At 51.1% G+C, this 69,990-nt stretch overlaps 3 protein-coding genes across 3 annotated transcripts; all 3 read right to left on the bottom strand.

The window, feature by feature from the left end:
• Window positions 1–17,291: 17,291 nt before the first annotated feature.
• Window positions 17,292–21,458, bottom strand: LOC132317737 (cytoskeleton-associated protein 5-like). Its single transcript, XM_059822863.1, is given in 4 exon segments — window positions 17,292–17,344; window positions 17,747–17,802; window positions 17,804–17,927; window positions 17,930–21,458. Coding segments are annotated over 4 exon segments (3,762 nt in total).
• A 6,290-nt stretch (window positions 21,459–27,748) lies between these two features.
• On the bottom strand, window positions 27,749–29,131 carry SST (somatostatin). The gene is made up of 2 exons (XM_059822929.1): window positions 28,994–29,131; window positions 27,749–27,961 (listed from the first exon to the last, which is right to left on the bottom strand). The coding sequence occupies exons 1-2, from the start codon at window positions 29,129–29,131 to the stop codon at window positions 27,749–27,751; spliced, it is 351 nt and encodes a 116-aa protein (XP_059678912.1).
• A 9,274-nt stretch (window positions 29,132–38,405) lies between these two features.
• Window positions 38,406–57,249, bottom strand: BCL6 (BCL6 transcription repressor). The gene is made up of 10 exons (XM_059822429.1): window positions 57,226–57,249; window positions 48,360–48,398; window positions 47,138–47,305; window positions 45,857–46,078; window positions 44,735–45,718; window positions 43,973–44,154; window positions 42,721–42,888; window positions 41,137–41,267; window positions 40,600–40,737; window positions 38,406–39,698 (listed from the first exon to the last, which is right to left on the bottom strand). The coding sequence occupies exons 3-10, from the start codon at window positions 47,296–47,298 to the stop codon at window positions 39,555–39,557; spliced, it is 2,130 nt and encodes a 709-aa protein (XP_059678412.1). The 5' UTR covers window positions 47,299–47,305; window positions 48,360–48,398; window positions 57,226–57,249; the 3' UTR covers window positions 38,406–39,554.
• Window positions 57,250–69,990: the final 12,741 nt, after the last annotated feature.

Genomic DNA, 69,990 nt, shown 5'->3' with positions numbered 1-69,990 from the left:
TAGAGGCACTCAGGACCAGATACATCTGCAATGGATGTGACACAGGAGCCACCTACAATTGCCCCATCCCCATGCTGGGGCTCTGGAGCAGGCATTGGTTGCGAGGTCAAAGCAGATGCTGATAACAATAAATGCTGAGACTAAACCCAGAAGAATCAGTCATTTTCCTTATGCCCTCCGAATAAAGCCCCTTTCTGTTGAACAGCGGCTCATTATTGCAGCATCATGAGAGGAGGGGTGTTGCCATATAGCTAATGTGATGATTTCAGGTACAGTTGCTGATGCCTGATTAAACATCTCTGAGATCAGGCAGACTGCTTGGATTGAACGGGCCATTATTCTATCCCCCTAATAGCAGACTCACAGAAGCACGTTATAATTAAAACGAAGATAAATGTCATCGCTAAACTTTGATGAGAAGAGCTTCTGGTTTTGTGCACATCCAGGCATGTCGGGTGAAACGCAGAGGACAGATTCTGCAGCATTCTCCACTTTGGCACAGGGGAGCACATTGTACTTGTGCTGCGTTGGGGGCATTGGGGGTATAAAGAATAAGGTAATTCCAGAGACTTGAAGGAATAGATTAGATCTATTGCTATTGCCTGAACTGATGATAAAGCCTGCCATGCCCTGGGTTCAGACAAACTGGCATTGGAGCTGGGCGGTGGGAGCCTGAGTCCCAAGCCCTGCTGTGGGTTTGGGGATGCACTTGAGCACTGCGGGCAGCCCTGGTCTCTGCACTGACACAGGATGTAGGGGGGCTATAGGGGTTACAGGGAAGACTGGATTGATGCAGGGGATGGGAGAGCTGCCTTATGAGGAGAGAATAAAAAATCTGGGACTCCTCAGCAGGGAGAGGAGAAGGCTGAGAGGGATGAAATCATGAAGGTTTTAGGTAAGGTGACTGAAGACTTGTTCACCACATCCCACAGCACACTCACTGAAACTAGCAGGAAACCGATTTAAACCAGATTCAAGCCGGCAGGTTTTTGCACAGAGGTAGCACATTTCCAGAACACACTGCCTGGAGACTGTGGAGGCTGACAGTGTCAGCAGGGTCGGTGTCACTGTTCATGCAAGAGCTGATGTTATTGTGGCTGTCCTTCAACCTATGGCACAGGGCAGACACAGCAAGGAGCAGAGCACTACCCTGCTGCTCAGTGCTCAGCAAACTCTCCTTGTTTCTCAGTGCAAGCTATTCATGTAAAGGCTGTAAAATTCCTGGGGCTGCTTTGCAAGTGGGATGTTTGTCATGATCAGCGTGGGGTGTCACTTAAAACCTGATTCATCCGGATCACCCTGGAATGACATGTTTAATATGAATTATTTCTTATCCTCCAGCAGTTTTCTGACTGTCCCTCTCTATAGATCTGTGAGATATTGAAAATGGCATATATCTCCTTTCATGCAGCCAACGTGGAAATTAAACAACTTGCTTCCTCAAGGGACAGGTTTTCCCTTGAGCAGGAGCCCAGGTAGCAGAGCTGGCAGGCTGCTTCATCACTTCTGGTTGCAGAGACACGGCCCTGGTCAAAGCCCCTTGGGGACACACGCTGTGTGTGTCCAGCAGTCCAGGTAGCTCCCCTCCCATTCAGTGCAGCTGGCTTCCACCTCTCTTTCCCTGAGATAAAAGCCAGCCTGGGATGCTCCAGTCCAGTTTCTACAACGTAAGATCCCTGAACCTCTTTGCAAAACTGAAGCCCCCAAAATTGTACAGATGAGGCACAAGAAAAGGGTTTCATTTGCTCATCCCATCCACACCTCCCTGCCCCAAACAGCATAGGTCATTTCCCAGAGCTTTTTCTCTTGGAAGTGTTTTCCATAATTTCTCTGGGTTTTCTCCTCCAGCCCTTGCCCTGGCTCAGCACCACCTTGCTGGTCCCATTCGGGTTTCCCTCTCTGAGCTAGAGACACTGCCCCAACCCCTGGGCATAAAGGGGGCTGCTGTGCCCCCAAGTCCCAGCAGAGAAGGCAGTCCTATGGCAGGGGCGTCCCTGTCCCATTTGCAGACTGCAGTATCGATGAAAGGAAAAAGCCCTCAGCAGGACCAAGGTTTACAGGCTGAGCAATGCCTGGGTCTGAGTCTGGAGGAGGACCACTGCCTGCTCCGCAGGGCTCAGTGCACACCAAGACACGTGTGACAACAGTGTGTAATGAGTGCATGTGAGTCTCTGCATGTGTCCACCCCATTTGCTTGCCTCTGTGAGTACATATGTTTGCAAGCACACGTGTGAGCCTGCGTGTCCAGACTCCTAACCCCATTTCTTTGGGAAGAAGCCACTCAAGAGCTCTTTCCAAGTAACATTTCCAATAAAGAAACCTGCGTAAATGGTGCGTAAAGCTTTTATGAATCAAGCCCTTAATCAGAACTTTGGGTTTCCAAGCACATCCTTCAGGCCTAACAGCCCTGTAATGCATTCATCACATTAAGAGTTAATTTACAGCACGCGGTTTGAGACGAGCTCTTGGCCCTTCGGTGAGGATCTGCCTGAAGTGCGAGCCATGCATTAACAACACAAATGTATTCCACTCTCAGGGAAAAAAAATTACCCCTGATATTTTCGCCCTTCAAGGGAGACGCTGGGCCATGGAATAACATAGCAATGGTGTGACGGGACCACCGCCGCGTTCATGAATTTTAGATGCTTGTGAGAAATTATCTATTTTGCCGGACCCTTGCTGGGCTCAATCAGTTCCTCCGTGGTTGGTGACAATTAAGAGCCAGTATGATGCAAAGAGGATATTTTAGACACTGCTTGACACCAAGGCTCCCATCCCACTAGCTTTGGATTCTTCTCTACCTCCCAGGCCATGTCTCTTTTCTCTCCCTCCCCAAAAAGGATCAGCATGTTTGATGTGCTCCCAGTTTCCAGGAAATGGTCTTTCATGTCCAAAGATTGTGTGTTTCTATGCAGAAATGATAATTATGTTGGAAGGATAGGAGTTCATTGCCTAACACCGTTTGCCCATACAGGATGTTCGGAAGTCTTGGGGCTGGACTGTGGAGCACTGTGGTCTGTGCAGAGAGGGTATCAGAAAGACAGATCTTCCCCTACTTCTCACTTTTCTTCCTCTCTCTGTTTTCTAAGCAGATGACAATTTTCAGACCATTTTTCTCTTTTGAGACAGTACTATTCTGGAGCCAAACCACCAATCTGCTAGTGAAATAAAAAGGGCATGCAAAGCGCTTTGTTAAGCAGCATCTTTCCTGCTTCCATCTTGCAGAGCTTTGCAAAACTTTGCAGATCCAGAAAGTCACAAGAGTAACACTATATTGTTCTCCCCATGTCCTCTTTTGTCTTCTCTCTCATAGTAACAGGTCAAAAACTGAGACACAGGGGACATGAAGGGAGATTACAAAGCCACACAGCCAGCACCGCAAGACTTTCCCCCCTCCTCAAGCCCACCGTCCCCCTTTGCTGCACCAGTATTGCTGCATGGCCCAGCTCCCTGTCTCAGCCTGTCACATACATCCCTGCTGCAGATGTGGGCTCCACTGTATTCAATAGAGTCATACCAGGAGAAAGGAGATGATAATCAGCTGTACCCCTAATAGAGATGGCCAGAAACGCTTTACGGTTTTGGATGAAAAAGGGCTATTTTCATTTAAATGAAAATCTTTTTCAAAACATATCAATTTCAACACATATCAATTGTCTAGGAAAAAGAGGCTCAAGTTTTCCTGTATTCATATGCTGGCATTGGATGGTTTCCATTTTTCATCTGTTTTGATTCAAAATCAAACCCACAGTTTATAAGATATATATATATATATGTCTCATATAGCTTTAACGGTCAAAGCAAAACGAAGCTTGAATTCACTAAACATTTCAATTAAAACAGTTTTTGCAAGTTAATAACATTGGAAAAGTTTAAAACTTTGGGGTTTTCTACTTCAGAACTGGAAAAAGAAGGATTTGTGGAATTTTGATGAAAAAAACATGGGGTTCCCACCCCGCTCTTCTACTGATGGACTGACATGAGGAACACAGGAAACCTGGGTTCACATCCCTCACCTGATTGATTTGGACTGGAGATTTGGACATACCTCTTCTACAAAAAAAGTCTTACTTATCTGTCATGGGCTTCTCTCATTGCCTCTGACTCAAATTGTTCTACTTTTCCACAAAGTAAATAGAATAGACCTGGTAGGTTTTGCCTGGACCGTGCTTAAAACAGCATCCCTCCGTCAGTATGTTTTCCTCTGCCTTGGCCTGACTCATTTGAAACAGCCAACAATGAAGATGTCATTGCTTTTTCTAGGTGAAGTTTGCTTGATCTTCCCCCAAAAAAACCCATTCCTTTATACAGAGAGTCCTTCCCAGCCTCTACTCATTCCTCCTCTTGTCTCTGCCTTGGTCCCCTTGCTCAGCAGAAAGTCTCTGCCCACGAGCATCTTCCCAATGTCGCAAAGCCTGGCTCACAACTGGGGACATGTGCTCTCTTCCCATTTGTAGGAGGATCTCAGTTAGCTTAATGCCAGCTACTGAGGTTTTCCTGTGTTTATAGAAGATGGTGAAAGCTGTACGGTGTTATTGAGAAAGCTTCAATTTTCCAGCCTGGGCAAATACTATGTTGACTTTTGCAACAGAGCAGAGACAAGTTCTCTGCTGCACAACAGGCAGACAAATAATCCTCACACAATTTATCGCAAATCTCTTGATCCAGTCTTTGAATTTGGGAGCCTTATATCATGTAAATACATATGAAAGCCTATTAGCTCCTTTGATCATATTAACCTGCTGCTGTGCACAATTAGTTTGAAAACTTTGTCTGAAAAGCTCCGTATTAGTGTAAAAAGAGACGCAGGGGAGGGATTCAGCCTGTCAGAAGAAAATTACTTTTGAGAAGATGAAAATTTTGTACAATTGTGTGACTCAAACATAATTCTTGCTAGTCTAACATGGAAACCAAGTCCAACTGTATCATAAAGACCTCCAGGACACTGCTGAGCCCTCTGCTAGGCTTGTCTCGGAGCATACACAGTCCCTGGCTGTGGGTGGAGACAGCATATTAAATAGTGGGGTGACAAATGGTGACAGCACGGAAGAGAAGACGATGTCAAGGCCTTGATATTAAAGAATTTAGGATCTAAACAGAAGCGGTGTTTTGGGAAAACAAGCATAATGTTGTTCCCATTTTAAAGATCTTAACAGTGGTTGGTATAAAAAAAATTGCAGATTAAATGCTGAGTTTCCAGTCCAGTACCTTCTCTTATCCATGGCATGATCACTCCCTCTCTGGAGGGACCCAGTTTTGTGTTCTTTGAAAATGTGTTGATCGACTCATGGCATGGAAGATTTTGTATATAGTGGTTTCACCTTGTCTGTTGACTGTATCAGTTTCATTGCCTTGAACAACCTTGTCCGGAAGAGATGTCTGTCCTGTTTTCTCCAAACGCTGCGTGACATCATCCTTTGAGTAAGGTATTCAGGAAGCTCACTATCCTTGTGAGATCAGTCTGGCCTCTGCTGAAACCACTCCTGTCTCCTCTCTCCCACAAGGACCATTTACCTGACAATTTATCATTTATAGCCTTTCCAATTAGTTGAAAGGATCAAGACAATGACAGCGTTGTTTCTCCTATATAAGGTGTGGGAGTTATTGCTTCCACTAAAAGATTTCTGCCTCTGCCTTGGTCTTACTGCTTGAGGTGGCTGGAGCTGCAGCCTTACAAAGGAGATATAAAGCCCCCCAAAGCCACATCTCCCCTTGTGCAATAGCAGCAGTGTCTCTCATCTGCAGCAAAGACTACGTAAGCACTAAAACACTCCATCCGAGCCAGGCACAGCCAGGTTTCCAGTGTAATTAAAGGTGAGGATCAGTTATGGTGGGGGGAAGGGAAAAAATCTAACCCTGTTCAACGAGGGTATTCCGGAGGGAGCTGGTTAAACTAATCCATGAGGCTAATTAGCCATGTTATTTTCTTGTTATTTCTGGGTCCCCTCCGTGGTGTCAGATGTTTGATAGCGGCTATTCTGCAATCCCCAGCAAAAGGAAACAAAAGGCATCGTCTAAACGCTACACTGGGAGAAAGATCATTATACCACGTCTTCATCTGTGCAAGACCCAGTGAGATCAGCATCTCTACACAGCTCCTTGGTCTGTCGGTGCTACCAAAACACAGTGGTTCTCCTTGTTTTGTCTGTCTGGTCGTACTGATACGCTCTGGTCTTCCTGGAAAAGGCCCACCCCACACTGCTTGAAAAATCTGCTGAGTTCCTTCCTCTGCAACTCACAGTGCTGTCAGATCCTTAGCTGACAGTCAGTCTACACAATTAGACTGAAGTGCTTTGTTTTTCAAGAGGGAGACGGAGGCAGAGACGAACGAGCTACACATGCCACATGTTCTGTATTTGCACACATGGTGATTTAGCCTCTTGCAAAGGTTTAAGCAGAGCAGCAAAGAGGCTTTTCTGGCCACTCTAAAGGACCTTGCTGAAAAAGGGACCTGGGTCCTGACATTGCCTCACTGAGCCCTCTATGCATTTTGTGCAGCAGGAGTGCACTGAGATGGTTAGAGGAGAATGTGAGTCCTCTTGCAAACCTTTCTAGAGTTTGGGAAATGTTCTCCTGAATATGGCATCCTGGTTTGTGTCAGACAACAAGCTGTTGGCTTAAAATACACCAGCCAAATGTTTTGCTGCACAGACCTAAACCTTCAGAAATGGGAGGAACTGGGCATACGAGAGACTCAATGGTCATCAGTTACCTGGCACCTGGCACTTTCAGAGTATGTGAGACATCATCTTAGGCAGAAAACATGCACATTACAGATTAAGCCAAATTTCAGACCTGTTCTTGCCCTTCTAGACACAAACATAGTGTCACGCCAGGCAGTGAGCAGCAGCGGGGAGACAGGGGGATTGCTCCTGTTCTAACAGGCAGAGGAGATGATGGTTCCCCACAGTTCCACACACTTTCAACAAAAGCAGTGCAACTTTGGGATGAGTTGTGGAAAAGCTGTATTCCTTGGACAATTTGATGTGGGATGATACTGGGAATAACAATAGCACCTGAGCATTGTCATGCTTCTCTCCTAACTGAGCTGAGTGACCCATATGCTATTTGGCACCATGGGGTACTGTTTGCTAAATGAGACAACAGCTAGATATTTCCAGGCTTGTGATAATCTGGAGAATTGTAAAGAAATAAATGGTTTACCAGTTGAATAGAGAAAAGAGAGGAAAATAGCAGGGAATGCAAACACTTGAGATATCTTTTCTCTGCTCCCCTGTTAGTAATGGTTCTCTGAAGAGTGGTAACTCAGGAGCAGCCCTTTACCTCCACAGCCAACTGAGATGATATTCCAGTTAGCCAAACTTTCAGGTTGCTTCCCATGAGCTTTGTGGAGAACTCACCAATGCGTTGTGCAGCCCAGCTTGTCATTTCTACCCTTTCAACTCACCTTGCTGCCTGGTCCTCCTTGCAAAAGCCATGAAAGCCAGGCACAGGTCCATACATGGACATGTCCTTGTACGCAGGAAAATGCCAGAGAGCTGCTTTACAACAGCTGTGGCAATGAGGAACAAACGGAGGTAAAGGGAGCTCTGCTTCTCTGTCTGGGGCTTGCCCTGAGTGTTGGACCCCTGCAAATGCTACTGGATCAATGCCAGTCTCAAGGACCACTGCAGCAAAGGGGTCGGGCTCAGGGAGAGGATCTGCTGGCCGCCAAGCAAGGAGGCACCCAGCGAGCTCAGAAATCCCTTTAGCTCAATCATCTCCTGCAGGGCCACAGAGAAACCTGACCGTTCAGGTGAAAAAAAAAGAAACCCACTGTCTCATTTACAGCAGTGATTCCTTGCTGACAGATGCAAATCACCATAGCCTCATCGGTGGGACTTGCTCTGAGCACACCTGGACTGTGAATACCAGCTTATCTAATACATTTTCTTCCTTGAATCTCTGTCTCGGAGGCTTTCATGTGTTTTTTCCAGTGTGACCTGCAGGACCTTCTGTGCCTGCCAAAGCACCCTGGCTGGAGGGGACCGAGGTCTCTATACAGGCTGTTAGTCTTAGAGTTGCAGCAATGCCGGGACTTTTCATGTTTGCACATGTCAAACAGCCTGAACACTGATGGGGAACCCCCCTAAAAATATATAGTCCATTCAATCAGGAGTGTTCATTGGATTTCTGGGTGGAGTTTTCTGAACTGTGTAGTCTAGAAGGTCAAAAGAAATGGTCAGTTTAGTATTTCTAGTCCTAAGAATTTACTAAAATCCCTTGCTTCTCTGTTTCTTGGCTTCCCCTGACCAAAGACCAACATGCAACCAGACTTTCTACTGCCTTTAATCCTCCTGAGGCTCAGAGAAATAAAATCCCAGGGACTCACTTTCACCTTTTTCTTTTGTAAGGACTCAAGCCATTCCTTTCTTGAGGTCTGCGAGGATGCTCACTCCAGTGACCTGCCTGGGCAGAGGAGCATGCTGGGGACAGGATAAGAAGTCACCATAAGGAGGCAAGTGCCGCCCAATGAAAAATACTGCTCTGTTCTGCTAACCTTTAACTTTCCAATGAAACAGCCATCTCTTGTGTCTGGTGGCAGGTGAGCCGCAGCCAGTCTGTCTGTGTGATGGGCTCGGAGGGCCGGAGGGGGGATATTCCTTAGAGGTGTGAGCACAGAGTCCGGACGTCACTTGCGTACCCGGGGTACAGCCTGCTTTCATCGCTGCTGAGCACTGACACACGTGTTAGCAACACAGAGGGGGATCTCTTAGGGGTGCCTGTCCTTGGGCACCAGCACTTGTGCTTGCGTAAGGATGCAGTCATGCAAAGTGGCCTCTCAGCATGAGGCAAGTACCTGTTACTGAAGCACTTTGAAGCAAGCTAAGGTTCTCATTATTTTCTGAGCCTGGCGACAGCGCTGTTGCTTCCTCTGAGGCTGTTTCTTGTGCTTCTGAGGAGCTGTCAGGAGTCCACCCACTCCCAGTCAGTGGGGAGAGCTCCTGAATAAGCACCCTGCAGCTATGTGCACTCCTGCAGGGTCCAGCTTGATCCCTGAGTTGCTTTACACACCAGGACTGTATTCACACCACCAATAAGCAGCCATGTAAGGACGATCTGGAGAATATTCTTGAGTCCTAATGCTGGCTAGATCTGTGCCGAAGATGAACTCACAGCCCATGATAGTGTCTCTAGCCCAGGCAGCCTTTTCTAAATGGATACTGGAAGGCAAATAAAGGTGGCAGAGAGCAGCTGGAAGCAGGGAAAGACCCTCAGCTATGAGATCAGAGCTGTCTTGGTATTTTCTTTAGGTATGGAAACTGTAATTAAACTTTTCTCCTCATCCCCCAGCATGTTTTGGTGTAAGCCCTGCAGGTCACTTTGATGAAGAGACAGTGCTGCTCTGCAGACCCCAGAGAGTAAATGGTTTCTCTACTGGACTATTTGCTGTGGTGGCATTTAGACACATTTCTCACACTGGCAGCACCTTCAGCCTGACGCAATAGGGAACCCATTGTGAAGAGCATCACTGCATAAATACTGTAAATCACATTGGCCCCAGCAATGGAACTTGCAGGGGTGAGTGTATGCTGTGGGAGGGCAGAGTTTGGGGGAGGCGTTGGAAAGCCAGGCTGCAGGTTGCTGTTATGCTAAAAGTCCCATTACTAAAGACTTTGCCTGAGTTTCTTGGGCATAATGGCATGCTTCCCAGTCATGATGCCTTCTTTTCATGGGGTCCCAGAATTGTAAGCCATGCCAGGTACCTCAAATGCTCTCAGATCCACGTATCGAAGTTTCTCAGAGATGAATTACCATGTGTAATTGCCATGATGGATAACGCAGCAAGGTATTGAACAGAGCCCTGGAGTCATTCAGGACCTACATTCGCCCCTTTTGTTCCGATGGAAAATTAAATGATTCTTAAAATAATAAATGTGCACCCTGGAGAGAAATACTCAGCTGCTCCCTCAAGAGGTGCTGTACTGTTCTTGTGTTGAGCAAGGAATAATGAAGGTAATTGAAAAGTTATTACTTTGGGGGCGAATTTGTCTTGGCTTGTACAGCCTTGCAAATACACTTGACTGGTGAAGCAGTCCATGTTCTGCAACAGGGAGAACAGCCGTGCTTTAGAAAAATCAGGCCATCAGGTCTGGGCTCAGATTCTGCAACGCCTTGTTCTTTGTGCTGTTGCAAAGGTCTTGAGGTAATCCCACGCCAGCCGGCTGTACGGTGCTACCTGATCAGACCAGGGTGAGAGTGTGCAAGCTAATGTGTGTCTGGGCTGGGGCAGGCTAAGATCTCCCATGCCATGGAAGAGAACTCACTAAGCTGCCCACAACCGTCCAGGGAAACAGTGTGCTTGGATATAAACAGCGGCCTAAGTGCTGTATGGGAGAGGTTGGCCCTAGCCATCCCGTTGGCATTACTGAGTCACGTCAAGGATTTGGCCATGCTTCCTCTTGCTGGTGTCAGCCATTCAGTCTCTTCCATGTAATTTTGTCTTCTCTGTGGCCATAGCTGAATGGTGGAGGTGGAAGCAGGATGGGAGGACCATCGGGTACGGAGGGCACTGGGTGGATCATCTGTCTTGAAGCACAGTGAGCTGGAGAAAGCCCATCAGAAGCCACTGAGATGGTGGAGGGGGATGTACGAGGCAAGGTGGAAGGGCTGGCTTTGTTTGAGCCTGAAGACAAGGACAAGGAGGATCTCGCTGCTAGCTTCAGCTACCACCAAGGGAACTGAGAGGCTCGAGCCGAACTGTCCTCAGAGGTGCACAGCAGCAGGACAAGAGGCCACGGGCACAGGCTACAGCAGGGACAATGCCAACACAGTATAGTGAAAAAACACCTTCATAACGAGCGTGGCGATCCTGGGACAGGGCAGTGGTGGGGGAATATCTGTCTTTGGAGATATTAAAAACTCAGCAGGACAAGGCCTAACTTTGAAGTTGGCCCCTTTGTGCAGGGGGTAGGACCAGAGACCTCCAGAGGTCCCATCCTGCCTCAGTTATGCTGCTTCTCTGGTGCTGATTTGTAAAGAAGAGGAATTAAACCTTGCTACTTCTGCAGAGGCAAGGAAGCTGCAGGAGCTGCAGTCTGCGTCACCAGACAGTTGTGTCTCAGACTAAGGTACAGCTGCTGAATACTTTCTTGGTGGTGCTAAAGGTTTTAAGTGGGTTTTGGATCTCTTAGACCAGGCAATGACAGTGACTCTGTCCCCTGCATCTCAGTGAGGGGTGGGAGTCTCCTACGAGATGGCGCATCGATTCCTTGACATGTTTCCAGAGATGGTGCAGGAGCGGCTACATGAACATTCAGCGTGAGAGTGGTCCCCCCCGACCTGCACATAGGAAGAGAGAAAAGCAAGAGAAAAAAAAAAGGGAAGATTTGCTCCGCAGTGTCTGCCTGGGACCTGGCCTGGCTGCAGGGAATTGCAAAGCAACACTTCAAAAAGGGTTTTTTTGTTGGTTTTTTTCTGCTTGTTTTTAACAATTAATTCAAATGAAATGAAAGTTTTCACATATTGTGTTTGGTTTTTTAAAAAAGCTCTCAAATAATTAGAGTACTCAAAGTAAACAGGCTCTTCATGCTTTATTACCTGATGTGTATTATGGCTCCATTAATGCACTCTGGCACTTTTGCCATTTTCCATGTTTCAAAATGTTTTAAAGATGGGACTCAAATCATCAACATTAATTGCCAGCAAAACAGAAATGAACCTTCTAAAAGGGAAATAATTTTATAGCTCTAATTTAATTAAGTATTAAAGCTCATTGTTTCCATCTTAGGTGGACAGTAAAAACATAAGTAAAGTTAATATTTATTAATCCTAATGTGCAGGCCAGGTAATTACATTGCCCACTGCGGCAGTGAGGACTGCGTGACTCTCACTTGCTCTCTTGCTGTATGTTTGCACACCCTGCGGGTAAACAGGAAAGAGAGGAGGGTTTGGTGCTAATTAGAGAGATGAAATTCTCTTTCCAAAGGGCTCCTGATTTTAATCGTGTGTTCAGGACTATGGATGCAGGTAGGTAATTGTGTTTGGTGACAATGGCCAAAACCCAGGAGTGGGTGAGCAGCTCCGGAAGGAGCCGTGACTTACGCATGCAGAAGTACATGTGTAGGCATGCACACACACACAGAGTCACACATACACTCTCCCCGTGTCGTGTTCATTTCACAGAATCACAGAATCATGGAATCACAGAATGATAGGGGTTGGAAGGGATCTCTGGAGATCATCTAGTCCAAGCCCCCTGCCAGAGCAGGTTCACCTAGAGGATTTCCCACACAGAAATTTTTCCACACTTCCCAAATTATTTTTGCCCCATGTTTTTTTCTTCTTGTCCCTTTCCTTGCAGCCTTTAAGCAAATCCAGCTGAGCTGTGGAGCATCCTAATGCTGTGAGCAGGACCAGCACCGCACTGTCATCAGCATGAGCTGTGGGACAGACATGTCAGGGGCATTGCTGGGAGCTGAGTCTTGAGCTCAGGAACTTTGGAGGTTGTTTCTGCCCTTCTGTGACTCTTCCTGTGCAGAGCATGACAAGGGGACAGAGCAAAGGCAGAGGCAGAGCAGAGCTGAGCATGCTGCCTGGCAGGGAGGAGAGGCTGCAGACCAGGAGAGCTTTTTCAGCCAGTGGAGAATTTCCTCTCCTTGGCTGCTGGTTCAAACTCACCTCAGGACGGTTGTGTCTGGAAGGCTTTGCCTTCAACAGTTTTACTTGTCATGTGTCTGTAAATCCGCTCACTTCCATCACTGCATTGAGCACTTGTCAGCATCTTGGCTGGTAGACACTGGGCTCTTCTGCAGGAAAGATGCTTTTACAGGGCAGGTGTAGATACATACATGGGAGAAAAGATCATGACAGTAGCCCAGGGCAGATAAGACCCATCACTTTGCTAAGTCAGAACCACGCCAGGTGCAGAGAGCTTTCATCTCTCTGATGGGGCCACTCTTTTTTCAGTGGTGCCCAGTGACAGGACAAGAGGTAACGGGCACAAACTTGGTCATAGGAAGTTCCATCTAAACATGAGGAGGAACTTCTTCACTTTAAGGGTGGCAGAGCACTGGAACAAGCTGCCCAGAGAGGTTGTGGAGTCTCCTTCTCTGGAGATACTCAAAACTCGCCTGGATGCATTCCTGTGCAATCTTCTCTAGGTGAACCTGCTCTGGTGGGGGGGTTGGACTAGATGATCTCCAGAGGTCCCTTCCAACCCCTGTGATTCTGTGTGATTTGCCTGTGCCTGCATCGAGCCCGCTCTAACCACGGGGGCTTCACATGGCAAGCTGAGCGTTGCCTTCAGCCACACCATGTCTGTTCGAATGCCAAGCCTGGCTGGGACCTGCTAAGCCAAAGCAAGATTGGCCCCACAGCTCTGCAGACTGGGCTAGCTGGCAGTGAGTAGGTACTAAACCTGTGACCTCTGGATCAGCACTGACCCAAGTTAATATGAGCTACTTCCAAGACCATTTGTGTTGGACCGGAGCAGATTTTGAAATTTTCTAGCCTCCTCTCAATCGACCCAGTGAAGAAGAAAAGATCCCCAGAGCATCACAAGTCTACCATTTGATTTCCCCACCATGCCTGCTCAGCATCTTGCAGGATTGGCCCTCCTGCATGCTGCCTTTTAATTGCTGACTGATTGTAATATAGGATTTTATTTTCCCTATAATGACTCTTGGGGCCCCCAGATGTTCTCCTCAAGTGTGGTTGCGTCAGCACCAGAGACTGAATGACTGATACCAGCAATTTTTACAGCTTGAAAGAAGAGAAATATGTGAAGGGGATTTAATTTAGCTCCAATATTGTGTCTTCATCTTCAAGACTCTACAAGAAAATGACACCAAAAGGTTATTTTACAACGAGAGGAGGGAGAATTAGCCTGAGAGAGGGAGAGATCACCAAGCTGGCTTTCTAATATCAGTTCATTACAGAGAACGCGTTTGCACAGCCGCTTCGCTGCTGCTGTTAATTTAAACCTGGATGATTAAAAGCTGTAATTGCACCATTTTAAATAAATGTCCGCTATCTGGATTATTATATTTTTAATTAGTGCAGCTCTGTCGAATGTTTTTATCCCTCTGATTGATTTGTTTATACTGTATTTAGCTATAATTCATTGATCTCCCTGACCCTGCTATCTCCTGAGCATGCAGTTTGGTCATGATTCCAGCAAATGGAAGAGGACCGAACCAGGAAAGAGCAAAAGGTACCAGGTCAGCTGTCCCTTATGAGCTCTTTGCAGCTCTCCTCCTTCGCCTCCCGACCCAGGTGCTCTTCGGCTCTTTGCTCTTCCCCAGAGCTGTGGGGGAGGTTGAAGAGCCTGGAGGACTGGCTGTCTGGGAAGCAGGATGGGGGAAAATTGAACTGCCATCCAGCAAATCTTAGGATGTGGTGCTGGCAGGAGCATCCCAGGACCCCGAGGTTTCATCCTGTGTGTTAGGACCCATTCCTTAACAATTGCTTCACAGGCAGCAACCTGCTCCTCTCTCTCTGGGGGACTTTCTAAAAATGTAAAATTTCCCTGGCAGAAGGCATGATTTCCTGGCAGGCTGGGTTACATGTGCTGGAAATAGCTCTTCCAGGGCACAGGTCTCCACTGTCCAGACCTGAGTGCAAAGCATATTTCTAAGCCTTGCTCTCTTTCTTCACACCACCCAAATGTGACTGTTGGGTAAAATCCAGAATAAGCACCTAGAGCCATGCTGGACCATGATACCCCATCGCATGCTGTTCTCTGCCAGGGGCAAGGTGGTGCGAGCAAGAATAACTTGCAGATCATCATCTTGATGTTCAGGGCACTCCTGATTGCTGCTTGGGGTCTGTGCTGAGGGGCACACGTGAGAACGCCCTGAGAATATTCAAGAGGCTGCTTGCTCCTGTAGGACTCCAGGGCATCTCTGCTCATGCACTTATCTCCTATCACATGTAATATCTGCAGTACAGGGACTGTCACTTGCTCCGACTTTGTGCTGCACCCACTAAGGGGGTGTTTCTGACTGCTGACAAGGGCCCTGAGGCACTCTGATAACCTGATGCATCACGATGAATAGTCTGCCTGCCTGGCAAATACTGCAAGGCTTCCAAACACTTGACTTCCCTAATTTTCTATAGTCTCTGGAACCCTTAAAGAATGGATCAGGCCTTCAGCATTATAGAAGAGGAGTCTGCCTGTGTCTCCTGGCTACAACATAGTGTGTGGCCTCAGCATATCAGTGCTTACTGCTGGTTAATGGCTTTTCCTCTAGCAGTGTGCCAGATGCAGCACTACAGCTGCAGCATGGGTCAGGAGGACAGCCTGGTGATAGCACATTGCCAGAGACACGTTTGCAAGGGGAATGCTGTTACTGGGCAAGTTTCAGTGTGGACTGAGTGACAGGGCAGTAGATGGACAGCCTTCCCAGGTAACTGTGCTGGAATGATATTTGTGCATCTGTACAGAGCATTTCCAGGACTTGGTGGACAGGAAACTATAAAAGCAGCTGCTCGTGGGGCAATGGCTACCAGCAAAAAGGGAATGCAGCATTGAAGGAAACCTCCTGGAACAGCATGTCCAGTTGCCTGCCCTCACAGCTCAACGTGGATATGAATTTACTTTTGGAAGGCCACAGAAAGGGTACCCAATTGTGTTGAATGTAAGCTACACAGCTCCACTCCAGACTCAAAGCTTACGTCCTTTAGCACAAAAGGAGAGAGCGTCCCAAGGACAGAGCAGGAAGGAATCAAAGAATAGAAACTGTAGGGGCTTCAGTCATGTTCTCATTGTGAATCCTCCAGCTACTCAGCCAGAAAATAAGGCAGAAACTAGATATGGACATACCAGAGACTGATTTCATGGGTACTGGAGCAGCCCCATGGCAGGTACAGCACAGGATGAATGGGGTAGGTGAGGGGGGGGGCTATGACTTTGAAGCAGCATTGAAGAGAATTATAGTCTACAGCAAACAAGTCATTTTGGCCATTCAGAAAGGGTAATTACACTTTGAGATCTCTGGGGCATATTTTTCTTGTTGGCCAGTAATCAAACTCTGTGTTCCTTTTTTCTTATTTTAATTAAAAATATTGGTTTGCCATGTTCACCAGACGTCTAGCTCATTCTGCTTGAGTACAAATGCTTAATAGCATTTTGTAATTGGCCTAATTGTCTATTAGTAAATAAGCCTTGTAATTTAGTGAGCATCCTTGAAGTGCTTACTGCTATACCTGACACAAAGCTGAGGACTCCTACCTCCAGGAACTTACAGGCAAGAGGGGTTTTAATGACAAATCAAGGTGGTTTTACATGAGAAGAGCAGCTCAGTCCTTGGGAAAAGTGGAAGGGATTGGCTGGGATGAGGCATTGGCATTCTGCAGTTGTCCATAGCAACTCTGCTCTCTTGAACTCTTTCAGTTTGACAAGTGGAAGTGGGTTTGAAAGTCTATGTCTTATTGATTTTACCTAAGAGAAAACAGAAACTTGTACAAATTGCTTTCCCTAATGAATTTCCTATTGCAACCTTTGCATTTGGTAGGCTCATTGTGCAACTGGTGGTCATTGTGCAGAAAAGCAGAGATGCAGTTTGAAAGCCCCGATCCCTTCAGGCAGCTCCCAGCTGGTAACCAGGACGCTGTTGGTCTGATGCTTTACTAACCATGAATGTTTTGACTGCTAGAAAATGCCAAGTCAGAAGGAGCCCTGTGGAGGTTGTCTGAGCAGGGTCAGCACCCCAACTGGTTCTCTGCCCTGTGCCCTGTCCAGATTTGCGCACTCTGGGTTCAGTTTTTCCCCAAGGCACTGGTCTCACCCACCTTATGTTTTTAAAGGCTAAAAAGTTGTGCTGTGACATGGAAACATGAAGACTTTGAGCTCTGGAAACAAGCAAACCCTATAGCTGTTCCCTGCAGGGAACCTGGGAGACCCTCTTCCCTTTGCCTGGGTGGGTTGCACATCTCCTGGTCTTAAGACCTATCTCCATTTTGGCTTTGGAAAGAGCAGGAATTCACTCTTCTTACTATTTACCTACACCCCTTGGGGAAGGGATCAGCCTCTGCATGCTCACCCAAGGAACCCAGCCTGAGCTGGAGTGACAGCTCCCTAGGTACGCCCATGCTTTTAATGCTCCCCAGCTGAATACCTGTGCCCCAGCGCTCTCTCTGCCTCACTCTTTGCTCTTCTGAACAGCAGCAACAGAGACATCAATCAGAAGCAGGGAGGGGGTCCTGGGCACTGCAGCCCCCGGGTGCCAGCGCACAGATAATTCACCCGGTATTCATGCTGGAGTTTTTTCTTTATTGGTTTGTGGTTCACGCCATCTGCCCGTTGATGTGTGTGTGGAGGAGAGCTGGCTAGTTCTGATGTCCCGGTGCTATTTCTGCTGGTGGTTCTTCATGCCCCTAGGGACATCACTGTTGTGCAGCCCTGGAAAGGAGGGAGAAACATGACATTGGCATCCTTTGAGGGGAGCTGACTGGCAGGGAGCCTGCCGTGGGCTGTCTTGCTCTCAAGGCTGTGCTGCTGCTGCAGGTGAATGGCAGGTTTTCCAGGTGGCAGGATGGCATCACCTCCTTCTGCTTTATGGTCCCTCCTGGGATCCCTGTTGATCTAAGGGGACATCCTTCCACCTCTGGATACATCCCCAAGGGAGGAGGAAGAAGATGCTCTTTGGTGTCACATAGGTCTACAAGAAGAGGGAGAGGTTTTCTAGGAAAGACTCCAACTTTCCCTCAGGCTATTTTTTCTTACATTTATATAACTCCTCTAGACCCTCCCTCAAACTCTACTTGGAGTAAATTTTGTAGAAGGTTCACTCTAAAACATCACCCGCTTTGCCCTTTGCAACCCTGCAAGCTGCCCAAGGGACCTTCTCTCCTGCTCCTTCTGTTTGCCCCCTGCTTGGCAGTAGGACTGACTGACTTTCAGAGGTAAGTTTCCACCTCAGAGCCAGCTGCATCCTCAATAAGGGTGAGGTGGTCCAGGATCCTGATTCCTTTCAGCTTGCACTCAGCAGAGTTTTCAGGGTCCACAGTGGAAGTTTGTTTGTGCACTGCCTCAGTTTTTCCTTTGAGAGAGCCTTCATGAGCATGTGGGCATCCAGCAGGATTTCATCCAGGTTGATGGTGCTGATGGTGCCTGGGAGAAGCCATGTGGTCCTCCACAGGCACTTGGCCAGCAGGTAAAAAAACTTATCTGGGCTGCCCTCAGCAGTCAGGCTGCCTTGGAGCAGCTTCAGCAAGGCACAAAACATCCTCGTCTGGTCAGATTTTTCCAACACCCTCTTCATGAGGACATTAATGGACTGCATGAGCTTCTGATCTTCCTCTAGGTCTCTGTCCAGGAAATCTAGCATTAAGGTAAAGAGAATGTTCATTACATCCTTAAGCACTTCCACTGAGGCCTCCTGAGCCAGTTTCTTCTCCTGGAAGACACAGTAACAGGCCTGGATGACACAGTTACATTGCAGAATGATTTGTTCCTTCCCCCATTTCTTATCTGCTTCCTTTTGCTGGTTGATAAACTTGAGTGATTGAAAGCTGGCTACAAGGAACTCATTAATGTGCCCAGACATGGTTTCTACTTTGTTCTTCTGTCTCAAGATCTGCTCAATTTCTTTCATTGCCTGGATGCTGGTGTCAGTACCACCAGTGCTAATGCGACAAATAAGGGAATTAATGGTAGAGGTGATTTTATGACATGCGCCATCAGTATCTAAGGAGATAGGCAGGGTTTAGAATTCAGGGATTGTTTCTAACTGAACGATATCCTTCAGTCTAAAGAGATTGTGTTTTCTGGAGACCAGCCTGCTCGCTTGCTCACCTCCATGTGGAGGCAGCATCTGGGGAGCCACATCCACCATACTGAAATTTCCTTCTTGAGAGCAGGTGGGCTTTAGCTTTGTGGGTGCATCTCCTACATGCTGACAGGTGACTTCAGATCTTGTGTTTGAATCATGCTGAGGTTTCTCACTGAAACGCTTTGCTAAAAAAACTCTTGACCTGCCAGGTTCCTGTTTTGCAATTTGTCCAAGCATCCTCATATGTTCTTCAGGAAGATCTCCAACCATTTTGAACAGGGCTTCCCCATGGGTTTTGCAGGCTGTGACCATAATGCTTAGAGCAGCACTATGAACAGCACTATCCTGGTCTCCAAGGAAGGCAGCTATCCTCTTCAAGGCTTTGCTTGGGCTCGGCTCACATACATCCAGGCCATATGTTTCAAGGAGATAACCCATCTCCACCAGGCAGCCTTCCTGCTGCTTAGTGTTATTGGACTTGATGCCTTCCATGAGGAAGCCAAACACCTTCTTAGCTGGATACACCAGGCACATCCTCTTCAGGACAGCATGCACCAATTTAAGAACAGTTTGCCGTGGGTCCCCCATCTTAAGGACCAGGTATGGGAGGAAGGAAAAGGCCTCATTGTCCCTCAGCTGGTACTTTTCTTGGATCAGCAAGGTTAGCAGCAGATTGAGGTAATCTAGGCTCTTGATAAGTACCCATGTGTTGGAGTCAAAGAAACGCAGGGTGAGCCATTTCAGGATCAGGTCCAGGCAGCTGATAACTCCTTCCTTCTCTGCCTCTAAGTGCCTGGCCATGATGGCCAAGGCTTTGATGTGGTGCGGGAAGCTGGAGTGGAACATTTCCATCTGGAAGCTGCTGGACACACAGCTGCTCATCTGAGCTTTCAGGTGCTTGACATACCTGTCGCTGGGAGCAGTGAAGTTCCACTGCAGCACTTTGCTGCCTTTCTCATCCCTCATTCTCTGCTCTTTCCCCTTGGGGACAATGATGAAGATAGGTCCCAGTTTGCTGACCTCATCCTTCAGAGTAGAATTCATTTTTGCTTTTCCCTTGCCTGCACCTGTGTCTTTAAGGACTGCTTCTCCTGACTTGGGCTCCTTGGGACCCTGCTTCTCCTCTCTGCTGGTTTTGGGTGCTGGCTCTTTAGCTGATGCTTGTGAAGACAAGGCTGTTGCTGCAGGTGGTGTGGTTAGAACAGAGGGGAAAGTGGTCATGGTGGTGACTTTAGGGTGTCTGGAAAGTGACTTAGCAGAAGCAGGGGGCTGGGCTGATAGACTGTCATTGGCATTCTCTAATATAGCAAGTATGTGGACCTTTGCAGCTGTCTTTAGCTCACTGGTGGCTTCTGTCATCTTCTCAAAGCCAAGGTGCATTATGAAGAAAGGCAGGGCTGCCTGCGAGGCTGTCTGCACGTTCCTGTTGCTGTCCTGCAGGGAAGAGTAGAGGTGAGGCACACACCGAAGCAGGTCCGAGGGAGCTGACTTGAGGGTTGGCAGCTGTTCAGCCAGCCACTGCACCAGCTCTTGCTTCTGTAACGGCATTTCTTCACCTAGATCTTCTGAAATGTCCTGCCCATCCAGCCACTCCAATATGTTCATCTGTGCAGCCCAGGCATTCATAGCAGCCAGGGCGGCAGCCCTCATGCTGCTTTTGCTTTCCCTAAACAGAGCAATGAGGGGAAAGCCCAAGACCTTCATGTGCTGTTTGATGTTTGAACCCATGGCTGTGGAGAGTTGCTGGAGGACCTTCAGGGCCATCTGTACCAGGGTGGGGTTTGGGTTGCAGAGACAAGCCCTCAGGGCTCTTGGGAGCTCTCCTATGTTTGGCTGGATGAATCTGGCATCCTGAAGGATGCCTACAACCTCTTCCAGTCCCTCCCTTTGGATGGTCCAGTTCTTCTCCTGCAGCTTTGACACCAGCTCTGGTGTGATCCTGTCACCAATGTCTATGGCTTCAGTCCTTCTGTGATCCCCTGGGTCCTCCTGGGCACCGTCATCTAGGCATGGCTTGGGATTGGCACGACTGGGAATTGGTGGGACCTGTCCATGCAGCTTCTCCAGCTCAGCATCTATCTGGGGAAGAAGGGGCAGCTCTTCACTCTCAATCAGTGCTCTCAGTGGGTCTCCCATGTACAGGTAAATAACCCCCAGCAAGGTGATGGCTGATCTCTGCACACCTGAGTGAACGGCAGCAAGAGCGATCTTCAAGGTATTGACCAGTGCCTTGGCGTCCATCCCTGCAAAGCCAAACTCCAGAACTGCATTTGACAGCCAGTCCAAGATCTTGGAATGGATCCTGGATTTATTCTGTGAGAAGGCCAACAACATAGCTGTCTTTGCAGTCCAAGGCAATGAACACGCCTCTGCTATAGCTGTCAGGGCTCCTTGAGCGTTGTTGCTGCATAACACATCTCCCACCATTTCCACCACACTTTCCAGGACAATTTGAGCAGATATTCTAGAGAAGTCCCCTTTCTGGGCTAGCAAGGTGATAGTGTGAAGTTTCTTCTGCATCACCTGGAGCTTTGTTTCCTTGTGTCCTTGTGACAGCAGTCTCACCAGGGCTTGGCATGGTATCTCACTTTTCTTCATCTCCCTGACAGCCTTCTGAAGGGTATCCATGCTGGAAATCCTCTCTTTCCAATTGTTGCTTTCCAAATGCTGTATGCAGGTTTCAGGGAGAACAGCTGCCGCCTTTTCCCTACACTCTTCTGCTGAGAGCTCCGTTTCAAACATGTTGCTTGAGCCCAATTTTCCTGTTTGCTGTTGGCCTCTGTCCTTCCAAGGGATGGTGGGTTTCCTTCCAAGGACCCTAAACCAGGAGCAAAAGAGTATTACTGGGCAACCCTGCTGCTACGCCATGCTGAGAGGATGGAGATGTTAAGGCAGCAGCTTCGGGCCCCTGCTGGCAGGGTGCATGGAACCCATGGAATCACCCCGGAGAGCACTAGCCATTGTGAAGTTGGTGCGACCCTGACTGTGCCCGGGGGACAGCTCGCGGGGAGTCACACTGGTGTGGTGGTGTCCCGTTGCCACAAGCAGCTACTGCTCTTCCCACAGCCGGGCTGAGACTCCAAGGTCCGGGACCACTTCTTGCAGCTGGGAGGAGAAGACATCAGCACAGGTAACACCACCTCCAGCCCCCATTGCCTCAGGGGTTGTTTATTCAAGCCGTGGAAGGTGCAGTCTCCTGCAGCCTGGAACTCTCATATCTGGGAAACAGTAACTGCCACACGTTGTGCCAAAGTGCCACCACCACGGGCCATCTGGTCTCCTGAGCCTTTAAGTGGTCATAGCCCTTCCTCCCTCTGCCCCTGCCATTGTTGTTTAGACAGTGAAGTTTCAGAAGAGCTGAGTGAATGAGAGTTATTTTGGATGCTGAACAACAGCAAAAAATGCTGGGGGAAGAAGATTTGGATGGAAGCAATTTCTTTCAGCTTGCCTAAATGCCTGCTGCATTTAGCCCTAGACAGAACAGTTCGCTTACTTTCATATTATTTAACTTCCTTCTAACCGATTAAAAATTGGCAACTCTGAGATGAGAAATGCTCTTTAGAAATGAAAAGCAGGCAGTTTGGGGGAAAATCTTTGTCAGTGCAGCAGCACTGCCTGCATCCTCACACGGCTCTGGCCCCTGAAAGTGCTGCTCCATGGAAAGCCCCTCTTTGCAGGACCCCTGTCTCCAGCCCATCTCCCTGTGGTGAGGTTGTAGCCAGAGCTCGGACAGTCCCTGGCACAGAGGACACCCATCCTGAGCATCTGGTCTTGCAGATACAGACCATAAATAGGACAATTTGTGCTCTTTGGCTCTCTCTGCTGGCTGCAGTGCACCCCATTCCTGGGCTTGTACTCAGCACTGTCCCCCCACGTTGCACCCTTTGGGGAACGGGCTGGCGTGGGGAGCAGTGACGCGGGGAAAGAAATATTGTATTAGAGCCTCTGAGAAGAATCTCAAACCGTGACAAAGACAAGAAGTAAATTAGGGAAGAAAAGAGGTGGCAGCGAAGATTTACAAAAGAGTCTTGCAAACGTGACAGCCAATTTCCAGGGGGATCCTTTTTCTTCCTTAAACCTCAGCCCTGAGCAAAAGGAGAGATTTTCCTTGAAGGCAGAACACAGAGCTGTGTAAGGGAGCAAACGCTCTACCTCAGGGCACAGCAGCACCGGGCTTATTGCCGGCCGGGAGGGATTCATCAACTTCTGCTCTGTGCCTGGGGGAATCCCCTAACAAGTGTTGAGGGATGAGCAAGGGAGGGCCCGGGAGCATCTCTTGGCTCACCTCCTGGGAATGCTTTGCCAGGGCTGGAGGCCAGGACCGCTTCCTCCTTCCACACCGCAGAGCCCAGCAGGCTGCCGGCTGCGAGAGCCAGCTGCAAGGGAGGGGGAGGCAGGCAGCGGAGCGCATCAGGAGGGATGCTCTGGCATTGTGGGGGGGGCGAAGTCCCTCTCTCCCTGGTCCAGCAGCCAACGCGGGTGATAAAGTTTGGATTTGAGTGCATCATGTTATGCTTTCTCAGGGAATCTCTCCATAGGGAATGTCTCCATAGGAAATAGTGGGAACCTTCATTAAATTACTTTTATTAATTGAATGACCAGGTGGGTTTCTTTGTCAGATAATGTTGGAAATACTAGCTCATGCACTATACGTATGAGAGAAAATGAACTTGGTGATTTTTTTGTGAGCTTGTTAATTTTTTTTCTGTTCTACGAGTTGTTTATGGGGTTAGTCTCCTAAGACTGGGATCCGAAAGTCTTCTGAGGTACTCACAGCAACTGGCCAAACAGCTATTCTCAGAAGTGCAATTAGGTGTTGACAAAAAGTAAGAAATAATTCCCTGATAAAACAAAGAAAAAGGAGAAGAAAAAGCTCAGTGTAAGTGAGTTTTATTGCATTATTCTGGCGAGAAGCTGTCTAAGAGTCAGAAGGTGTTCAGAGAGCAGAGAGTACAGTCTGTTCCTTTATCATAATAACTTTTATTGCCTAGGTATAGTTTTCCTCACCCTGGTCAATAAATATCCTGCTGCTTTGCTTTCAGAGAATTAGGACTCAGTTGCAGCAGCGAGTGCTTCTTCCCAAACGCCTGGTGATGACCCATAAGGGGGCTGGGGGTTGCTCTGGGGCTCCCCAGAGGTGCTGGGAGTTGGGCAAGATGAAAGGGAAGAAGATTCCTGCCATGAGAGCAGAGACCTGGGAATCCGAGATGCTCCCGGCGGCTGTGGATCAGAGTGATGGTGTAATGATTGCTAGGAGCCACAGAGGCAGAGTAAATGCAAAGGCAGCGCAGAGCATCTTACAGACTGTTCTGGGTGAAGGGCAGTTGTGCCCATGGGTCCGGGCTCTTGGCCTTTTCTGCAGAGCCAAAAGGAGTAAGCTGGTGCCAGGGTGGACCCTGGCTATGAAATCTGGATCCCACAAATATTTTCTCTGCACCATGGCTACGATCGCTTCAAGCTGTCTGTCACCAACAAGCCTTACGGGCCAAGGAAGACTTGCTTTTTTTACCAATTTGGGCTGCACATAAAAAAATCCTGGCCTGCTTGCTAGAGTGAATGACCCTCCCTGGCATCGTTACTCGGAGAGTTTGCTGCTGGGGCTGGTTGAGAAGCTCATCACTGACTTCCCACCGGGGGATGTGTGTTTCCAGGCCTTATACAACCTTTTCTGGTTTTCATTAAAAGCAACTCTTCTGATAGCAGTCTCAAGCCCTTTTATGTGGTTCCTCATGGACATTTCCCTGCACTGCCTCCGATGAATCACCAGGTTGAAGGTACCTGCTGGAATGTGGATTGCTCTGGGTCTGCCTGTGACAGCGAGTGCAAAAGGGGAGATGAATCAGCCACACGGGGATCATCACAGCCCCTAACCTCCCCCAGGCCCATGCTGAGGCTGCTCCTCCATGGAGCCTCGGCTCTGAGCTGCAGAGGACATCGCTTAAAAACCTCTCTCAAAACCTGCTCCCTCCTTCAGCAGTTCTGGCCTGTGGGAGCTGACCATACCTATGTGCTTATCCCAGATTCAGCCTTCCCCAGCAAGAGATTTCCCAGCCCGGGACACTGTTCCATGGCTTTGTGGCCAGGGATTAAATATAGCCATTTAATCTCTTTACCCCATAATTCGCACCTATCAAAGAGAAGCAGTAAGTCTTTCTTTGTCTTTCTAGTCTCTTTAGCTCAGCAGGGCAAGACCACATCTTGCGTTGTGTTTGTATGGCTCCCAGCACCTGGGATTGCTGGCGCTGCCGCAGTGCAATTACCTGTGGTAATACTGTATTTAATGCCCTGGGAGCTGTCTCCTCAGACTCTGGGAGCTCCGGAGTTGGCGGAAGGAGCAGGTTTGTCTTTCTGCCTCTAAACTGAGGACATTAGCACATGCCTCCCCCAGTATATCTTCATTAAGCTTTGCAGAAGCTGCCGTGATGTGACGCAAGCTGTATTGCTGAAACAGGCTGGTGTAACATGTGAATCACCGTCTTTGATTCCTGCTTGTGCTTGAGGATCATCTGCATCCCTATTTGTGATGGGTTTCACTCCAGCAATTGGCAGGATTAAACTCCATTCAGAAGCACTGGCTGAGCATAGTGACCAAGAGAAAAAACCTCAGGCGAGTAGTGGTCTATTTATATCCCATGAAAGATGGATTCGGTGCGTAAGAATATTCAAGCCCCTGGCACCTCCACCCCCTTTCTGTCCCTGTAGCTGCTGTCTTGAGGCTGCCTCAGCACTGAAGAATTAGTTGCTTTTTGAAAGCTAAGTGGAATCTCAGTCAAGACAGCAGTGAGCAGCCAGGGATGGGGAGGTCTCTGTTTTACTGAATCCCCTAAAATCTGCTCCCTTGACGATGCACAGCAGCAAAGGAATCAGATGTGAGCTAGGACCATTGCTGTCTCCTCAGAGAGTCTATCTCTACACATTCAAATGGGGTCCTGTTCTCGCCCTGTCTGCTTTTAGGGCTGAGAAATGACTTACATTACCTGCGCTTCTCAAATGTCTTTTTGGAGGCTTCCCCCACAACAGTGCCAGCCCTTCCCCTCTCCCGGGGTGAGTTAATCCTGCACTCTCCACAGCTGCACCAGGCACAGAAATCCAGGTGGTGAAAAAGGGTGCCCTGTGTGCCAAGGCTCTCCCCCGTCCCCCCGAAGCGCTGGGAGCATCACCGTTCCCTGCCCAGTCTGACACATGCTCAGCTCCAGTACAGAGGGCAGAGCTGGGAACCCCACCAGCACTGCATGCAAGAGAGTGGTGGCCGAAGACTCTGCATTTCCCCACTTCACACCACAAAACCTATACCTCTTACAAGGGAGGAGGAGAGGGGGAGATGCAGGATCCTATCACGGCAAGGCTTCTCCAGCGGGTGCAGGATCCAGCTTCCCCAGCAGCAGCCAGGCAGGGAGCAGGCAGCCCCTAACCCTGCCTGCAGCGCAGGCAGCAGCCACAGCTGCCCTGCTCCAGGGAGGGAGGGCAGCATCCAGTCCTGCCTTTGGGCTCGGAGGGGCCGATGCCAGCAGCTCCCCTGCCCACGCACGTCCCCCGCTGCCCTCGCCTGTTGCCAGTCAGCTGTGGAGCAGCCCAGCCAAGCCCTGTGGTGAGTGAGTGTAGCAGGGCTGAGATTGCCCACTGGCACTGCTATAGCTCCCGATGACAAGGGATTCACCTGCCCCCAACTCGAATCTAACAAACCCCTGCCCACAGGCAAAGCAGGTGCAGACCAAGAATAAAGGCAATGGCCCACAAGCCAAGAACGATGCCCCACAGAGAGCTATGCTCAGCGCAGACCAGAGGCGACTTAACATGCCCTCAGCTGGGGAATCCACCTCCACCGGGGTCATGCTCAGCCTTCCACCCATGAAGATCTCTAAGATCCCCCATTTTTCATCTTTAGTTCACATATGATGGCTACAAAAAATTTGTTACCTTTAGTCCTGAATGTCGAATTTCTCATCAAAGTGACACCTGTCCCCCACACAGGTTGCATGCTCTACGGCTCCAACTCACCCATGATTGCATGCCACGAACCGGCATGGCCAGAAAGGGAAGACACTCTGCAAAAGCACGAAGAATTTCTCTTCCATTAAGACAAGCATGTCCTTTTCCCCATGCTATCTCCTACCTTACTGAACCTTTTAATATTGCCTTTAATGATGATGTAGTGGGTAGAAAAACTGCTGTAACCAGTTTATTAGATGGAGCGGGGCTGACAGCATGGGGTTAACATCTCAGCTTTACAGGGATGCGAAACCTCCTCCTTCGAAGCAGAACAAAGGAAAACTTTCCAAAGGAATCCCAGAAGCAGTGTTTGTCAGGGATGTTGCAAGGAGTAAAATATGCCAGGTAAGAAAACCTTTTAGTGTTTGTGGCTGAGGAGGGAATGAGATATGTGTACTTGTACTGTGAACCACTTTTAGGATCCCCGTTGCTTGGAATGCCCGGCTGTGATTTATAGTGATGTCTTTGGCGATGGGTGTAAATCCTCTAGACTGACTGAAGTGCCAGTGCTGTGGATTTGACTCTGCCACAATTACAGGGATTTAATATCTAAAATACCACTCTGTCTCTAGGTCCCTTAGAAAGACCACAGCAAAAAAAATTAAGAGATACTGTGTGCATGTGCATATGAGTGCATGTGGATGTTTGCTGTTGCTGCCCTGAGACGCAAGGCATTTCGAAGACAAGCAGTTTGAGAGGTGACTTAGGTTTTCCCGTTGACCACCAAGTCTCAGCATCACCATTTGAAACATAAACTTTATTGCAACCAAGAATTAAAAATAGTACAACTGAAAGAGTTGCAGAGTGCATGTCATTAAAGAACTAGTCAGAAATCACAACTCAAGCAAATCGTGTACAATTGGAACAGAAAGTTTTATTAAAACAACTGGAAATCAAACTCAAATTTTCCTTGTTTGTTTAATTTCACCATAACCGTGGATTGTGTATTTACAGTCTTCGCCTCTTGTGGTGAAGGTTCTGCTCAGGGCAGGGGACTAGGAAGAAGGCAGGGATGGATGGGGAGGAGAGGTGGGTTTCAAAAGCTAACAGGATGTGAAAGTTTTCCAGAAGAAGTTCTTGCAGCCCGCTTTGCGTTCCCGGGGTGCCAGAGCGGGGTTTGAGTTAGCCGAGCGCTCCAGCTCCAGTCTCACTTCATCCTGCTCAGCCCCTCGGGACAAGTCCTCAGACTCCAGGGCTTCGTTTTCTGTCTGGCTTGGCTCTGAGAGCAGTTCTGCCAAAAAGTACTTGGCCAGTTCCTTGGGGGAGAAGAGAGAGAAAGAGAGAGAGACCACAATTACTCTTTGGCTTTTGGGGCTCACCACTCTGTCCCTCTAAGACACGTTTGTGCCCAGATCAGAGACATGCTGGACTCTGGAGGAGAAGGGGAGCCCCAGTTTTCTACAGAGCCCAGCCTGACAGCTGCTACACAGCAGCTGCACCTACGAAATAAAGCAGAGCAGAGGAGCGCTGACATCTACCTGGTGTGGGGAAGCGACTGCTGTCCTGGCAGTGGCAGGGAATGATCTCATCCGAGCACCACCTCACCTTTCCTTCCCTTCCCACTGGTCCAGCACACTGTGCTGGACTCAGCAAGGATGCTGCGAGGATGCTGCTAAAGCGACAGGGGAAAGGTCTTTGGGGGAGCTTGCAGGCGAAGCTGAGTCGGGGAACCTTCTAACTGGGGGTTATTTTTCCTCTTGCCTCTCCAAGCCCTGGCTGCCCCCTTGCATGGTTAAACACATCCTCCTGCTGCGCTGAGGCAGCTGCCTTAGTTCAGCGCTCCGGAGAAGCCCTGGAGAGCTTCACCAGCGGCTCTGCCCTTTGCCCTGGCAGCGGCTGCTGCTCATCCCCTGCCAGCACCCAGCTGGGCTGGGTTCAAGGTGGTCTCCCCTTCCCACCCCCAGCTGTCCAGCCTGTCACCCACCGCCTCAGCCCCGGCAGGGAACCAGGGGATCCGCCGGGGAACCGGCATCTGCCGCAAACAACTAGGGTTCTGAAATGGGGTCATTGGGGAGGTCCGGTGAGGAACTGGATGTCTGCACTGAGGGTACTGGGGTGTCCAGCAGGAAACTGGAGGGGTCTGCAGCAGGGAAGCCGGGGGTCTGCAATGGGGGTGCTAGGGGCTCTGGCGGGGAAATGGAGGCTCTGCAGCGGAGAACTGGATGGGTCTCTGGACGAGAAGAGTGCGTCTGCAGCGGGGAAGCGGGGGTCTGAAGCAGGGGCATTGGGGTGCCCAGCGGGGTGCCCGAGGGGCGCCTGCGGTGGCCGCCCCGTCGCGGGGCTCTCACCTGCTTCCCGGCGGCGGCAGCCAGGGACTTCTGCAGGAACTGCCGGAGCCGCGGGTCCGAGGGGGCGGCCGAGACGGTGCCGAGGGCCAGGGCGATGGAGAGCAGGGCCAGGGCGCACTGGAGGCGGCACGACAGCATCTCGCCGGTGGGTCGGGCGCGGAGAGGCGGCGGCGGGGAGGCGCTGGCGGCTCCGCTGCGGCTCGGCTCCGGCGTTGGGGATCTCCTCGCCGCCCGCCGCCTTTATAAACCCTTCTCCTGACGTCATGGCGGGGGCGCCCCCCTCGCCCCACGCCGCCGGGGGTGGGTCCCTGCCCGGGACCGGCGAGGGCCGGGACCGGGGATGCTCCGCTCTGCCCGGGGCTGGCCAAGCGTCCACGGCGCCCCCCGAGTACCCCCCTCCGGCCGCCCCCCGGCCGCCCCCGCCCCCCGGCGCCTTTTCTCGCCAAATCACCGTCCCGCCGGAGCCGCCGACCATGCTCTTCCGCTCCCCCGCCCCCAACCACAAGCCCCCCCGGCGCGGCGGTGGGGGATCCCGGCTGGGCACCCCCCACCCCGCGGGTCTGATCCCCATGCCGGACGGCTAAGCCCGCCCAGCAGTCCCGGTGTCAAAGCCCCTCGCCCTAGCGCGGCTTCCCGCCCCGTCGGGTAAGAAACGGCTGCAGAGTCCGGGGAGCTGGAAAGGGTTCCCTTAAGGGCGGATTTGCCCCCGGCTCCATCAGGGAGTCGGGGATGCTGAGCTGCCCCCAGGGCTCTTTTCTGCCTTCCATGGCTCCTGCGGGGCTCTCTGGCACCGATCCTTGCCCAGACCCTCCCTCCAATCCCGGCCAGCTCCACCGGCCGTCGGGGCAGTTCCGCTGGCAGCCGGCAGCCTCCCGGGAGAGTGCCCCGGCTCTGCGACAGCTCTGCAGCTCGGGGAAGCACTGACAAATCGGTGCCTCGGTTGGGGCGTGCAGGTCCCTGCCTGAGCCTGCAGGGACCCCTGTTCCCGTCCCGGGGTCATTGGACCTGCTGGCCCCGTGGGGGATGCGCCTGTCCTGTTGGGATGGTCGATCTCCCCCACTCTTCCCACCTGCGCCCCTGAGACGGCTGATGCCCACACCAGCCAAAGCTGCTGCAAGCCCCTGTCACCCTGAAGGACGGGCCTCTTCAGCTATCTATCTCCCAACTGGCCGGAGCAGAGCAGGATGTGTGAGGAAGGGGCTCTGCTACCACCCAGAAAACGGGTATCAGGGGCTCTCTGCTGTTTCAATTTCTAGTTGAGGAAAGCCAAAGGCTTGTGGGGACAAGGACCCAAGTACTACACAAAAGTCTCCAGGAATCTCCAAAAGGATGTTTCATTTCATGTTGAATTAACGTGCCTCCCGCCCTTTCAAACCTGGTGCTGCTGGCTGGGTTTGCTGAGGCTGACCTGGGAGCATGGGGCAGGAACCGAGGTGTTCCTGCTCTGCTTTACAGTCCAGCAAGAAGAATTGGTGCTGGTCGCTAGTTCCAGACAAGGCAGACCTCTGGGCTGAACTGGGACTGCCCTCCCTGAATGATGCCTACTTTCCTTTGTGCAGACATCTACAGCCACAGATAGCCTTCATCCTCTGCATCCTCACCAAATCGTGGTGCAAAATGAATGACACCCATGAGAGAAGAAGCCTTCATTTGTAGCCCAGGACATTCTGTGAGTTGGGTTGACTTGTGCTGCTTTTACAGCCAGCTTTTCCCCAGCTGCCTGACCTGAACGAGGCCAAGCCCTGCACTCCTGGGACCTTGTCTGTCTTCTAGCACTGGTGTTGCTCTGGGAAAACTGGTAGAGAGGAGTTAGCCCCTGCTCTGGTTCAGACACATTCCCTTGTTTCAGGCACAGGACACAGCCTCCTTCCAAGGCCAACAGGAGTGATTTGGACCCAAAAAGAGCAGATTGGCTTCAAGGGCCATTGCTCCCAGAGCTTCTCTCTCCACCATGTCCCTGTGCTAGCAGCTGGACCAACATGTCTCTCCTCCTGCAGTCAAAGAAGCAGAGCCAGTCTTGGGCATGGCAAATGGCCAAGGCAGCAAATGCCAGGGCATCAAACATATCCTGGCTGTCTTGCCTGCCTTCAAGAGAAATTTTCTAGGGATGGTTTCTCCCAGCAACAGTAATTTCCCCACTTCTCCCAGCTTTGCCACTAGCAGTAAGCTGGGCTCTCCCAGTTTACTTGCACTGGGAACAGACTGCTTTTGTAGCCCCCAGGCTCTTATCCTTGGCATAGCACAACCCAGCTGTGCCACACTGCAGTGCCAGCCTGGGCCAGCTTTGCAAAGGGCCCCAACTCCCCAGCAGCCCGTCCCAGCTCCCACAGCCCAGGGCAGAGCAGCCTGCTTCGGTGCCATATCGGGGAGGAGCAGAGATGGAAACAGGAGGCAGCACTGGGTTATTTCAGACTCTCCTGTGGCTACTGGAAGCTGTTACCTAATGTCCCCTGCCACTTCACAGGCGACTGTCCAGCCCTGCATCTTTTTGCCATTCAGCTTGTCACTCCAAAGGGAAGGGGACACTGGGAGCCCTCATCACTCCTGAAAGGGGAGGAATGGCTACCAGCTCCCTGAGCTGCCACAGCTATGGATCTGCGCTGATGTGCCGCAGGGATCAGTTCAGTGTCTGATTTCTCAGTGTACAGCTATGGGCTGGAGTGCAGACTTGGACTGCTGCATGGGATGAAAAGCCATGTTACATATCGGCACTGTTAGGACCCATCTGTAAAACAGCATGGAGCTGGGAACTGTAGGAGTTGGCACAGTGCAGAAACAACCTCCTTGATGAGTTCCCCATCTTTCTTGTTTCCTGACAGCTTTGTGCAGGCCAGCAGGACTCAGACACACTTAACAGGATTTTGCAGAGGTGCAGAGCTCAGTCTGAGAGGTGTGGGCTCTGAATGGGACAGCAGGGCTGATTTTAGGAAGCTGGTATTGTCATGCTGGTGTAAAATGGGGGAAGGTATCAGACCTGAGCTCTTAAGGGGTTTTGAGAGGCCATTCTTGATGTCCTGACAAAATCCAGACTGCTCAGTGCCCCGTTCTTCTCCAGTTACCTGCAGCACCTCTGGTGCATGAGTCCGGCCCTACAAAAGACTTTTTTCAGCTCAGGGCTGTTCCTTGCTGGCCCCTGTCCTCACCCACCCTTTGTTTTTCATTTTAACATTTATCCACCCCAACCCTGCCCTGTCAACCTTCCCTGGCCATCTGGCAGTGCAGGGCACCCTGCTGCAGAGCAATAATGCGCAACAGGGCTTTGGGCTAGGAGCAATGTCATCGCAGTTGGGGAGACGCGCTCCCTACAGTGTAGTCCCAGGCAAGCACAGACCCTCAGTCACATTGGGGATCCCTGGTTTTGACAGTCACTCTGGCTACTGTGGCTTTTCCAGCCACATGGGGACAGGGTCTGGAAGACCAGCTTGGCTCTGACTCCACCTCTCTGTGCAGCACTGGAGCTGAGCAGCTGTGCTCCTGCTCCCCCCTCTGCCTGGGGGAGGCTGGAGGAATTACAGCAGTGTCCTCTAGCAACAGGAAAAGTATTACTGCAGGGAAATGTCTTGGATTTGACCCACTGAATGTCAGACACTTACCTGAGGAAAGCAAGAGTGTGCTTGTTTTCTGCTCTCTGGTCCTGCGCCCCATCAGGAGATGACTTGTCTCCTGAGCCAGAGCAGCCTCAGGAAGGCTCTGACGTCTATCTTGACTGTTTTTCCCCTCTCGGGATTTGGCTGAGGTTGTGAGGCTGGTGGAGGCAGGACCAGAGCCAGGGCTTTGGTGGCACTGTTCCCCTAGAAACATCTCAGCCTGTTTAAAGGAGAGAAACTGAGTTCCCATCAGGTCTGAGCCTTGTTGATGGATAAACTGTTGAATGCACCAAAGTTCTTGGTGATTTCAAGTAGCATTTGGGAGAATCACTCTGATCTCCATCTGAAAATTTTTGACATTTCATTTCAAGGAAAATTTAAAGGAAAAAAAACATTTAAACAAAGACGAAAACATGTGCTTTGGTTCAGAAAGCCATCTTGTGCTGATCTGAAGGAACCAGCAATGAGGGACTGGAGAAAGGGCGTCCATCTGCTCTGTACATCTTCGGACTGTCTCCTACTGAGGACTCCTGGGGAAGGGGTAAGGGCAGACCTCCAGACGTCCTTATGACTCTGGCACAGGCATGGAGTGGTGAATAAGTTGCAGATTGATTTACCAGTTCCCCCTCCCCCAGCTCCTCTATGGGAATCAGTGTGCTCTGAATTTTTTTACACTCATTCACCAGCCAGATAAATCCATCATCCGCTCGGCTGCGGTGAAGGCAATTCTGTTCCTTTCTTTCTGCCGCAGCGCTGCAGGGCATGTGGCTTTGCAGACGATTGAATTGCATTGAATTCCTGCTTCCTTACCCCCACGTTTCCAGCTTGCTCCACAGATCCAGAGCAGTCCAGCAATGCCCAGGACTGTGTGCACAGGCTGCATGCTCAACGCTGGACCAGCAAAGCGTGCCCTCTGCTGTCACCACAGCTGCAAGATCGGCTCTCATCGCACCTCGCCTCCCTGGCAATCACCTACGAAATGCTTTCCAGACTCTCTCAGCTCTGCTTTCATGAGCAGGACAGTTTTGTCACGTATGACTACCTTACCAGCAGGGAAACCCCCTTTTTTTTTCTTATATTCTAGCACTCAACCTGGTAGGGCTGAGCTGTGATCTGGGAGCCAGGGCCATGAAATTCCTCATCTGGCTCTGGACATGCAGCCGGTGCTGCGAGGCAGTGAGGAAGCCGCCACAGCCTGGCAGCTGTTGCAGCTTGCCAAGAACCTAATAGAGCAGGTCCCTGCTTGTGGAGGGGTGATGCTGCCCCGGGAGAGAGAAGGGCAGAGCAGGGCAATGAAGCTGGTGAGGGGTCTGGAGCACAAGTCTTATGAGGAGCGGCTGAGGGAACTGGGGTTGTTCAGGCTGGAGAAGAGGAGGCTGAGGGGAGACCTTATCACTCTCTACAATTACCTGAAAGGGGGTTGCAGAGAGGTGGGTGTTGGTCTCTTCTCCCAAGTGACAAGTGATAGGACAAGAGGAAATGTCCCCAAGTTGCTCCAGGGGAGGTTTAGACTGGATATTAGGAAAAATTTCTTTACTGAGAGAGTGGTCAAGCATTGGAATGGGCTGCCCAGGGAGGTGGTGGAGTCACCATTGCTGGAGGTGTTCAAAAAACGTGTAGACGTGGCACTTTGGGACATGGTTTAGCGGGCATGGTGGTGTTGGGTTGATGGTTGGACTTGATGATCTTACAGGTCTTTTCCAACCTTAATGATTCTGTGCTTCTGAGGTACAGATGAGCGGATGAAGAGCAGTCAGTCATGCCTGAGTGATAATGAAAAACAAGAGCTCAATAAGGGGGACAAACTCCTGCTGAATGGTACCATGTGTCCCTGGGACAGGCCACGTGGAGAGCAGCGGTGTCAGGATTGTGCATGGACTTGCAACAACCCATAGTGGTTTCTGGATAAAATGCTGTTTCTGTAATAAAACTTGGGCACAAATCCAAAAGGATTGGACTCTCCGTTAATTACAAGCCTCTGGGATTTCTGCTCCAGGTAGCAAAGTGGGAGAGGAGCCAGGCTGTGGGATTCACAGAGGAGGGATCCTGCTACCTAATTTTTGCCATGTCTCTGTCTAAGAACCTGAGCTATGTTCAGGATTTCTGTTGCTGTTACCTGAGATTCATTCCCAGTCTCAGCCTCCTAGGATGCTGCCAGGGCATCTGTAAGGCTGAAAGCAGCCCCCTTGAAGTCAGCACAAACATCTGCAGAAGCAAAGGTGAACAGGACGAGCTAAGAGCACTACCAGGGTATTTACCTGTACTACTGCAATGAGCACTAGAAGCCACGGATGGGTCTGTGTTAGGGACTGTACAAACAGATGCTGGCCCACACTGTAAGGAGTTACTAGCATAAGGCAAGAGATGACGGATACAGATGGGTAAGCACATGAAATAGCGAAATAATACAGGGTTCTGCTTTCTCTCTCTAACTCTCCTCTATGAACAACAGCTCTGCAGCAAGAGCTTGGGTTTCCCTTCCCTCCGGCTGTCACAGTGGTCCCCCTGCAAAGAGGCCAGGCCAGGAGGCTCCAGGTGGCCATGGGCACATGGGTCCAACCCCACGAACAGGCAGCGGGCATCCCAGCGACACAGGATCCTGCCCGTGGGATGGCAACGGCTCTCAGGCGGCTCCCGGCCAGCTCCAGCTGCAGCCGGTCGTTCCCCACAGCAGATCCACCCCGGGGGCCGGGCTGGCCCTGCGGACAAGCTGCAGGCAAGCACTCGCCTTCTGCCTGCAAACCTTCCCCCGGGGCTGTAAGATTTTCCCCGGCAGCAGCAGATGTCCCAGGCCGGGCTGCCTTTTTTTTTTTTTTCTTTTTTGGACCGATGTCTTTATTCCGGGGACTCCTTGCTTAAACTCCGTCTTCGCCTGCCCTCTCGTGGAGAACCGGCAGAATACAGCGGAGCGCCCCGAACCCCTCCGCCGGCCCCGCCGGGGCGCGCCCGGGGCCGGGGCTGCTGCGGGCGGGCGCCGCGGGGTGCGCCAGGCAGGGGCAGGCCGGCCAGCAAGGCTGCCAAAGGAAAGCAAGCGCCGGCGGTGTCTCTGAGTCCAGCTGTACGCCGATCGAACATCCACACCTTGGAAAGCCACGGCCTTGCTGCCCGCATTTCAGCCTTCCGCATTTTAGGGTCGTTTCTACTCAGCACAGGTTTTCCAGCATCCAAACCGGGCCCAAGGACTAGAGAATAAATCGGTGAATGCAGCAAGAGTTGGGTCTCAGAGGTTCACAGCGTCGCTGTGGGCACCCCCCGAGCCCCGCTCAGCCCCGGGAAACTTGAATCCCCATTTCCCTGCTGGGCCTTCCTGAAGCCTGTGCCGAGAAGTAAAATGGGGAAGGAGCTGGCAGTGTGGCGAGGGTTTTGTTTCCAGTGCAGAAGAGATCTGAAGAGAAGGAAAACTTGACCACATCCCTATCTATTGGGCAGGTCTTTATGTGGGAGGAAGGGGAGACAAGTACCAAAGGAGCTGCTCAAACGCATTCTGGGAATCTTCTTGGAAACCAGCCAGTTTATCGGTTTGTTGTTGTCCTTTCTTCTGAGGCTTGGCAAGAGTCAGACCCTGTATTTGGAGGCAGGTTTTCGAAGGGCAAATAACCCAGTGGCAGTAACCCGGGCAGGCCTGACCAGTTCAATGTTTGTGGGCTCTGCAGCCATAAAACATATCTAGAGCAGCCCTGTGTGTGACTGCTCCCTCGCCTCTGCAAACACTGACTGTGCTGAGCAAAGCTCGCCGACACGGGCTGGCTGTGCCAGATGCCTGCAGACCTCTGCCCCGTGGACAGTAAGAGAGTGATTGCTATCGCTTCAGCTGAACTGCCTGGAAAAGCTGTGACATCATTGTTTTCAAAAAAAAAAAAATCTGTCAGAAGGAGGAAACGCAGCCATGATCCAGGAAAATACAGTATTTATTTTGCAAATGCAGCTGAGCAAGTCAATGGGAAAGCAAGGTTGTAGCTATGCAGCCTGCTTGTCTGGGGCAAGTGGGGTTGTCAGCCCAGCCCAGCCACTTCCAAAAGTGACAACTGCAGTAATCAGAGAGGTAGTGAGCTCAAAGACAGGCAGCTCCCGACGGAGAGGGGAGAAACCTAAGTATGAGTGTCATATGAGGACAGTATGTATGTCAAAACCCCGTCATGAGGACAACCAGCTTAACTAAACGTTAAAAACCTACTGGGGAGAGGTGGAAAGAGGAAGCAAGCGAGGGAGCAAGGTGGGAAAGCAGGTTTTTGCTCTTCCCAATGCTCAGGCAATGCCCCATTTGTTGTCATTTTCCCCCACCCTGTGCCTAACATAAATAAGCTGGCGAGGGCTCATGTTGGGCTCAGTCCTGCCAAGCAGTCAGTGGGGTGTGCGCAGCCTGTGGGGTGAGAAACAGGCTCCTGCCCCGGGAGGATGGACGTGAGGAGAGGTTTTGCGGCCGAGAGGGCCTCACCCCACGAAAAGGCTGCCCCGCAGCAGGCGGGCGCTTGCTGCAGGCTGCCAGGCAGCTGTCCTGCCTGGCCAAATCAAACAGCAAGAGGAGGGGGAGGCTGGCTCCAGCTCAGTGCTCAGCCCTCGCTTTTTTGGGGACTTCTTCATGTGCCAGCAGATCTGGTCCACTGGGATACAAGCCAGAGGAGCTGGGGGTCCTGCAAAGCAGCACTGCAGATTGGCTCCCCCACTTCTTGGCATTTCCCACCCATGCAGGGCTGCTTTGGTTGTCTCATGGCCACCTCTGTCCCACGGTGTGCTGAAAAGCCCATCCTCCTCTTCACCTTCACCTTACTGCAACCCCTCCTGATGCTGCCAACAGCCAGGCCCTCCCCTTCCAGCTGGTGTTTCCAAGCTCCCCCACTGTGAATCACCCCCACCCAAGCCCAGCACCAAACTTATCCATGAATTAACTAAACTAAAAATGAAACAAGCCCTGGGCGGCTCAGACCCCACCCCGGGCCATCTTGAGCAGTGGCCCTGCTGCACGCCAGCGCTGGTTGCAGCTGGTCCTGCTGGTGTTAAGTCAGACAAGCTTTTTGCATGAGGCTGTTTTCCGCAACTAGTGACCTCTCACCAGCAAAGAGCTGCTGGGTTGCTTGCACAGAGCACAAGGCACTTGCGTGCATCCTGGGCAACCCCACTTCCCAAGGGCCTGGTGACCCCGTGGCTTCACCCCCCAGCGCTGCACAGCCACCCAGATGGACCAAAGCATCTCCTCTCCCCACTGGGGGAGAGCAGGGGGACTCCGTCAAGCGGGGCTTTTCCATCTCTGGCTCGCAGCCAGCATGCAATGGCCAGAAGCCCAGAGACGCTATCAACCAGCAAGTTCCTGGAGGGGGTTACAGACCTTGCTCCACCAAACCATGGAACAAGGCAGCCCCCCCAGCCCCAGGAGCTGGAAAGAGAGAGGAGCAGCAGGCAGCCTTCTTCCCTGAACAACTCTGGCAATTGCATTGGTTTCTAGGAAATATAAATAACTACCAAGCCATCTGGAACCAGCCCTGGGCTGGTCAGCAAAAGGTCTCTTCCAGGCTCTGCCCTATTTCTGTCGGCTGCTTGGTGCAAATGAGGAAAGTATCAAGGAGGTGGCACAGTGGGACACTCGCCACCAGGATGCAGAGCCATGAGCTTGAGTCTTCCTCTGACCTCATGCCGGAGACCATCCTCACTTGCCACGAAAAGGCTGCTTCAGCCAGCCCTGCCTTCAAGGCAGGGCCAGAGCTGCATCAAGCCAAGAGCTCGTGGCAGGGCTTGGGATGCGCAGCCCTTCCCGGGGCATCCACTGGCCTTCAAGGTGCTTAAGGAGAAGGACAGGCAAGAACAGACCTCTCACTCCATCATACTTCACTTTTCTTCATTTTATTCTTTTATTTGTACAGCTATATTTTACAGAACGCATTAATGCAGTTTAGACACAGCCCAAACCCTGTCTCCCGAGATTGTTTATAACACAAGCATGTAAAATAAGACCAAAAAAACCAAAACCAAAAAAATAAAACATTCCCCGATAGAGAGTTCCACCAAAACTCCTTTTGCAACATCAGGCTGTACCTTGAAGAAACTGAGCTCAATATAGTCCATACATTGAAAACTTCCATTGAAAAGAAAGGCACCGTGCGAAACCACATTTTACATATATACAGACTGAGAACTAGAACAAAAAAAAAAAAATTACACTTTATTATTATTTTAAATTCCTTCTGCAGCTTTGTTGGTTTAATACACACTTTTTTGTAAATTGTAAACCTTCACTTGCAAAAAAATACAAATACACTGATGCATTTAGACAAAATATTTTCTTACTTGTACAGATGCAATACTTTAAAATATCTTGTTAAGTGCTCTATCATAATAAAGATTCTCAGAGTGGCTTCTGCCTGCAGAGTCCACCTGAGCCTTTAATGCATTTTATATATTTTTAATATAGCTTTTTTAAAGGTCTATATATATTTATTTTATATATATATTTATATATTTATATCTATATATATTTACAACTCTGCCATAGATTCCTTCACCTTTGGTTAAAAAAGTTAAAGCCCTCTCTTTAATAGCGTACTTTCTCTTTAAAAGAACACACATTTTGCATACAAAAGAAAAAATCTGTTCCCATAAATCAACATTACATTCCTCATCTTCAAACGGCAAAGGCTGTGAAGGTTAGACTCCCGAGTTTATCAACACTCCACTGCACAGACATTTAAAATGACTATTTTTATTTTTTATGTTTTATATACAATAAGATCTGAATAATTTTATTTTTCTTTTTGTTTCACATAACTGGGAAAAATAAAACCCGTGTATTTGTAATTTTTTTTTTTAAATTTCTAATGTTTTTCCACCTATCTGCACTATGGGTTTAGAGGCACTCCATCATGTGATGAATTTTTTTTTCTTTTTTTGTTCCCCCCCCTCTTTTTCTTTTAAAGTGTTGCAAGTATCCTTTGGACAGCTTCTCCCCCCACCAAGACGACCTCCTCCTGGGAAATCCTCTGCCTTCAGCAGGCCTTGGGGAGCTCTGGAGGCACCTCGCTCGCCGAGATGCGGTACTGCACCTTGGTGTTGGTGATGGCCCCGTGCTTCTGCCGGAGGTGAAGCCGCAGCTGGCTTTTGTGGCGGAAATGCAGGTTGCACTTCTCACACTGCGGGATGAGGGGCAAAGGCAGAGGGTGTGAAATGTGATGGTAGGGAACACGTCCTTCCCTTCAGCGTGGGGGTCCCGCAGCAAGCACCTGTCCTCTGCCAGCTACCCCAGGGTGCTGTGCCCAGTATACCGGTGAACAAGGGAAAAGTGGAGACGTGGTGGGAGAAGCAGCACCTGGGGGCACCCCATCCCAGGCTTTCAGCAGCACATTTTGCTTTATGGGATGCACAAAAGCCCAGGTCCCTCAGGAGAGGACCCTGGCTCTGATGGATGTAGCGCCAAGCTCCTTATCTAGATGCTCAAACCAGCTACAGGGCTATTTCAGGAGCTGCTTTTGACCCCTGCTAAACTGGATGGCTCCAGAGGGATGTTTGGATGATAATCCCTGCTCCGATTGCCTCTCTAGTGGATGGGGAAAGCCAGAAAAGCCTCAGCAAAGAGCTGCAAACAAGGCAGGGGAGGCTGCTTGCTTGGTGCGGTGCCACAGGCACAGGGGACCGCAGGCCAGGCTGTCTGCTCCTTTTCCCCGTCCCCACACACAGCGGGCAGCTGTAATTTAAGCCACAGCTATTTGGAGAAGTGTGACCTTCTTCCAGATGGGGTGGAAGAAAAGAAGAGCAGCTAAGATGTACCCAGCTTGGGCTGCACATCAGTGTTTCCAACGCAGCCACTCACGACAAAATACCACGTCAGCATCGGCTAATGCACGAGACAGGGACGGGGCATGAAGAGCAGAGACATGACCTTGGCGTGGGGCCTCATGAGGCTGGCAAAGGGCATTGGGGTGCTCCAACCAGCCCATGCGAATACCCTGGTGTCTTCCCAGCCCCCCCAGGTTTGGCAGTATCCTCCCCCAGCCCCGGCTGAGAGCCCCCACAAAAAAAAGCAGGGTCACTCACATGATACGGTTTCTCTCCTGTGTGGATTCGAAGGTGACTTTTGAGGGTCTGCAGGTGCCGGAAGCGTGTGCCGCAGATCTCGCAGGGATACGGCTTCTCACCGGTGTGAATGAGCACATGAGCACGGAGGTGGGCCACCTAGAGAGAGCAGCTCCAGGTGAGGACAGCCCCAGGGATGAGGGCATCCCACCGGGAGCAAGGACACCCCACCAGGAGCGGGGTTCTGTCCAGCCGTCTTTTTTTTGGTCTATCAGATTCTAGCTGGGAGTCAGGGCCACACGTGTCTGAGGTCTGATATCTCCAATCCTTAACAGCAAATGGAGGAGAGGAGCTAAAACCAGCAGTCAGGCTTCCTACTAAAGCCAAATGCCCACACAGACCGTAAGTCCCCTATTTATCCCACAACACCATGGGAAGAGCTGCAGTGAGCACGGCCCATCAGCCTCCTCTCTGCCATGAGGCGTCACTGGTCTCGGACAGGAGGTCCGGCCACGTCCCACCTCCCCAGGCACTGTAGGTCACAGAGGCCACATGCACCTGGACAAATCTGGCCCCGCAGGTCTCGCACTTGTAGGGTTTCTCTCCGGAGTGGATGCGTGTGTGGGTTTTCAGGTTGGCCGGCCGGTTGAACTGTGCCCCGCAGATGTTGCAGCGGTACGGCTTTTCTCCTGCAGAGCCCAAAAGAAAGGGTGAGGGATTAAGTATAGGTGTGTTCAGCCCCCATGATCCATAGCACTCCCCAAAGCTAAGTCCCTTCAGGTGCCAGACACCATGGCATAAAGCACCAGCCCTGACTCCTGTCCCTTTTGGAGATGGCTGTGGACAAGAAGCATCGGTCAGGGCAGCTTGGGGTACCCCAGAGCTCAGAAGGTACCCAGGCACCATGGGTATGGGTACCTTTTCTTTTTTGGGTTAGGAGCTGCAGCCTTCAGGGCAAGAGAGAAAGTCGGGCAGCTCTGCCAGCGAGGATTAACAGCATCGCTCCTCCTGGCCCCGCGACAGCGGCTGGCGCCTGCATCTCCCTACAGCCATCAGTAAGCCATGCAGGGCCAGCTGGCTCCCTTTTGGCTCCTCGTGGTCCCCAGCACATCCCGCCTCAGCCATTCATCACCTCTTTAGAGGATCGAAAAGAGCTGATAGAGCAGAAAGCCAAGGCACACCCAGCGACCTGGCTCCCAAGTCATTATTCGGTTACAATAGCCAAATTGCTGCTGGCCCCTGGTGATAGGGGGAGCTACAAAAAGGTTTTAACTAGTTTCTTTAGGATAGTTGGAAATGGGCTCGACAGGGCATGGGAATCAGCCATCGTCTATGTCTATCCCTTCCTGCCTTTTCTTTTGTTTCCATGCTTTCACCCCACGCACCCTTGAACCCTGCCCTGGCACCTGTGTTGTCTCGTTCACCTGCGCAGCCCTCCTGCAGCTCAGCTGAGACTGCGGGAATTTATGTCTAATTCAGTGCAGCAGCACTGAGTCATCAGCACAGACTTCCCTTCCCCAGCTAGTGAACTGGCTGTTGACATGTTAAGCATTAATAAAAGCATGGAAAAAAAAAAAAATCCCTAGGTTTTTCAGCAAATGACTAAACCCTTAATATCCCCTTCCTTTCTCAGCCTTCATTGTGCTGATTCACAGAGTCCATCCATTCACAGCTTTTCCCATCAGCAGAGTTTCTGCCAGGCTAGATATGATCTGGATTTCTAGGATGTAGCGGGGGGAAAAAATAATAATAATAAAAAAAAAAAATCACAGACTTCTCCCTAAATGTTATTTTGATTATTTTTTTAAATTTTTCTTTTTCTTTAAGTCTACCACAGAGTAACCTGGAGGCCGTGCATCTGCTCTCAGCCATGCATTTTGCAAGATGCCTTTAGAAACAGCTGTGCCCACTGCTTTACAGCAAAGGAGCTTGAGCTCCATTCCTGCTGCGAGGCCAGGCAGCATCTCCCCTGTTCCCAAGTTTCCTGACAGCGCCAAGAAAAGCACCCTGCTCTTCCCATCAGAGACAGCTTGTGACACAAAGCAGGGGACGCTGCACCTGGGACAAACCCAGCCATAAACACCCGCATGCCCAGCAACCCACAGCCTCCCCAGTAAGTTGTCCCTGTGGCCAACACGGTACCTGTGTGGACGGTTTTGTGGCTGGCAAGGTTCCCCTTGTAGCGGAATGAGGCCTGGCAGCGGTCACACTTGTAGGGCTTGTCACTGTGGACTTGCAGAGAGTGTCTCTTGAGAGAGGCCTCCTCGGAGAACCGGCAGTCACACTCGTTGCAGAAGAAGGCTCCATTCTCTGGCAGGGCAGAGAGGACAGCAATGAGATGGGCAATGCATGGGCCAGCTCCTCGATGGGTTTGGGATGGTGGAGAGGGGCAGCCAGAGCAAGTGTTGGAACAAGAAGCCAAGGGCAGGTCAGCGATGCTTGCACCATGCCATTACCTCCTGACCTCCTTGTGCACACAGCAACAACATGCATGGTTTGAGAAAGCCAAGTCATCACAAGCCATCTCTCCTTCAATGTGACACAAACTGCTTCCAAGAAGCCAGCATCTCGCCTGGACATCTTTCAGAGAGGTCCACAAAGGCACCCAAGTTATCAGGCATCCTCTGAAGGATGGATGCTCAGCTCTGGAGCAACTCCAGCACCTTTAGAGATCTTAAACCTTTACATGTACACAAGTCTTCCTTGAGCATGGGAAGACCATCATCATCTGAAGCGCAAGGCAGGTCCCCCCAGTAGGAGGGTGCCTAACTCTTAAATGCTGTATGTAGCTTTGAGCATCACCACAGCGGGGTTCCCTCTGTGGATCTCTGCCCACATCACAGGTGACATTCTGCATTCCCTCTCCCTGAGCTACAGGCAGATGGGTGCACAGATACTGGTCTCTGGGCTTGTGGAGTTTTGCAACAAGATTGCAAGCCTCATTATCTGCATTTCTCCAGATGTGCGCACTGGTCTCCCTGATAATGAAGATACCATGACGGATGCATGAGACACACCATCTTGCCCAATCCCCATTAGGGTCATTACATCTGCCAAGCTTGTTCTCCTGTTGTTCTGGTGGGGTGGGGTGCACTTTGTTTCCTGTCCTTAGCTGCCAGGTTTGCAGCAGGTGACTAACGCCCTGAACAAGGTATTTGGACCGTGCTGGGGAAGGGGCGGGAGGAAGCAATTCCCACGTGTGTGTCCCCCTCACATGCATGCACACAGCTGGTCAGCCAGTTAAAAGGGGACTGTAAAGCACCTTGGGATCCACCAGCATCAGGGACAGGTCTGACTGCCCATTTGGACACAGGGCACCAGTTAGACGGTTCCCCAGTCCGCACAGCCCCCTTGCCTGCTGGTTGAAAAAGGTGACCAGGGATGCAAGACTCACCACAGCTGGAGTCAGAGTATTCAGACTGGGTTTCCCCGATCTCCTCTCCAAAGTTTGAGCCAGGGGTATGAAGGCACATCTCAGCATGTTGTGGGGACTGGCAGCCACAGGAGCTGCACTTCGATGAATGCATGTACAGCGGGGACTGCCCTTCGCTGCTCCGAGGTGACCCATCCCGGGACCTGTGGAAGGACAGCAACGCATACAGCCGTGAGAAGGCTCTTGCTGTGCTTGAGCTACTGGGCCCTTGTTTGCACCCTTCCAGACATGAGGGACAGCCGTATTTTATGGGGACACTTTTGTGGTGAAATGCACAGCATAGCCCTGATCAACAACAGGTCCCTGAGCCTCAATCCTTCAGGTGCCCATCACCGAACGGCCTCAGAACTCTCTAGGAACATCCAGTTCAGAAGATAGCATACTGTTCCCTGGTAGTTTGGCCTTTCCAATGTTTACAGCTTGAGGCACAGGGAGTCTGGTGAAAGGCAAGTTGGGCAAATCCAGGCTCCAGAAGCCGTCCAGAGCTGCCAAAGTAAGCGAGGGATTCTTGACCCAATGTTCCCAATTCCATCACCAGGCTAGGTTAGCACCGCTGAGGACGGGACAGCTGGTACCCAGCCAAGGTTACTGGCAGTGCTTCCGCCTCCTCATGGCTGGAGTCCCCAGCCCAACACTACAGCTATTTCACACACTTCCAAACCCTCACCGACAACGCAGGAAGTCCTGTCTCTTGTGGGGGGGAGGGGGGGGAAATCTTCTCACCTGTTAACGATATTGTTGAGTCTGCTCGCCTGTGGGATAGTAGAGTCTTCTCCATTCACGCTCATCTTGGTGGGGGATTGCACGTTGAGATGCTCCGGCTCCATGGACTGCTGGCAAGTGGACATGGGCATGTAGGTGCGAGGAGAGAGGGTTCCCATCTCGTTCTGATCAGCACTGTCCTGCTTCGTGCTCTGATTGAGAGAGTTGAGGACAATGAATTTGTACTTCTTCCAGTTGCAGGCTTTGGGGTCTGTGGGGCTCTTGGTGAAGAGGGAGCTGGAGCTCTGACTGATACGGGCGTTCTTGCTGCTGCTGGACTCGGTTGGCGAGTTGGGCTGACAGTCTGACTTCTGGGGGCTCTGGGGGCTGATGAGTCCCTTGCGGTCCAGGGGGGTGTTGGTGGGCTCAAAGTGCTGGCTGATCTCATCCTCTGAAGAGGTCCGCTCCTCCTCTTTGGCCACTTTGTCGCAAGAGAAATAGGGATTGTTCCGGATCGAAGGGACGACAGGTTTGGGGCCAGAGGCTATGCTGTAGTGCATGTCGCTCCTGGCTTCTTCAGCAGCACCTTCTTTCGGAGCATAGATGGTAGCATGGCACATGTTGGCTGAGATATCGGTAATGGTTCTTATGTACTCGGTGGGGATTGTCCTGGAGTTGTCGCATGGCAGGATCCTCTCCTTGGGGAACGCACCTGCCCTTGAGAGTTCGGAGAGAGGCATCCTCATCTCCCGCAACTCATCATCCACAAGAAAGCTATTTAGAGGGAGAGGGCTGTATCCATGGTAGGAAAGGGGGGATCCAGACAAACTATTGATCAAGCCAGGTGCAAAGGCCCTCCCATTGCAGAGGGACCCATTTTGGAGAGGCATGCCATTCTCTGAGACATCTCTGCTCCGATAAGCCATCACCTCTGGGTGGCTCAGCATCCGTCCAGCCAAAAACTCTTCCCTTGGGGTCTTCACAGCAGACACCATCTCCGCTTCACTGGAACCAGGCAAAAAGGATGGAAGACGCAGTCATTTTCAGCCCGTAAGGGTAAGCTTGCAGATACTTTGTCAGTTCTCCCCATTCCCACCCAAACACACCGCGCCAGGCTCTCCAAAGTTCACTCACGGCACTCACCTAGACTTGACAAACCTTCGGCAGGTATCAACCACGTGCTCCATCTGCAGGTACAGCGCTGTGGCCATCACGGCCATGATATTGTTCTCCCTCAAGTTCAGGCGGGATGTATACATGAAGTCCAAGAGGATGCAAAACCCCTCAGGGTTAATTTCCGGGTCCAGGTTGATGACATTCAAGTTGCACTTGAGCTGGTCAGTGAAAATGCTGTAGAAGAGACCACTGCAGAAAGGAGACAGGAGAGAAGACGAGTGTTATGACAATTCAGAGGAAGAAAGGAGAATTTGTCTGAAATCCCTTAGAACACAGGGGTTCGTGAATGGGAAGGGAGGTGGAGGCAATTACAGAATTCCCTGAGCTTCCCCCTTATTATCAAGCTTGGTTTCTCAGCTTAGTAAGCGTCTTCTGCACTGCACTTTTCCCAACTGGAACAGCCTGCTTTTAGATCTCACCTGCTCACCAACTCCCCACTGCCTCCGTTTAGAAATTCCCCCCCCTTTTTTTGTTGTTCTTACCACCACCCCTTCCCACTGTGACTCATTTCTTTCAGAAGCCTCTTGGGGCATCCACGTTTAGTCTTTAACCAGAAAAAAAAAAAAAAAAAAAAAGGAAATGTTGGCAAAACATTTTTCAGATGTCTTAATAGTCAAAGCTTGGCTTTTTCAAATCTTTATACCTTGTCAGCAGGAGACCCTGGAAGGCATCTGCCATAATCCAACTGGGCAATGGTGGGATGTTAATTAGCATTCACTAGGAAGCAATTCCAGCAATCCTAGGAGCTGGAAAGGGATTTCAGACCCCACCAGGCTTGGCAAAAATAAATAAATAAATAAAAATCAACAAAGGTGGGTGCAGCCAGCAGCCTGGAAGTCAGGGAGGAATAACTCTAAAAATAGCAGCGGCAGGGGACACTGCAGTCACAGAGGACTCGCTCACCCCAGCGTGCATCCAGCCCTCCCTCCCCTCCCCTCTCCCATCTTGTCCTGTCCCTGCAGAGCGTTTGTGCTTTGCCTTCAGGGATGTGCCTCATGTCTGCTGTGCTCCTGTTTGTCTCCATGGGCTGCGTGTGGGCAGATGTGGGCATGCAAGAAGGAGAGAGGTGTGGGCACTGTGCTGGAGGTGAAAGGTCTCAGCTCTAATCCAGGTTTCTTGGCCAGCGCCTTTCAATTCTGCTTCTCTACCTGTAAACCCCATAAGCCTCCCTGGGGCTGCAGTGTTGTTGCTGGTGGCTAAAGGCAGAGGGAGCAGGGAAGGGAGGTAGGGAGGGGACCCTGCTCTCACCTGCAGGCCATCAGGACTGTTTTGTGGGCTCTGAACTGTTCCCGGTTCACGATGATGACAACGTCGGTCAGGATATCCCGGCTTCTAAGGCGGTTGAGATTGAGGAGGACATCGCTCGCGTGGCGGGTGAACTGGATGCAGCTGTCTGCTGGCGAGGCCATCTCGAGTCTGCTTGAAACAGAAGCAGGAGGAGGATGGGAACGGAGAAGTGGCCAGGCAAGTACCCTAAACCCAGTGAAGAGACAGCTGCTGCTCTGGGCTGTTCTCAGATGGCCAACTGCCGCTGGTAGGGACAGCACCAGCTCCCTGGTCCCAAGACAAACAGCCCTGCACCACACTAAGTGCCTGCCAGGCTGCCAGGTGAGGTCTCTTGGCCAGCAGCGAGACCTGGCATGTCTCAGTCCAACCCAGCAAGCCGGCGGACAAAGGCAACCAGACCCTCCTGAGGATTAGCTAACCGGCTCCTCTTTCTCCCTGCCTCACCCATGGCAACTCCACCCCAGCCCACTCCTCCCACCACCACTTGGGTTCATCTCCATGAAGCTCCCAACACAGCTTCCCAGCCTTCAGATCTTCCTCAAGAGCCATCCCCCCTCAACCGTCTGCTGGCTGGCTGCAAATCCAGCCGTGGGAATCAGAACAAGCCTTGAAGGTCCCAACCGAAGCTGAAGGATTTCAACATCTGGAAAATCCAGCCTACAGCGGAGCACCAACCCTCATCTGCCAGCAAACTACTTTCCTGCTCCCAAGTGGTGGCCACTCTGGAGAAGACCTGTTCAGTTTCCCAATGAATTGGTGGTGGCAGTGAGGAGCAGAACTCATCTAACCTGCTGGGCTGCTACCCACACAGCAGCCCAGTCTCTCCCAGTGAGCAAGGCTTGGGTTAGTCGAGGAACATGAAGCCTTCCCCCAATGTAACACCCGTTGACCCATCTCAAAGGTGTCCTCCCAACCAGCACCCAGGAGAGCCCACATCTCCCTATGCCCGAAGTTTGGCCTGGAATGTGCATCTTCAGCATCAAATTCCTCCATGATCAACCCCCTCCCACAACCACGGCTCCTCCTCCTTCCCCAGCGGCATATGAACGTACAGTATTTTCTACAGAGCAGCTGCTCTCCTGAAAACAAATTCCAGCTGGGTCTAATGAAACATTTCATTGAACATGGTAAAGGGAAGGGGGGGAGGGTTAGGAGGGGAAGCACAAAATTTAAATTTACATACCCAATGCCTCAATTCACAGTCCAAAAGTTTCTTTCAAACCTACAAATAAAGCACAAGAAAACAAATGCCACATTAGCTGGTAATTATGAATTGGCCGTGGCAGGACATAAGCCTGCTGTTTCGCTTGAGCATCAGTTGGATAAAAGCTAGAGATAACAAACCTTCTACTCTCCAGTAAGGTTAACATTTGTTTCTTCCGGTACAGTACGTTCTTATCACAACCACAGGCTTTGAGAATCCAGTCATAGCTTCTTCCACACCCTCTAGCCCAAACCATGGGCGTATGCCAAGGAGATTTTCATTTCCATGACTCAGGAACTTAAAGGCAGGTGGGGAAGGGAAGTCAAGCGAGAATTTTCTCACCACTTCTTTCGGAGATAACTCTTCCCCTGCCAAGACTGAATTCCCGGACAGTGCCACATCCAAGACCAATGCCATATTCCCAACACCTTGTTAACAGGTACGACTTACACACAAACATCTGCTGCCACTCTGCTCAGAAACCTGGAAAGAGCCTGAATCCAGTCCTCCAAAACAGCTACTGCCCTTCTCGGAATACCCACGCGCTCCAGCAACCGGTGAAAACGCCCTGGGACAGGACTGCTGAACAGACTTGGGAGGATATGGGCGTCAAGCACCGAAGTGACTTGGCCAGGATCACAGAGGAAGCCAGTGGCAGAGACGGATGAGGACCCAGAACAAATGCCTTCCTCTGGCTGCTAGGAAAGCCTTCCCCCAAACCACAAGCTTTGTCTCCAGCCGCTGCCTTCACGGGCAAAGCGGCTGGGGCAGCATGGCAGGGAAACCCAGGAGTTAACTGCCTTCCAGAAATCACACTATTACACCCAAATTTGCTTAAAATCAACAAAGACAATTGACCTGGCACCAGAGCAGGAAGAAGGTCCTCAGGCAGCTGCCCTAGCAGGGAGAAGAACAATAAATAAGTGAACCAACAAACCCCAAGACCTTCATCACACTATTTTGAGGATCCACCCCCAAAAACTGGATGGAGCCAGTAAGACTGCCAGCACTTGCAGAAAGCCCATCCAGCCCTGTGAGGACGAGTGCCCCCTTCCCTCTCCCTTGCAGGAGACGTGCAGATCTGGAGCCTAAGCTCCCCTCACATCCCTGGAGACACCGGGGTGGGATGAAGAGGTGAGCTTTAAGGCAAGGTATCACACACAAAACCCAGAAGGGTGTCTTACAGCCCCGTTCCAGTCATCAAACGCAAATCTTCAGAGCTGCTCTGAGCCTGGCTGGCTGGCTTAAAACTTTACGCACTCACAAAAAGTGACTCATTTCCCAAATACTGCAGACTCTGACCTTTCTGTACACACTCGCTGCCAGCCGCTCGCTGCTGTCAATCGCAAGCCAAGGGACTCGCGGTGCTCTGCAAGGAGCCCAGCATGCATCCGTGTGTCCATACAGAGCGGACGTATGCGTTTGCGGCAGTCGGCTGGCATCCCGACCTCGGCCACGCCGGCAGATGCGCTCCGCTGGGCTCCGGAGGCTCACCCCGGTGTCACAGACACAAGGAGGTGACCCATCCATAAACCAACAAAGTTACAAACTGCGAGATGAACTCTGTGCCCGTGAGCATCACGTGAGAAGCTGCTGCTGTCGCCAAATTCCCTTACCCACAGCGAGGCTGCAGCGCTGCCCGGCCAGGGAGACACCCAGCTCCTCTCCCAGAGCTGGACCGCAACACAGCCCCCTCCCCACCCTCCCACATTATCCCTGCCCAGCGCAGCGCTGCCGCAGCGTCCACAGCCCCAGGAACTGGGCAGGTGCATCCCAAGCAGCTCCCGGCTGCAGGATGTGGGCATGAAAAAGGGAAAGGGACCTTCCTTCCCCTCCCTATGCCAAGCTGAGTTAACCCTGCCCCTCCCGGCCTCTGCACAGCACCAGCTCTGCACCCCAGCATGGGAGGATGCTCCAACCAGAGACCAGCAGAGAGGGGGACACTAACAGAGACCAATGATGGGGAGCAGAGAAGATGACCACAGCCAAGCATGGCCTTCTCCATCCCCCCCCTCAAAGCCCATGAGGCTCTCCCTGGCTCAGCTGGGGCCAGAACATCACCCCAAGCCCCCCCCTTCCAGTTTTCCTGCCCAGTACCTTGCAGACGTGGGCTCTCCGGCAGTGCTTGGGGCTGCACACCGGGGCTCACTGTGCCCGGAGAGGAAGGTCTGGGCCAGGCGCGGGGCCCATTTCAGGGGTGGCCGCATGGGACTGTCACTACTGCTGCCTTCCAGGAAGGCAATGAGTCTGCCCCAGCGGTTCAGGGAACGGCCCTTCCCTGCCGGCACCTCCCCGAGAAAACCCATTCCTGGAAGGGAGCCCAGGGCTGGCTCTGTCCTCCCTGCAGCCGGCTCGGTGAGGGGAAGGTGCACCTGCGTGTGGCGGAACCCCTCTCAGCTCCACCCTATGCAAAGGGGATACCCTCACAGGTCCCCCACCCCAGGGCAGAGGGGAGAACCAGGGACTTCCCTGCACGCCCCCATCTTTCTGCCATGCACAGGGAAACCCCTCCATCCATCCACTCTCCCATTTGTAGGGAATACTTCGCATGCATCTTCCTCCCACCCTGTGCACAGGGGGTACTTCTTGCTCCCCTACCCCTCTTTGCATGGGGGATACCCGGGGGTCTCTGCCCCTCTCCCACCCCCAAATGCATAGTCTGGGGGAGGGCACCGATCACTCCCCCTCCCTGGGCCCGGGTCTCCTACCCCTCCAAGAGCCTGCAGCGCCGACTCCCTCGCATCACCCTGGAGGGGTGGCTGGGTGAAGTCTCCCTTCCCCACAGCCTCATCCCACACAGTGCTCTGAAACTGCCCGCCCAGGGGAAGCTCCATCCTGCCCCGCTTCCTCCCCAGTCCCAGCACCCTGCAGGGTCCCAGCCCCACAGGAACAGCCCCCCGCCTGCCAGGGCACGCTGCCAGCTGCCCCCCACCCCTTCCCCACGAAAGGACGCCTAGTTTCTCCTGAACAGGGTCCAGAAGGATGACCAAGAAAATGGGGTGGTGTGGGCCCCCCCCCGGGCACAGTCACGGGTGCTACGAGCCACAGTGAAGAGGATGCTCTTGGCTGGGGACATGCAAGCGCCCAGCTCCGCTTTCCTGGTGTCATGCAATCAGGGGGCACTAAGCGTCCTTTAGCTGTGACAGCAGAGTTTTATTAATTTAGTAGCTTCTGGTTGGCGTCTAAGCCAAAACGTGGCTGGGTTAATAATAACCCAAGAAGAGACCGAGAGAAGTCCTAGCGCACAGTGTCAGCACAGATCAAAAGCAGCATCGCTAGTGGAAGCCCTGTCGTTTTTTCCATCGTACCGTTCCGTAAGCGGATTGCACTCGCTCTATCGAGCGGTCTCTGCTAACTTTCAATCTGATCCAATTTCCTGCCAGCAAACAAATGTTTCTAGGAAATGCAATACATTATCTGGACGGGTTTATTATCAGCATTTGGAACCAGGAAAACTGCATATTTTCTCGAGCGCTGCAGGGAACTTTATAGTTTGTACTTCAAAAGAGGGTTTAAAAGGATTGCCCTTGAAAGCTGGCCCAGCTCAAGTCTCCACATTGTTTTGGACTTTGCAGAAGAAAACGCAGAGGAGGGGGGGAGCACACTAAAACTGCCTCCGATGTTTTCCAATAAAGAGGACTCCCCTGCCCTCTACGGAGCCAAGCTCCGACTGCGAGGCAGAGGCAGCGCACGCCCTTGGGAAGTGAGGAGTCAAGCCGCCTTCTGCATTTCAAACGACCCCAAGCAATTTGGCACATTAATTTTTCAAGGGAAGGCAGTAACTGTGTCCCGGCTGAAGTCGAGGGAGCCACTCCAGAGAACAAGGGACTGACGCCGTGCCCTGCCAACACCGAGCCCCGCACCAAGGTGACGACCCAACGGCGGGGTGCAGCCAGAGCCGGGCATCCCCAGCAGCTGAGCTGGGTCCATGGGCCACCTGGATGGACTCTGAGGAGGTGTCCCATCATCCCCACCCCGCTCTGGGGTGGTAAATCACCAGCCGGCACTGACTCTCTCCTCCCTGTCTCTGTCCTCCTGGGGCTGAGGGTGGCACAGCTCATCTTGGCAGCAAGGAACTGCTCTGGCATCCCTCCGGGATGGGATGAGACACGTATGCACCTTGGGGTCCCGTGGCCAGGAAGAAGCACCCCCTCACCACTATGTTTATTTAGCCAAACAGATTTAAGGAGACCCTTTCAGAGGGTGCCCAGTCCTACAGCACACGTTCTTCAGGACCCACTGCCCTGCAGTGTGCTTGTCCCAAGCTCTCCCCTCCGTACGCAGGGATCCCACACTCCTCGCAGGGATCCCACACTCCTCGTGCATACCCTGCATACAGCCCAAAGGCAGCACCTGACCAGAAGGAAGACGGGGGAGGAAAACAATAGAGCCCCAAGACTTCTCCCCTCTCCCAACGCCCTTAGCTCTCCCTGTGTTTTAGATGTGAAGCTCCAGAGATTGCTGGGGTTTAAAAGCAGTCCTGAAGACTACACGTTTGCTCTGATTCAGGGGTGTGTATCTTTTTGGCTGCCAGCATCCTGCAGCAAATGGGAACACACAAGACCTAGCATGGATTAAAAAAAAAAAAATAAAAAAATGCAGGGAGGACTACATTTGCAGTCTAAATTTGCAGTCTGAAGGAGTTTACTGGTCCGATGCTGACTTTTGGATACTCATCTAACCGAACTGCAAACTGTGAACTCCTGAGGTTTGCCAATGCCTGCTGTAAACATGGAAACCAAGTGTCACTTTTTGCCAAACAGAAGAATGGTTTAAAAATAGATCTAGAAAAGAATACAGGCACTCGGCATACAGGGCTCCCGTTTATAGACTCCCATACTACTATAAAATGGAGCAAGAGTTTATGAGCACGCAGGCAACTTTTCACCAAATTTAGATGTTACAAACGTCTCAGAAACCTGAAAACAACATTTCAGGCTCCGAGCGAACCAGTAAAAGCTCTTCACGTGGAGTTTGCAGCCCAAACTTTAGAGCACATGGACTAAAACAGGTGTGAAACAGCTCTTCAACCTCAACGCCATAAATATGTGAAGGTACATAAGCTGCACACTGAGAAATGCACCTACTGGTTAGGGCTTCATTTTACTCACCTATAGACTTCGTAACAAGATTTTCTTTTTAATGGAGTATTCACATAAAATGAGAGGCCACCCGCCCCTGCTCCTAGAACAGAGGACTGCCTCACACCTGTATTTGTAATGGGTTTTTGAGGACAACATTGCTGTTTACTAAAAAAAAAACCCAACAAAAACCAACATCCAAACACCATTCCTACAAATTAATATTAGGCTGCTGCCATTGGGGGCTGAAAGCTTCCTCCCCAAAAAAAGAAAAAATAAAATAAAGAAAAGAAAAAAAGCATGGCTTTACAATGCATCCTAAATTAGGCAGACATTCAAGGGTAGATTAACACCACAACTCGGAAAGATTTTCACATGTGATTTCATGACCAGACCCGGAGAGAACTCCATATGGAAATGCCAGTGACTTTAATAAGCAGTCGTTGTTTCCAATTAGGCTCCTTCCCTAAGTTCAGCGGCATCCAGAGTTTCCTCTGCCACCTTCCTCCTAGCTGGCAAGCATTTTTTCTGCTTTTTTTAACGAGCAGTTAATAAACACGTCCCCCCCCGTCCCCCCCCCGGCTCCCCGGCCGGGCAGGAGCGCTGGCACTAGGTGGCACCAGTCAGCTTTGCTGCAGGAGCAGTTTTTCCCCTTGGAAAATAAAACACCCCAACCAAACCTGGAAAACATATAATTTTGTCGATGTAATTCTGTTTCTCTTAAAACGCGTCTGAGCAACATTATTTTTATGAGTTTCTCCAGCCTTGTTTTGAAAAACTTAATGTTTCTGCTAGGTTTATTTTTGTCTCATCAGACAGCAGGCTGAAGTCCTCCCAGCGCGGCAGACAGGGATGTCTAAAAAGTATCACAAAGACTTTTGACTGCCCTTTTTTTTTTTTTTGCCCTTTTTTTTGGGGGTGGGATTTGTAAGAATCACTTCTCATTCCGACTTCTTCCTTCGCAATAATAACTAACCAGTTAACCTCCACTTCCTCTCCCAATATTGACTCAGACAGTCAGAACCGAGGGGGACTGGAAATTGGAATTGAAATGCATCCCAAGAGATCTTTGATCTGTTTTGCCAGTCAAAATTGAACGCTCGGAGATGAAGTCTTTTCTTACTGGAACAATGTAATAATCCATTCTTCTGGAAAATTGCTAGACGCCCTTTGAATATTTTAATGGCTTGATGATTTGTTTCACGGGGCAAAAATTGCCATCTATAATGCAAGTTTTTAAACCTGCGGTCCTATTGTTAGAAGAAAATAACAGAACCTCAGGTTCTGCCTCTCCATGTATATATGAAGAGAGGTTTCCCCTAAAATATTTTTAAAGCAATTTTTGAACTGTAACCCCGCCAAGGACTGCAAGAAGCAGCCTGTATTTGCTCTTAAAGCACTTATCCTTTAAACCTTTGAAACAACATGACAAATAATAATTTTTAAAGCATTTAAAACCTCAGAAAAGGAATCAATAAGCATCCCCAGATCGAACGAGGGCCTGATCCCATACCCGGCCCTGCTGACACTTCCACTGGCGCAGGTACGAATTTGGCCCCAGACAGAGATGCCGGACCAACGCGGCGCTTCTTGCTGAGCCTCGTCCCTCTGGCCCCAGCCTCCCTTCACACCAACCCTGCGCCTACTGAAGTCAGTGGAAAAAACTACCCCGGGCCGGGTTGGGTTTTATTGTTTTTGACTCATGATTTTAAGCCCAGATTTGCCTCTTCCCTGGAAATGCAACAGGGGGGTCGAAGGCAGCTTTTCAGGCACATCTGAGAGGCCGCCGCAGATTTTTCTAAACAAACGCCTTGCTTTCTGTTTCCCTCCTTCCCAAGAGGCGATTTCATAACATTTCATACTGTGACTTTGCAAACTAAAGGCGGGGGGGGGGGGGGGGGGCAGGATGGCGAGGCGGAGGGCCGGGGGGAGGGGGGGGCGGCCGGGAGAGGTCGCTGCCGCCCGACCACGAAAGTTTTCATAACAAAGTTGGGCTTTTTCGGTTTTGTTTTGCTTTTTTTTTTTTTTCGGGGTGTGAGCGTGTGTAAAAAAATAATCTATGTACACACACAAAAACACACACCCAACCAAAAAAGAGCCTTCTCCCTTCCCCCACTCGCTTTTGGGTTTTTTGGGGAGCCGAAGGGAGGCTGGAGGGGCGCAGCGGCGCGGGCCGGGCGCGGTGCGCGGGGATTGCGCGGCTCTCCGCGGCCGGCCGCGCCGCTCGCTCCAGGAATAGCGTGTGGCCGGGGGCCAGCCCCGCGGCTGCCGGCGGCAGATTTACGAGCGCCTGTCGCCGCGCCAAGTCCGCCGCGGTAGTAAACACAGGGGAAGGGCTGCGATGGGGGCACCGGGGGGGGGGGGGGGGTGTGCTCCCCCCGCACCGCGCCCGGGACCCCATCCCTCGCACAGCTGCACCCCACTTCCCCCGCCGGCCGCCTTCCCCCCGGCGGAGGACCCCTCTCCTCCCCGCGGGGGTTGTTGTTATTATCACTTTGGGCCCTGCGTGTAATATTCAGAGTTGCTCCACACACTTTTTCCCCCCCCTTCCCGAGCTTTGCGTCGCCGTTTATTTTCCAGCCGGCAAAAGCCCGTGGCGGCCGCCCCGGCACACACCGTCGGGGCCGGCGCGGTTCCTCCCCCCCCCACCCCGCCCCGGGCCGCCGCTCCGCGGTGCTCCGGGGCCGGCAGCGGCCGAGCCTCCCCGCGGGCTCCCCCCTTCCCCGGTCAGGGAAATGCCGCAAGTCTTCTCTCTCCATCACCGCCCGCTCTTAGCCCGGGGCTTGACAGATCACGGCGCAGCCCCGCCACAGGTTGCAAAACGCACCAGCCGTTTCGCAGTTGCATCGGGGACGGAACAACAATAATAATGATGTATTAGTATATTAATAAATATAGAGGGGGGAGGGAAAATGATGCGGAAAGGCGGGAGCGGCGATGCCCGGTGCCGCCGAGCCCCCGCGCTGCCGCCAGCCCCGCTCCGCGGCGGCTTCTGTGCGGCGGCGAAACGACAGCAGCGACACAACACGCACCAAAAAAAAAAAAAAAAAAAAATTAAGAGAAAAAAAAAAAAGCAGCAGCAAAAAAAAAAAAGAAAAATAACACACCCCGACCGAGGGATCCAGCCATTGGGAGCCGACCCCGAGTCACGCAAAACGCCGCAAGCTCGGCGGCCGGCAGCCGCGCTCGCCGCCGTCCTGCGCCCGCGGGGCGGCTGCAGGTGCAGAGCGGAGCCGCCGCCGTCCTCCCCGTCCCCACCCGGCCGTCACGCGTGCGGGAAAGCCAATAATCCCAGATAACCGATAATCCCCGGGAGAGGACGCGGAGGGGAGACACCCCCCCCTCCCTCCCCTTATACACGCTCCCAGCGTTAAGACATGCGGGCACCCCGATTTTTTCTCGCCTGACAGCGGGCAGGGAAAGGGGGGGGGTGGGTGTGTGGCAGTTAAATAAATAAATAAAGCAGAAAATAATTTGGAATTTGGGCGATAAGAGGAAAAAAAAAAATCTATTAAAGGGTTGTCGGGGCACCTGCCGCGGGAAAGGGGGAGAAAGAAAGAGGTAAAAAAAAAAAAACACCAAAACCCCAAAAACCAAGGGTAGAAATATATAGAGGCGGCTCCGCGCCAGGCGTCGGAGCGGGGCAGGGAGGGAAAGAGGAGGGAAAAAAAAAAAATGGAGAGAAAAAAAAAAAAAAGAGCAAGCGAGAGAGAGAGAGAGAATTAAAGGGTAAAATCGGCCGCGGCAATAGAAGCAGCAATCACCTGGTCTCCGGGCTTTCCTAGAAACTCCTTGCATCACCACTTCTAAGAACCCCAGTTCTAAGAATCAACAGAGCCCAATTCTCGGAATTTGAGCTGCAGACTCTACCATTGCGCTAAGCATGGGGAGGGCCGCGGACCTCCCCCCGCCGCTCCGCCGCCGCCGCCGCCGCCCTCCCGGGCCGAGCGCCCCCCCCCGCGCCGCCCCCTACGGGGGCGGCGCGGGGGGGGGCGCTCGGCCCGGGAGGGCGGCGGCGGCGGCGGGGGTCCCATCGAGTCGCCCTCCCTTCTTCACCACCAACACACCCCCCCCCCCCCGTTCCCAGTGGTCGCGCCCGGGCGGCGGGTCACGTGGCGGCGGGTGCTGTGTGTGACGTGGGGGCGCGGCGGGGTGGCGGCGCGCGGCCGCGGAGTAGCGACAGCGGCGAACGGGGGGTCCCGGGTGCAACGCCGGGCGGTGCAAACACACATCCCACCCCCCCCACCCTCTCCCATCCCTCTCCGAAAGAGGGAGAAAAGGAAGAGATCTGCAAAAAAAAATGCGCTTTTTAATTTTTATTTTTTTAAAAATTATTATTTTTACATTTCATTTGGGGGGGGGGGAGTCACTTTCGCGTTTAAAAAGCAACCCTCCCCCCCTAAAAAAAAACAACCCAGCGAGCAAAGCCAGGATCCTGCTGCACTGCACTGGATTTTTACATTTTTTTAAATTATTTTTCCCTCAAACAGCTTTTTTAATAATTTTTGCAAACAGCCATGCTCAGCTGACGGCCTCCGACAGGATTGACTCGCGGGGAAAGAAGCTTTTTCCTTAAAGACCCCCCCCACGCCCTCCCGTTCCCTTGTTCCTTTTTGGTTTTAATTTTTTTTTTTTTTTCTTCTTTGCCAGGATTCTCCAGACCAAAAAAAAAAAAAGATGATGATTTCTTTTTTTTTTTTTTTTTTTTTTTTGATCCGTTTTCTCTTTTTCTTTCCAGGACTCTGGAGTGGTGGGTTAATTCTTTGTAGCTGTTGTTGTTATTGTTGCAAAATAACCTGTAAGTCTGTAAATACTCTGCTTGTGCGGAAATGTCGGACTGTGCCGGGGATGCAAAACCGCGTTGGCTTTTCTGTAGGGGATTTTATTTCGGCGCTTTCCCCTTATTGCTGGGCAAAGGCCTTTGCTGGGAGGCGTGGGGCGGTGGGGAGGGGGGGGATCCTGCAAAGCCTTTGCAATCCATATCTCGGATGGGTTTTGCAGGGGGGGTGCGGAAGGAGGGGGCCCGTCACCCCAGCCTTTCCCCGGTCCTGCGGGGAAATGTATCGCCCTGTACGTAAATCCGTCGAGATTTCTGCCTCTCTGTCCCCCGGCCTGGCGTATTTATTTCGAGCGGGCCTGCTGCGAGGGTTTGGCTCGGGGCGAGGGTGGATTAGCAGATCGCAAGTCTCATTTTTCTTTCCCCGTCGGTTTTTTGGGCTGCGAGGTGCCGCGGCCGCTCGGTGTGGCGGGGAGCAGGAGGAGGGCGCGCTGCGGGCTGCGATGGCATTCCCAGGCCCTTGCAATTAATAGAAATTTCTTTACGAGAATAACCACCGCAGGTCACGGTGCCCTCGGTCCACTAATGCAATTGCTCAGAGCTACTGATTCAGCCACCGGCGAGCCCCGCGGAGCGGCCACCTTGGACGCAAAGTCCCTGGGTGCTGCTTTTATTTTGATTTCTCTGCCGAGCTTTTGAACCAAAATGCGTTAAAGGAAGGAGGGGGGGGAAAAAAAATTAGGAAGAAAGCCCTTCTGCTAATCCGATGCATCTTATCATTAAAAAGAGCCCGGTGGCAAGACAGGGATGGTACTCCTGAGACACTTGAGATGGTACAGATATGCTGGAGAGACGGCTTTCCTGTAGTTAAAAACCAATATGTAATTCCCAGTGAGTGAGCGCAGCTCGAGCTGCGCGACTCCGATCCCAGCCCCGGGCAGGGAGGGGGCTCCCCGGGTGTCTGCGAGCGGCCGAAGGAGGAACGAACCCAATAATATAAACTCTGCTGGGGGATTTTGATTTCTTTTTTCGTCTGTTTTTGCAGCAATGAAATTAAAAGGAAGGGAGTTGTTGGGGGGGGGGGGGCAGATCTCTTCTGTTTGGCATTTCTCTGCAGCGTGTGATGCTTTCGCTTTAGCCGGAGCGTGTGCCCGGCGGAGCCCAGCACCGGCGGGACGTTCGGGAGCAGCGGGAGGGCAGCCACTCGGGTTTTTTTTTTTTTGGTGGAGACCCGAGGTCGAGCACGGCTTCTGTTCAAGTAGCACTTTTACGGGGGAGATTTCTCGCTCTGCCTGGCCACTGCCAAGCTGGGCTTGCATCAGAGTTTCCATTCTAACCCCCCTCGTTACGGGGACGTAGAGAGCAGCCACCAGCATCCCCTTCGGGCTGGGAACTGGGCGGCCTGGGCGCCTTCGCGGGGTTTTTGGCCTTTCTCCTCCTGTTTCATACCTTCTCTTCCTCCCTCTCCCTCACCCGGGGCCTGCCTGCAGCTCGCCAGGAGCTCCTGCTACCCGCCCCAACCTCCCACCGCTTCCTTCTGCCCCCCAAAAGCAGCAGCGGTCCCCGTGGTGCCTCGCCGGGGGCTTTGGGGTGCCAGGAATGGGGTCATTTCCCCAGGACCCCTCTCCCCCCATCAGCCAGAGGGCTCAGTGCCATGGCGAGGCCTTGTCACCCTCTTCCCTTGCTCGTCCCACCTGGGTCCCAGCTCTGGGGACCAGCTTGGCAGCCAGTGGCAGTGGTGGTGGCCTCTGCCGGCCAACAGCAAACGGCTCTGCTTTTGGGGGGAAGGTGGCCCCATGGCGGGGAGGGTTGCTGCGGGGGGCAGCCCCCATGTTGGCTGCGGGATGCTCCCCACCGGCCTCAGCCTCGGGGCTGCTCCCGCACACCCACGAGGTGCCCGGGCCGCACGTGGAGGGGCAGCATCTCGGCCCCGCTGGTGGGGGGCTGCTGTAACCCCGCTGCGGGGGGCCAGCTGCACGCACCCCCTCTTGAAAACAACCCCCAGTCTGCAGAGAGCCCCTCACCCAGGCGGGGGTTTGAACCCCCACATGCCGCCCAGCAAAGCAGCGGCAATGCCGGGACGGGGACGATGCTGCGGGAGAACGGTCCCCTTGGAGTTGGCAGGGGTATTTCTGGGCATGCGGGAGCGGCTCTGAAGAGCGGGAGCGGAGGCAGGAGCAGCGCTGGGTATCGCTACAGGTGCCTTGCACCCCCCCGCCGGGCGTCCCGCTCCAGCCTCTCCTTTTGCCCCTCCTGGCAAAGCACCTCGGGTGGAAAGCAACCCCTCTGCGTATTGGTGTGCAGGGCACAAACTGATGTGATATTATTTAGCCCTTCCCAAGAGCTGCAGTTTGATGTTGAAGGCCCTCAGAGCTGGAGGTGCTGCTCGGCTGCGATGGCAGCCCCAGGGGTTTGGGTCGTCCCCCCAGGGGACACAGAGCGGGGTTTTTAAGCAGCGTTGAGGCCAGTGCGTATTTTTCCCAGGTGAACTGCACCTCTGGAAAGAAGTGCCTCCTCTTTTAGAAAATACTGCTTAAATAAACAGTGCCCCACTATAATTTTTTCTTTTGAAATTAACTCCTTCAGGCCATGAGGCTTACCCATCCCCGTGCAAAATACCTGCCAGGACTTTTAAAGAAAAAAAAAAAATGTGTCTGGGAGAGAAAAGTTTAGTCTGGGAGAAGAGAGCCCGTAAATCTCTCCCCTTCCCCGTGGCAGTCGAGGATGGGTTGCGGGAGCAGCCTGCCCGTTTCAGAGCCGGGTGCTGCCGCACGAACTAATGCGCGTGCACCGAGGCCAGGCTGCACGCTGCGCGGGGACAGCCTATTCCCTGGCTGAGTTGAACTATCTTGTTTTCTAATCTAACCTACTTTTTTTCTTTCTTTTTTTTTTTTTTTTTTATTGTCAGAGGTTGGTGCTTTGCAGGAACCTGTTCTCAGTGCAATCTCAGAGCTTTTTGTGGGTGTCTGATTTCTGTAACACGTTTTGGTTTCCAGTATGAATGTAATGTACAAAGAATATCATGACACTGCTCTAGGTGTATGTGATCTTATCTACCTGACATTTAGGGGTTTTTTAACCGTCCAATTCACCTGATTTGCATAAAAATCACATGATTTTTCTTTTTTTCCTCCTTTTTTTTCATGCATCATCATAACAAACTACTCAGGTTTACCAGGCTGTTTTCTGCCTGTCAGCATGAATGCAGGGCTTGTCTCTCTCCCCCTCCTTCGTGCCCGGTAGAGGTTGGGGATGTTAAAGGTAGCACTTGGAGGGGACCTGTGGTCCTGGACAGCGCTGAAATCCTTAATAAGCAAATGTGTACCGTTTAACTTCCAGGAAAACAAAGCAGCAGAGCATGCATCCCATCCAGTTCTTGTTAATTTAGATAGACGAGACTTCTTTTTATTGATAAGGAAACTCCCCCGGAAGAGCCCCCCGGATCCCAGAAGGCTCCCCCTGCCGCGGCCGTCCTCATTACAAAACAAGGCCACAATTAAAATAAACTCCAAGAGCTAAACAAACTGCTGCCTCTCGCTGGTCATGTGTTAGCTTTAGCCTTTAACGCGGAACAAAATGTTTTCCTGGGTATTGGACAAGGCATGGGCTCCGGCTGGGAGGAGAAGAGGGAGCAGCAGCTGGGTGTATGGAAATGGCAGGGAGTGGAGTACTGCGATGCTCATCGGGGCTCCTTTTTCTTGCTTTCTTGTCTTTTTTTTTTTTTTTTCTTGTTTTAATTGGAGTGTTTGTGATCTGGCTCGGTCCTTACAGCGAGGGAAAGGACTGGAAGTGGAAAAACTTGAATGTCATGGTAGAGCCTGGCTGTTCCAGCACGCCCTGGGCACACCTGACCGTACCTTGCCCCCACCCAGTCCGGCTCCGAGTCGCCCCACCGACCGCTTGCCCATCCGCAAGCCCCCGGCCCAATTTGTGTTGCTCCCATCACGCCTAGTGCAGAGGCTTTAGACGGCCGTAGGTACCAGTCGGCATCTGCCGGCATCTGGAGCTGGTCTGGTATAGTGGGGGGGAGGCATGGGGCACCCCCGAGGACAGGACCAGAGGGATGGAGAGATGGATGGAGGGAGGGACAGCCAAAGGTTGTGGAGGACTGTGCGGCCGGCCAGCCAGCCCGCAGTGCCTTCGTGTAACGACACGGCTCCCTGTGCCGCCTGAGAGCACGTTGTCACCTCCATGCCATGTGCAGACACCCCATTTGGGGTAACAAATCACACTCGGACCAATACCCTGTGAGAAGAACCGCTCCAATGGCGGAGGGCTGTGCGTCCGCGCTGCGCTCGGATAAAACCCCAGGATAATATTCCTGCAAAATTGCCCAAATAACTGGCATATCTGCTTGGGTCCTGCTGCCAGGAGACAGTGCAGACTTGCCTGTCAAAAATGACTTTCCTCCCACATAAGCAAAGGAGCAAGATATCTGCTTGTCTGCCGGCCTGATCTCCCAAACACTGACTGTGAGTAAACATCAGTTACCAGGAGGTGCGTAAGGATCGTCCCTGTCCCACTGAGCACCAACAGCCCCATGCCATCTCTGCCTCATCTTTGATTTAAAAGGGAAACTTCATCCAGCGGTTTTCCAGCCACAGATAATTACTTCCCACCCCTCCCTGGCCCCAATCAATTTTTAACCAACTATGGACCACAGCCTGGCAGTGTCTCGGTGGGGCCGTGCCGGGTGAGCAGCCTCCTGGCAGGGCACACGGTGGGGGAGCCTTTGCCCGGCCAGCAACCCCAGCCCACTCCCTTGCTTGTCCCCAAATCTTGTCATCCTGGCACCCACAAAAATATAAAGCACGTGACCCGTGGAAGCTGAAAATTCTTGGCCCGTGGCTGAGCGGTACCGCTGACCTCTTTCCTTTTCAGCAGATCTGTCAACTTTCAGCTGTCAAGATTAAAAAAACCTCACTAACCCCTATCGATACTTTCCTGATAAGGAGTTACGCTGAGGTAGCGCAAACCTAATGCGAAAGTGGTCGCTTTGTTGGGAAAAAGAAATAAAAAGAGTAAAGGCAGTGCTTGCTTTGGATGGTTAATAGCATTATTTATTACTTTTATAATCGTGCCTCAAAGAATCTTGCAGAGCCCTGATATTAAAAAGCAGAAGAGAGCCTCAGAAGAAGGACGATGCCTCAAAGTTTTATGGGCACAAGCACCTTGAAATTAAAAGAGGGATTTGCATCGATCCTGATCATGGCCTCTAAAGTTCACGCTAAACCAGCCTGTTTTTGGTTTTTTTTTTCTTTTAATAACTCCTCGGACATTTCAGCCAGTAGAGTGCTACGTGAATTTCAATTTCTCTCTTCAAATAAAACATCGACATAATTTTTATATTCTTTGAAATGATCTGTAGAATTTTGTTCACTGAAACCCTTTGATTCAGACTTAAAGGATTTAGTGACTGCATGGGAGGGTATCTGGAAGTAATGGTGAAAATGGTAATTATTTGTTTTACTGCCTCCTGAAATTCTTTTATTTCTCTGTACTATCTCTAAAAGCATGTCTGGCAATAACAAGCTGTCTCTGAAAAGAATTCAATTAAATGTATTGCCAACAGAATATTTTATAATTTTTTATACCAGTAGTTGGAGTGTTAAATAATATATTAGTAGATTTATAGACTACATTTAGGTATGACTATGAATAGCTACAGTAAAAAGCCAGAATATTCAAGTAAAAAGGGGGGGGGGGAAGTTTGGTTTCTGGGTTTTAAGATTTTTTCTCCTTGTCCTTCTTATTTGAGTTTCAGTTTTAGGACTTAAAAAGAATTAGATTTTCTCATCTTTTTCTGTTATTCTCAAATGACAAGAATAAGTCAGCTATTTTTTGAGACAAAAATTCCCGTGGGATTTCTCCCTGTTTTAAATAATTAAATATTAAAGGACTAAGAAAGAAGCAGGCAGATTCTACGATATGGACATGAATCGAATGGGATATTTATTTGCATAGGTACATGGCAAATAGGGAAGGATCGATCCCGAAACTGTATGAAATTGCCAGTTACTCCATTACAGTGTTACGAATAAATTATTACCCATAAGAACGTAACTCTTAATGTCCTAAAACAATTTAACTCTAGGATTATTTTTATTTAATCTGGTAAATGACAAATGTATTTTTAATTCCTATAAAGCAGAAGTAAAACATCTCCCAGGAGCTGGAATGTAAACCCAACTGCTCCCCCCCCCCCCTTTTTTTTTTTGAGGACATTTCTTTCATTTTTTTTTCCTTCTCTTCTTTTTTCTTTCCAAAGTCTCATCGGCTCTTCTGAATTTTGCAATTCATTTCTCCTTTCTTCTCCCTTAAGAAAAACCCTTTTCATCAGAAAACATGATACTTTTTTTCTTCCGAGCCTCCCTGCAAATTGCCTCGCTCTCTCCAGACAAGTTTCTAGGATCAACAAGTTAACCTTGAGAAAGATTACAAAGGTACAAGTGGGCTGCTTAAGAGGTGAATCATTAAACATAAGGTGAAGTATGTGACTGCAGAAGGTTTCAATTAAAGTGACAGTTCAGGCAGCCTTTGCCTGCCCTGGAAAGGTATGCTTTTATTGTCAGCTCCGCGTTGGGAGCTGCATCCATCCTAGGCAGGGAGGGTTGGTTCCCCACGGCCGTGTTCTGCATTGCCAGGACTGCTGCTGCTGCAGCCCTCCTGCAAACAACTCCACCGGTTTCAGCATGATAAATTCAACTGTGACAGCATCAAATATGGGAAAGGGGCCAGATCTACTTTCTGTCCCACCCAGGCTGGAATGAAGGAGCCCGCCTAGGACCTGCTTTCCCAGAGGCTTCACCCAGCGCTCCTCATTACCCCGGTGGGAGGGAGAACGGGATCAGGCCCACAACCTTCCCCATTACTTCCCCGAATCCTCCTCGCTTCTACTTATTATTATTTTTTAAAGTAGTTCTGTTTTAATATGACAGCATATTTAATAAGCAGCCCCAGGGTGGAGGGAGGAATGCGAAATCCTTGCCGAGTCGTGGAAATCCTGCACTCGTGCTGCCTCGTCCCCACGTCCCCATGGCTGCTCAGAGTGGGGCCGGCACACTGGTGCTTCTGGCCCCCTTGCCAAACCTCCCGTAGGTGCCCGGGCACTGTCTGCCCCGGTGCAGAGCCTGTGCCTATGCACATGGACGACTAGCCCACCGACGGCTGCTGCTGCTCCGTCCGCCCTGCACCGAGGTCCCGCATGCTTGGAAGGGGTACATGCAACCTTGGGCTTGTTTTTCCTGGCTTTGGGGAGTACAGGCAGCATGGTGGTGAGGCAGGAGGTAGAAAGGTGTCAGGTCAGCTCTTCCCCTGACCCGGAGCAATGTTGTGACATTTTCTGGCACTTCCCTGATTTGAATTTTAAGTATTTCTGGGTTTTATATTTCACTCCGGCATGTTCCCATACAGCAGCCCCGAGTGTGGATGAGATCCTCTCCACAAGGATGCTCTAGCGATTGGGTTAATTCCCTCCTGCTAATTCTTACATAATCATGTGGGCTCAGATCCTCAAAAGTATTTGTGTGCCTGCCTCCCCTGGAAATCAGGGAGTTTAATTGTCTGCTAAAATTACTGTGTTTTGTTTTGAAAGCAGAGCAGGAAATAACAAACTTGGGTTTTATGAGATTTGTTTTTGCCTCTCTGTGGTCACAGAGCATTTTATCTACCTTCACAAATAATTTCACAGTTAAATAGTGTAGTGCCCAGATTACAGATGGGTTTTTAGACTGTGACCAGTGGGAACTGGATGCCAACGTAGGTTAGGGGATCTGGGTCTTGGCCTGTTGGTCCTTCTGGTCCCAGCTGGTAAAATGTGTCTAGGACAATGGCATGGTCTCGCAAAGATGCTGGAGGGAAGAATCCATTAAAGACTGCGAGATGCTGAGATAGGAGGATAATAGAGATCACGTCAGTGAGAGATGCCGTCTATTACAGATAACTATTGCACAGCTGACTGCATCTCCCTCTCTGGAAATGCCTCCTTTCTTAGTTTCATTTTTAGCTATACGTCCCGAAAGAATTCTTCTCACTCCTTGGTGTTTGTCCCCTTTGGATATTTCACGCAATACGGAGGTACAAGGAGGAATCAAAATACCATGACATTGAAGTTTATTGCCGATTCTGGTCACGTTGGTTGAAATCAGTCACTAAAACCTCAGCCTGCAGGACCCTGTGCTCTGTATTTTTCTTGTCTAGGTAATCGCGATGGCAGCAGGGGGAGGTAAGTAGAAGGGAAAAGGACTGATTTTATTAGGTGTTAGCAGAGCTTATTAGAAAACAGGGGAAAAAAAAGCAATAAAATTATAAAGATGGGAAACAAGTGATGAAATCCAGTCCCTGCTGACTGCAAGGGGACGCTTCTCCCCGCATGCACCCTTTCTCAGTTTGGAAGATGCCCAGGCATTGATAAATGTTTTACAAGGGCCCGACTCCACAGCAGCAAACGGTGGCGAATACCAGGAGAAAAAATACTCGGATGCCAGGATCAGCCCGGCAGCTTCAGAGACAGCATTTAACCTGCTGCCTTGCAGCCTGTGGGCCCTGTTTGGGTTTGTTGTCAGTGAGCAATTTGGATCTGCAGTATACCTGGGTTATATTTAGGCCAATTAAATTAATTGCTGGAACAGACAACCCTTTTTAGACCCAAGGCAGTTTTTGCCCCCCTTCTCGATACTGTAGGGCTGATGTAGTGATTCTGGGGCTTTGGTTTGGCAGTGAGAGCATGTGTGTATTTTACGTAAGAAACAGCAGCAGGAATGGATGCTGCTAGACAAATATTTGGTTAATTTTTGTAATTATTAGTAATAACAATACTCTGCTCTCTCAAGTACCTTTCATCTCTGAGCATTTTCAAAACGCAAGTAAAGCCAAGCCATGCAGCTCCGCTCTAGGGGCTGTAATTAGCTTTAGCTCTACATTGCAGATGTGGAAAGTGAGGCGGAGGGAGGCAGGAGGATTGGAGATGCAGCAGAGTCGGGGAGCGGTGCCCCAAGCAGCAGCCAGCAAGGCCTGCCTGAAGCGAAGCTCTGGCCACTGCCAGGCTGTTGGTGGACCTGTCCTGCAAGGCAAGCTCATCTCACCATGCCATGCTGATATTCAAGCCGGTTCCTGAGCCAGGAGCCTGAACTTTCCCTCCTGGGACGTTCAGGTGCACCCTGGCCAGGAGGGTATCCCTTGGCCACCAGCCCACATCATCTCCCCTCAGTGTCGGAAGTGATGGAACAAGATGGTTTCATGTGGTTCCCCTTCCCAGCCCTCCTGGTGCCTGGGCTACACATGCCAGAATCCCACGAGTTGAGGACAGTCCCTCAGTGACCAAGAACAGGAGGGACCTGGTGGGCTTTGGGGGCCGGTCGACACAGCTCTGGGCTACCACATCCTCTTTGGCAGCTACAAACTCTCCAGCCTGGCTTTTTTCCTCTGGCTGCCTGTTGCAGGACCTCTTTCCCCACATTGTTAGGGTGCTTCATCCGATTTCCACCCTATGTTTGTTCATAGGCGGTTGGTCCCCCACCATGCTTAGGTCAACTCTGTACCAGTTTTGCCCTCCTGCTCCTGTATGCTCTAGGTCTCTGGACATCTGTGTCCAGGCTGTGTTTGTCTTGCTTCAAAATGGGTAGAAAACTCAAGAATTTGGGATTATGCCTTAGGAAAGTCAGCATCTCATTCCAAAGTGTTTTAACAGATCTCTGCCCATTTCTGACTGACTGATCCCTGCCCTCTTTTTGGCCCTTGAGCAGAGATAGCAGAATGCACCATGTGTCCTGCAACCTGGCCACCAACCTGGCAGCCTGCTCCATGCCCTTATCACCACAACTTCTTCTGCAGTTAGTACGTGGCGCTTTGGTTCATGAACCTTGTGGCAGCTGAAGAGGTTGCCATTCCATGGGGTGACTCATAGATGTATGTGGAGGACACAGATCTCTCAGGAGTGAAGCCTCTGAGATTTGAGGACATGGATAAGGTGATTTACATGGGCTCTTCCAGTCTGCACCTTCCTTTAGTAGGCTCATGCCATGTTAGCTAGGATCTAGGCCTAAAACTAAGATGGGTAAGTTTTAGATCTAATTTTGAAGAAAAAAAAAAAAGGGGAAAAAAAGACTTAATAATGTATTATTTCTATTCTATTCTATTCTATTCTATTCTATTCCATTCCATTCCATTCCATTCCATTCTGATGCATCATGAATGTGTTTTCCCAGCAAGCTTCCCAGTTTAGGCCCTAAGTGCCAGCACAGAGATCCCGGCTGTAATGCTGAAATTAGTTGAGCTCAGCAGATCATCAGAGCTTTAACCTGACATAAGGATTCAATCACCTAAGTATATTTCAGATCCCAACTGACCTGGTACTTCTCTGTTTTATTACCCATGCGCAATCTCTCCTGCTGTGCCAAGATTTCTGTGTTCTTCATTTCTCTTCTGTCTCTGATGCCACAAAGTCAGGTGAATGTCTTCAAGGAAATCTCAGTAATAAAACCTATTTCCTCCTCCCTGCTGCAAAGAGAAAGCAGAGTAACAGTTTCTTTATCCATCAGGGACCGGTTAATGCCTCACTCCTCATCATCACCAAATGCAACTAATAAAGGAGTAAAGGAGATTTGGCAGTTTAATGCAGCAGCTAATTTTGTGCCTGCTGCTCTGCCAGAAAGTATTTTCACTTTTGGGTGATGCCAGAATAGCAGAGCTGATTAATTAGCCTTCTCTTGCGCAGGAAGAGCTCAGCTAAGACGCCTGCAGCCCCCAGACATCCAGGGCATTGGCCAACCTTGTTAGTAGCCGGCATTCCCAGTATCTCGAGGGTTCATCGGTTTGTCTGTCTGGCTAAGGCAAAGACGATGGTGCAGAGCTTTCCCTTGGGAGGGAGCAGGTCTATTAGACAGATCAGGTCTAGCTCTGTCATTGAGAGAACTGGCTAGAGAAAGCTCCCAGCATGTAGATGCTGGCCAAGCACCACTGAAGTGGTGCCTCACAGTGGGTCACTACAGAGCTCACCTCTACGTTAGAGGGAGACTTTCAACTCGCTCTGCAGATCCTGCTTTGGAGGGGTCAGCACTGCAGCCGTCGCACACAGGCGTGGGGGTCTGTGGAAGATGGCTCTCAGGAATAGTAAATGTGTTTGTGCAACGAGCAGAAATGCAAAATAAGGAAACTGCAGCCTCGACGGAAGAATGTTTCAGAAGGGACATTCAGACTCATTCATTGACTGCCAACAGCCAAATATACGGGAGACACCAGCCACACACAAGGGCAGCCCCCCAGAACAGCACGTGCTCGCAGGACCATGACAAGCAGAGCCCCCATGCCAGCTCAGCAGTGCTCTCCGTGGGTCATTAAGTCCTCCAGAGCACTCCCTGCCCTGCCTTTGTCTTCCACAAGGTGTTTCAGAACAGCTTAAGCCCATGGACAGGTTAATTAAACTCAGGGACAGGAACAGACAGCTTCCCTAGGGCCTGGTCATCTTCCTTTCCATGTAATTTCTCAGAGGTTTTATGGTAATGCCTGTAAGAATTTGTGAGACCAGGAACTTAGTGAGTATGTTTGTAGGCAGAGAAACTCCCTCCAAGCATGTGATGCATAAGATCCAGCAAAACAAGTCCCTTGGTCTTGGTTGGGTCCCTCTAGGTGCTGTGACAGTAATGATAATACTGAGAATTTCAGTCTGGAGACTTGAACAACTTCTGCTGTCTGAGAGCTGGTGGGAGACAAGTGGGTGTGAAGAAGTGAGCAGGCAGATGTTATGGTTCAGTTC

This window comes from Gavia stellata, chromosome 11, assembly GCF_030936135.1.
Source record: "Gavia stellata isolate bGavSte3 chromosome 11, bGavSte3.hap2, whole genome shotgun sequence".
Taxonomy (NCBI): Eukaryota; Metazoa; Chordata; class Aves; order Gaviiformes; family Gaviidae; genus Gavia; species Gavia stellata.
The sequence above is the reverse complement of the archived record's forward strand: the minus strand, read 5'-3'. Positions and strand labels throughout refer to the sequence as shown.

Bases quoted from the DNA above. Each gene is read 5' to 3' on its own strand.
- BCL6 (XM_059822429.1), bottom strand. From the start codon at position 47,298: ATGGCCTCGCCAGCAGACAGCTGCATCCAGTTCACCCGCCACGCGAGC. The intron at 44,155-44,734 runs GTGAGAAGATTT...GTCCTTCCACAG, and splicing joins CTCAACAATATCGTTAACAG to GTCCCGGGATGGGTCACCTC. The intron at 40,738-41,136 runs GTGCATGTGGCC...TGCTCTCTCTAG, and splicing joins GCGGGGCCAGATTTGTCCAG to GTGGCCCACCTCCGTGCTCA.
- SST (XM_059822929.1), bottom strand. From the start codon at position 29,131: ATGCTGTCGTGCCGCCTCCAGTGCGCCCTGGCCCTGCTCTCCATCGCC. The intron at 27,962-28,993 runs GTGAGAGCCCCG...TTCTCCCCCAAG, and splicing joins CTGCCGCCGCCGGGAAGCAG to GAACTGGCCAAGTACTTTTT.